The sequence below is a fragment of the Rhinoderma darwinii genome, chromosome 2 (assembly GCF_050947455.1).
Source record: "Rhinoderma darwinii isolate aRhiDar2 chromosome 2, aRhiDar2.hap1, whole genome shotgun sequence".
NCBI lineage: Eukaryota > Metazoa > Chordata > Amphibia > Anura > Rhinodermatidae > Rhinoderma > Rhinoderma darwinii.
The window spans coordinates 72609014-72681102 of record NC_134688.1 but is presented as its reverse complement, the minus strand read 5'-3'; positions in this window follow the sequence as shown (position 1 = coordinate 72681102).

The following is a 72089-nucleotide window of genomic DNA, read 5'->3' as shown; positions in this document are numbered from 1 at the left end:
TTTATTGCTGGAAATTCAGGGTAATTTTCTTAGCTTCAATTACTCCAAAGATTAGCTGCACAGCAAGGCTACAGCATATACAAACAATATACAGTACATATCACATGCCATTAAATATATGATATCAAAGAATATTTGTAGCTATTACCCCAAAAGTCTGCATTACAGATGTAGCAGATTTATAATCTATCTCATATCTATCTATCTATCTATCTATCTATCTATCTATCTATCTATCTATCTATCTATCTATCTATCTATCTATCTATCTATCTATCTATCTATCTATCTATCTATCTCTCTATCTCATATCTATCATCTATCTATCTATCTATCTATCTATCTCTCTATCTCATATCTATCATCTATCTATCTATCTATCTATCTATCTATCTATCATCTATTCATTTATCATCTTTCTTTTTGTCTATTTATCTAATCTATCAATCACTGTTCACTCTTAAACATCTATCTGTTTATCTCATGTATATTGTTATCTATCTCTCTTTGTTTTAAAAAAAAAAAAAGATACAGTACATGTTTTATTCTAGCATACTGTACATAAATAATTTATTACGAGCACCTACAAAAGAACCACACAGGAACCTTGCTACCAAATATAACAGTTCTTTATTAGAAATACATTTAAAGAGGCTCTGTCACCAGATTTTGCAACCCCTATCTGCTATTGCAGCAGATAGGCGCTGCAATGTAGAGAACAGTAACATTTTTATTTTAAAAAAATGAGCATTTTTGGCCAAGTTAGGACCATTTTCGTATTTATGCAAATGAGGCTTGCAAAAGTACAACTGGGCGTGTTGAAAAGTAAAAGTACAACTGGGCGTGTATTATGTGCGTACATCGGGGCGTGTTTACTACTTTTACTAGCTGGGCTTTCTGATGAGAAGTATCATCCACTTCTCTTCACAACACCCAGCTTCTGGCAGTGCAGACACAGCCGTGTTCTCCAGAGATCACGCTGTGTCGTCACTCACAGGTCCTGCATCGTGTCAGACGAGCGAGGACACATCGACACCAGAGGCTACAGATGATTCTGCAGCAGCATCGGCATTTGCAGGTAAGTCGATGTAGCTACTTACCTGCAAATGCTGATGCTGCTGCAGAATCAACTGTAGCCTCTGGTGCCGACACGATGCAGGACCTGTGAGTGACGTCACAGATCTGCACTGCCAGAAGCTGGGCGTTCTGAAGAGAAGTGGATGATACTTCTCATCAGAAAGCCCAGCTAGTAAAAGTAGTAAACACGCCCCGATGTACACACATAATACACGCCCAGTTGTACTTTTACTTTTCAACACGCCCAGTTGTACTTTTGCAAGCCTCATTTGCATAAATACGAAAATGGTCATAACTTGGCCAAAAATGCTCGTTTTTTAAAAATAAAAACGTTACTGTAATCTACATTGCAGCGCCTATCTGCTGCAATAGCAGATAGGGGCTGCAAAATCTGGTGACAGAGCCTCTTTAAAAAACATATATTAACCCTTTAGTGACCAGCCTATTTTACGCCCTAATGACCAAGCTATTTTTTCCATTTTTCTATAGTCGCTTTCAAAGAGCTATAACTTTTTATTTATCCGTCGACATAGCTGTATGATGACTTGTTTTTTGCGGGATTAGTTGTACTTTTTAATGGCACCGTTTTGGGATATATATCATTTTTGATTAACTTTTATTAACTTTTTTTAGGGGGGAATAGAAAAAAAACCTGAAATTGCGCCATTCTATGCGTTTTAAATACCGCCGTTCACTGTGCGGCGTAAATAACACATTAGCTTTATTTTATGGGTCAGTACGATTATGACGATACCCCATATGTAGAGGTTTTTTATGTTTTACGACTTTTGCACAATAAAAACACTTTTGAACTAAAATGATTTGTTTTTTGCATCGTCTCTTTCCAAGAGCCGTAACTTTTTATTTGTCTGTCCATGTAGTGATTTGAGGGATTGTTTTTTGCGGGACAAGACGTACTTTTTTGGGGTACATGGGACTTTATGGAAAAAAAATAGTGATTTCACCAATCCATAATAATAAATAATATGTTAGTGTCACACAGAATAGTGAAGATTATTGTATGCGCATTTATTGGTCCAATTGCATTAGTTGGTGTTATATAAATAATGTATTGTATAAAACACCTAGACTAGCCTTTACAATTCAAATAAAAATACGATAAATGATCATAATATGTTCACAATTCATTAGAAATTTTAAATAATATTCAACATAAAGAAAACGAAATACAGGCAAATTATAAATGAACTTATATCTACCATGTACATTTATAATACCGGTGTCTTATGTAGCAGAGGGGCCTCTAGGCCCCAGTTGGGCACCAGGGCCAGTGTGCGACTGCTACCTCTTCACCCCTTATAGCTGTACCCCTGATTAGATGTTTTATTCTGCTTTGTCTGTAAAAAATTATCATCATTCAAGTTTCTGGTGAGTTAAAATAAAATGTAAAGGCCGAGGAATAGATACATTCATCAAAGGATAATAACACCCAACGTGTGTACTATAAGCACAATCATGTCATTACATTCTGCTAAAACTGCTGGTAATTTCCTGTTTACCTTTGTCATGAATGTATAGTATGGAGGCTGCAGTGAAGTGTAATGTAATGAAATTGCACTATGTACCGCATTCTACGAAGTGGCAACTGAAGACGAGCCTTATAAGATTTCCTAGAATCCTATTAAAGATGACCTATTACCTATTGTCTTGTGATATTTACTCTGTATACCATATAACGGAAATAAACTGTGCAAAAAATAAAAATATGTGTGTCAGAATATGAAGACGTTAAATAAAATGGATGAGAGTTGATTTGCAATCAAAAGGGAAATTGCTAACTATTTTGGAAACAAAAATAATTTTACCCCAAAAATTATATATCTCTATATATATATATACACTACCGTTCAAAAGTTTGGGGTCACCCAGACAATTTTGTGTTTTCCATGAAAACTCACACTTATATTTATCAAATGAGTTGCAAAATGACTAGAAAATATAGTCAAGACATTGACAAGGTTAGAAATAATGACTTTTATTTCAAATAATAATTTTCTCCTTCAAACTTTGCTTTCGTCAAAGAATGCTCCATTTGCAGCAATTACAGCATTGCAGACCTTTGGCATTCTAGCTGTTAATTTGCTGAGGTAATCGGGAGAAATTTCACCCCATGCTTCCAGAAGCCCCTCCCACAAGTTGGATTGGCTTGATGGGCACTTCTTGCGTACCATACGGTCAAGCTGCTCCAACAACAGCTCTATGGGGTTGAGATCTGGTGACTGCGCTGGCCACTCCATTACAGATAGAAAACTAGCTGCCTGCTTCTTCCTTAAATAGTTCTTGCATAATTTGGAGGTGTGCTTTGGGTCATTGTCCTGTTGTAGGATGAAATTGGCTCCAATCAAGCACTGTCCACAGGGTATGGCATGGCGTTGCAAAATGGAGTGATAGCCTTCCTTATTCAAAATCCCTTTTACCTTGAACAAATCTCCCACTTTACCAGCACCAAAGCAACCCCAGACCATCACATTACCTCCATCATGCTTGACAGATGGCGTCAGGCACTCTTCCAGCATCTTTTCAGTTGTTCTGCGTCTCACAAATGTTCTTCTGTGTGATCCAAACACCTCAAACTTCGATTCGTCTGTCCATAACACTTTTTTCCAATCTTCCTCTGTCCAATGTCTGTGTGCTTTTGCCCATATTAATATTTTCCTTTTATTAGCCAGTCTCAGATATGGCTTTTTCTTTGCCACTCTGCCCTGAAGGCCAGCATCCCGGAGTCGCCTCTTCACTGTAGACGTTGACACTGGCGTTTTGCGGGTACTATTTAATGAAACTGCCAGTTGAGGACCTGTGAGTCGTCTATTTCTCAAACTAGAGACTCTAATGTACTTGTCTTATTGCTCAGTTGTGCAACGGGGCCTCCCACTTCTCTTTCTACTCTGGTTAGAGCCTGTGTGTGCTGTCCTCTGAAGGGAGTAGTACACACCGTTGTAGGAAATCTTCAGTTTCTTGGCAATTTCTCGCATGGAATAGCCTTTATTTCTAAGAACAAGAATAGACTGTCGAGTTTCACATGAAAGCTCTCTTTTTCTAGCCATTTTGAGAGTTTAATCGAACTCACAAATGTAATGCTCCAGATTCTCAACTAGCTCAAAGGAAGGTCAGTTTTATAGCTCCTCTAAACAGCAAAACTGTTTACAGCGGTGCTAACATAATTGCACAAGGGTTTTCAAGTGTTTTCTAATCATCCATTAGCCTTCTAACACAGTTAGCAAACACAATGTACCATTAGAAGACTGGAGTGATGGTTGCTGGAAATGGGCCTCTATACACCTATGTAGATATTGCATTAAAAACCAGACGTTTGCAGCTAGAATAGTCATTTAGCACATTAACAATGTATAGAGTGTATTTCTGATTAATTTAATGTTATCTTCATTGAAAAAAACTGCTTTTCTTGCAAAAATAAGGAAATTTCTAAGTGACCCTAAACTTTTGAACGGTAGTGTATATCTATATATATATATATATATATATATATATATATATATATATATATATATATATATATATATATATACAGTGAAGGAAATAAGTATTTGATCCCTTGCTGATTTTGTAAGTTTGCCCACTGTCAAAGACATGAACAGTCTAGAATTTTTAGGCTAGGTTAATTTTACCAGTGAGAGATAGATTATATAAAAAAAAAAAAAAAAATCACATAGTCAAAATTATATATATTTATTTGCATTGTGCACAGAGAAATAAGTATTTGATCCCTTACCAACCATTAAGAGTTCAGCCTCCTCCAGACCAGTTACACGCTCCAAATCAACTTGGTGCCTGCATTAACCCCTTCCCTCTTTAGCCACTTTTGACCTTCCTGACAGAGCCTCATTTTTCAAATCTGACATGTTTCACTTTATGTGGTAATAACTCCGGAATGCTTTCACCTATCCAAGCGATTCTGAGAATGTTTTCTCGTGACACATTGCACTTTAAGTTACTGGCAAAATTTGCTCAATATGTTCAGTATTTAATTGTGAAAAACACCAAAATTTAGCGAAAAATTGCAAAAATTAGCATTTTTCTCAATTTAAATGTATCTGCTTGTAAGACAGGCAGTTATAATACACAAAATTCTAGCTAATTAACATCACCATGTGTCTAACTTAGATTGGCATCGTTTTTTGAACATCCTTTTATTTTTCTAAGACATCACAAGGCTTAGAACTTTAGCAGCAATTTCTCACATTTTCAAGAAAATTTCAAAAGGCTATTTTTACAGGGGCCAGTTCAGTTGTGAAGTGGCTTTGAGGGCCTTATATATTAGAAACCCCCAAAAAGTCACCCCATTTTAAAAACTTCACCCCTCCAAGTATTCAAAACAGCATTTAGAAAATGTCTTAACCCTTTACACATTTCACAGGAATTAAAGCAAAGTAGAGGTGAAATTAACAAATTTCATATTTTTTGGCAGAAATACATTTTTAATACAATTTTTTTATAACACAGAAGGTTTTACCAGAGAAATCCAACTCAATATTTGTTGCTCAGTTTCTGCAGTTTTAGGAAATATCCCACATGTGGCCGTAGCGTGCTACTGGACTGACGCACCGGCCTCAGAAGCAAAGGAGCACCTAGTGGATTTTGGGGCCTTATTATTGTTAGAATATATTTTAGGCACCATGTCGGGTTTGAAGGGCTCTTGCGGTGCCAAAACAGTGAAAATCTCCCAAAAGTGACCCCATCTGGGAAACTACACACCTCAAGGAAATTATCTAGGGGTATTGTGAGCATTTTGACCGCACAGGTTTTTTACAGAAATTATTGGAAGTAGGCCGTGAAAATTAAAATCTACATTTTTTCAAAGAAAATGTAGGCTTAGCGATTTTTTTTCTCATTTCCACAAGGACTAAAGGAGAAAAAGCACCGCAAAATTTGTAAAGCAATTTCTCCCGAGTAAAACAATACCCCACATGTGGTAATAAACGGCTGTTTGGAGACACGGCGTGGCTGAGAAGGGAAAGAGCGCTATTTGGCTTTTGGAGCTCAAATTTAGCAGGAATGGTTTGCGGAGGCCATGTCACATTTACAAAGCCCCTGAGGGGACAAAACAGTGGAAACCCCCCACAAGTGACCAAATTTTGGAAACTACACCCATTGAGGAAATTATCTAGGGGTATAGTAAGTGTTTTGACCCCACAGGTTTTTTGCATAAATTATTGGAAGTAGGCCCTGAAAATGACAATCTAAATTTTTTCAAAGAAAATGTAGGTTTAGCTAATTTTTTCTCATTTCCACAAGGACTGAAGGAGAAAAAGCACTGTAAAATTTGTAAAGCAATTTCTGCCGAGTAAAACAATACCCCACATGTGGTAATAACCGGCTGTTTGAACACACGGCGGGACTTAGAAGGGAAAGAGCACTATTTGGCTTTTGGAGATCACATTTAGCAGGAATGGTTTGCGGAGGTCATGTCACATTTGCAAAGCCCCTGAGGGGACAAAACAATGAAAACGCCCAAAAAGTGACTCCATTTAGGAAACTACACCTCTTGAGGAATTCATCTAGGGGTGTAGTGAGCGTTTTGACACCACAGATGTTTCATAGAACTTATTAGAATTGGGCAGTGAAAATAAAAACAATCCTTTTTCTTCAATAAGACATAGCATTAGCGCAAATTTTTTCATTTTCTCAACAAATAAAGGAAAAAAAGAAACCAACATTTGTAAAGCAATTTCTCCTCAGTACGGCAATACCCCATATGTGGTCATAAACTGCTGTTTGGGCAAACGGCAGGGCTCAGAAGGGAAGGACCGCCATTTGGAATGCAGATGTTGCTGGATTTGTTTCTGGGCGCCTGTGGGCCCAAAACAGTGGAATCCCCCCAGAAACGACACCCCTCAATGCATTTTGGAAACTACACCCCTCAATGCATTTACCAAGGAGTGTAGTAAGCATTTTAACCCTGCAGGTGTTTTGTAGAAATTAGTGTGCACTCGATGTTGCAGAGTGAAAATGGGATTTTTTTCCATAGATATGCCAATATGTGGTGCCCGGCTTGTGCCACCATAACAAGACAGCCCTCTAATTATTATGCAGTGTTTCCCGGTTTTAGAAACACCCTACATGTGACCCTAATCTTTTGCCTGGACATATGACAGGGCTCAGGAGTGAAGAGTACCATGCGGAGTGGAGGCCTAATTTGGCGATTTACAAAGTATTGGTTCACAACTGCAGAGGCTCAGAAGTGAAATAATAAAAAGAAATCCTTGAGAAGTGACCCCATTATGGAAACTGCAACGCTCAAGGCATTTATTAAGGGGTGTAGTGAGCATTTTCACCCCACAGGTCTTTTCCATAAATGATTGCACTGCGGATGGTGCAAATTAAAAATGTATATTTTTCCCTAGATATACCATTCAGTGGCAAATATGTCATGCCCAGCTTATGACGCTGGAGACACACACCCCAAAAACTGTTAAAAGGGTTCTCCCGGGTATGACGATGCCATATATGTTGAAGGAAACGGCTGTTTGGGCACGCTGTAGGGTTCAGAGCGGAGGGAGCACCATTTGGCTTTTGAAGAGCGGATTTTGCTTGGTACTAGATTTGTTTGATTATTGCTGGTGTTTCCATTTATAATGTGGGGCACATGTAAGCTGGGCAGAGTACATCAGGGGCATAGTCAGGTGGTATAATAATGGGGTAAAAAAAATAATAAAATAATCCATAGATGTGTGTTACGCTGTGAAGCAATCCTTTCTGCACAGGCCGGTGTCGCACTGATAAATGGTGTCATTTCTTATCCCCCTTTTGGTCCGCACTCCGCACCTTTGTAGTTTTGGGAATTTTGCTTGGAAAGTGTTGTCCTGGTATAATACGGGCACCGTCGCTTCCAGCGGATATGTTTGGGCTCTCCCCTTCCTGGTTCCCTAATTTTAGGTCCTTGATAAATCGCTTCTTGAAATAGAAGAAATGTTCCCCTCGGGCACAACTGCATATTTTTTTATTTCCTGACTTATTGGAGCCATAACTAATTTTATTTTTTCATAGACATAGTGGTATGAGGGCTGGTTGTTGTGGGACGAGCTGTAGTTATTCTTGGTACCGTTTTGGGGTACATGCAACTTTTTCATCACCTTTTATTCTATTTTTTGGGATGCCAGGTAAACAAAAAACCAGCAATTCTGGCACAGCTTTTTTCGTTTTTTTTATACAGCATTCACCATGCGTTATAAATTACATGTTAACTTTAACTGCGGGTCTGTACGATTCCGGCGATACCTAATTTATAGCACTTTTTTATGTTTTACAACTTTTTGCACAATAAAATTACTTTTGTAAAAAGAATGTATTTTTTCTGTCGCCAAGTTGTGAGAATCATAACTTTTTATTTTTTTTGTCGACGGAGCTGTATGAGGGCTTGTTTTTTGCGGGACGAGCTATAGTTTTTATAGGTACCATTTTTGGATACGTGCGACTTTTTGATCACTTTTTATTCCAATATTTGTAGGGCAAAGTGACCAAAAAACAGAAACTCTGGTAAAGTTTTTTTACGTTTTTTTTTTACGCTGTTCACCGCATGCAATAAATAATATATTTTGATACCTTAGGGTCGTTACGGTCGTGGCGATACCAAATACGTATGGTTTATTATTATTTTTCAATAATAAAGGACTTGATAAGAGTAAAAGGGGGATTGTGTTTTATTTGATTACTTGAAACTTTTATTGTTTTCAAACTTTTATTTTTTGCACTAGGAGACTTGAAGGTCCAACAGTCAGATTTTTTTTTTCTAATACATTGCACTACCTACGTAGTGCAATGTATTAGATCTGTCAGTCATTCACTGACAGCAAGCCGATTAGGCTTCGCCTCCCGGCGGGGCCTAAATCGGCTTCCGTAATGGCAGAGCAGGAGGCCATTGTGTCTCCTGTTGCCATAGCAGCAGTCGCCAGTCCTGATTGCCTGTCAGGTCTGGCGATCTACTAGTAACCGCTGCGATGCAGCAATCGCTTTCGATTGCTGCATCGAAGGGGTTAATGGCAGGGATCGGAGCTAGCTCCGGTTCCCACCGTTACAGGTGGATGTCAGCTGTAACATACAGCTGACTTCCACCACTGATGACGCCGGATCAGCTCCTGACCCGGCACCATCTTGCCGACAGCTACGGAAGCCGATCAGGCTCCGCCGCCGGGTGGATCTTGACCGGCTTCGGTGCTAGGCAGACCGGGAGGCCAGTATTTCATTTCTGGGGTTCCGATGTGCTGCAAACACCTTAAGTGCAGCACTCGTGTTTGAGCGCTGCACTTAAGGGGTTAACGGCGGGGATCGAAGCTAATTTCGGTCCCCGCCGTTACAGTCGGATGTCAGCTGTAAGATACAGCTGAGATCCGACGATGATGGCACCGGCTCAGCTTCTGAGCCGGTGCCAAACATTTGTCGTAAATATACGACATTTTGCGGGAAGCACTGGCTTTCCATGACGTATACTTACGACAAATGTCGGGAAGGGGTTAAAGACAGCTGTCTTAAATGGTCACCTGTATAAAAGACTCCTGTCCACAGACTCAATTAATCAGTCTGACTCTAACCTCTACAACATGGGCAAAACCAAAGAGCTTTCTAAGGATGTCAGGGACAAGATCATAGACCTGCACAAGGCTGGAATGGGCTACAAAACCATAAGTAAGACGCTGGGTGAGAAGGAGACAACTGTTGGTGCAATAGTAAGAAAATGGAAGACATACAAAATGACTGTCAATCGACATCGATCTGGGGCTCCATGCAAAATTTCACCTCGTGGGGTATCCTTGATCCTGAGGAAGGTGAGAGCTCAGCCGAAAACTACACGGAGGGAACTTGTTAATGATCTCAAGGCAGCTGGGACCACAGTCACCAAGAAAACCATTGGTAACACATTACGCCGTAATGGAGTAAAATCCTGCAGTGCCCGCAAGGTCCCCCTGCTCAAGAAGGCACATGTACAGGCCCATCTGAAGTTTGCAAATGAACATCTGGATGATTCTGAGAGTGATTGGGAGAAGGTGATGTGGTCAGATGAGACTAAAATTCAGCTCTTTGGCATTAACTCAACTCGCCGTGTTTGGAGGAAGAGAAATGCTGCCTATGACCCAAAGAACACCGTCCCCACTGTCAAGCATGGAGTTCACCGCATCAATGGGCGAATGGATGGAGCCATGTACCGTCAAATCCTGAGTGACAACCTCCTTCCCTCCACCAGGACATTAAAAATGGATTGTGGCTGGGTCTTCCAGCACGACAATGACCCGAAACATACAGCCAAGGCCACAAAGGAGTGGCTCAAAAAGAAGCACATTAAGGTCATGGAGTGGCCTAGCCAGTCTCCAGACCTTAATCCCATCGAAAATTTATGGAGGGAGCTGAAGATCCGAGTTGCCAAGCGACAGCCTCGAAATCTTAATGATTTACGGGTGATCTGCAAAGAGGAGTGGGCCAAAATTCCATCTAACATGTGTGCAAACCTCATCATCAACTACAAAAAACGTCTGACTGCTGTGCTTGCCAACAAGGGTTTTGCCACCAAGTATTAAGTCTTGTTTGCCAAAGGGATCAAATACTTATTTCTCTGTGCACAATGCAAAAAAATATATATAATTTTGACTATGTAATTTAATTTTTTTTATTTTTATATAATTTATCTCTCACTGGTAAAATTAACCTAGCCTAAAAATTCTAGACTGTTCATGTCTTTGACAATGGGCAAACGTACAAAATCAACAAGGGATCAAATACTTATTTCCTTCACTGTATATATATATATATATATATATATATATATATATATAAATATAAGAGAGAAATATATATATATATACAGGGATGGGATTCAAATTTTTAACAACAGGTTCCCTGTTTTTCGGACGAAGACATATGCGCTGCGGGGGGGGGGGTCACAGTGTTTTGCGGTGTATCGCGCCATTGAAAATTATTCTAATAATAATATAAAACAATTAAAATATTCCAAATATCCCTTGCATTAAAGTGGACTCGAAATAAAGCAATTCCCTGTCCAGAATGCTTTAGTGTGGATTGCCACACTATGTATATAATTACATAAGCATACAGACCTACCCACACATTATATTAAACTCACCCATTACGTAGAGGCCTATAAGCGCACATTCAATATCCTAAGTGTGCCCAGCCCATTTAGTTAGACTGTTTATATGAGAAGGGTGGAGGACAGTGCGGTGTGCGCAGTAAGCCGCGATAGCTCTCCTAGCTAATGCACAAATACGGTGCCAGGAGCAAGCTCAGTACATATATACAGCACCAGAACAAAGCTCAGTACATACATACAGCACCAGAACGAAGCTCAGTACAAATATACAGCACCAGAACAAAGCTCAGTACATAAGTACAACACCAGTACCAAGCTCAGTACATAAATACAGCACCAGAACCAAGCTCAATACATAAATAAAAAACCACAACCAAGCTTAGTACATAAATACAGCACCAGAACAAAGCTCAGTACATAAATACAGCACCAGAACAAAGCTCAGTATCACGATTCTCACCTGGTTCGTTTGTGGATCCTCTGTGTCTTCCGGGAGATGGTGCTAGTAACCCAGGGCAATGCTTGGCACAGCAGGTTAGAGGCAGTCGGATGTATAGGCCAGAAGTCAGGACAGGCAGCAGACATCTTTACGAGTATCGATAGCAAAAGGTCAAGGCAGGCGGCAGGCAAGGATAGTCAAAGTTCAGGCAGAGGTAAAAAATGGGAAATCCAGACTAAGGCAGAAGGCAAGAAAACAGGGAACCAGGGTACAGGGAAACTCACGGGGAACTGGTTGAACAAGCAAGGATTCAGAGGGAGGAAGATCCTTAAATAGGAAATCTTGTCTCTGGCCCAGACAGCGCGCGTGCCCTCTAGTGGCTGCAGCCGCACATCGTGGATGACGGCAGTGAAGGGAGGTGAGAGAAGCAGTTACCTGACGACGCCCAGAGCCTGCAGAGTGTCCGGATCGGGCAAGTGGAGCTCGGGATGAGCATGAGTAAATGGAGAGTGCAGGAACCAGAGCAGAGACCGTGGAAGAGGCGGGGAACGTCACGGCAGCCGTTACACTCAGAACATAAATGCAGCACCAGAACAAAGATTAGTACATATATACAGCACCACAACCATGCTCAGTACAAATATACAGCACCAGAACAGAGTTCAGTACATAAATACAACACCAAAACCAAGCTTAGTACCTAAATATAATGCCAGAACCAAGCTTAGTACCTTAATATAATGCCAGAACCAAGTTCAGTACATATATACAGCACTAGAACAAAGTAAGGAACTTATATACAGCACCATAACAAAGCTCAGTACATATATACAGCACCAGTACCAAGCGCAGTACATATATACAGCACCATAACAAAGCTCAGTACATATATACAACACCAGAACCTAGCTCAGTACATAAATACAGCAGCAGAACCAAGCTCAGTACACAAGTACAACACCAGAACCAAGCTCAATACATAAATACAGCACCAGAACAAAGCTCAGTACATAAATACAACAGCAGAACCAAGCTCAGTACATAAATACAACACCAGAACCAAGCTCAGTACATATATACAACACCAGAACAAAGCTCAGTACATAAATGCAGCACCAGAACCAAGCTCAGTACATAAATACAGCACCAGAACCAAGATTAGAACATATATATAGCACCAGAACAAAGCTCAGTACATATATACAACACCAAAACCAAGCTTAGTACCTAAATATAACACCAGAACCAAGTTCAGTACATACACTACCGTTCAAAAGTTTAGGGTCACTTAGAAATGTTCTTATTTTTTAAAGAAAAGCACAGTTTTTTCAATGAAGATAACATTAAATTAATCAGAAATACACTCTATACATTGTTAATGTGCTAAATGACTATTCTAGCTGCAAACGTCTGGTTTTTAATGCAATATCTACATAGGTGTATAGAGGCCCATTTCCAGCAACCATCACTCCAGTCTTCTAATGGTACATTGTGTTTGCTAACTGTGTTAGAAGGCTAATGGATGATTAGAAAACACTTGAAAACCCTTGTGCAATTATGTTAGCACCGCTGTAAACAGTTTTGCTGTTTAGAGGAGCTATAAAACTGACCTTCCTCTGAGCTAGACTCGACAGTCTATTCTTGTTCTTAGAAATTAAGGCTATTCCATGCGAGAAATTGCCAAGAAACTGAAGATTTCCTACAACGGTGTGTACTACTCCCTTCAGAGGACAGCACAAACAGGCTCTAACCAGAGTAGAAAGAGAAGTGGGAGGCCCCGTTGCACAACTGAGCAACAAGACAAGTACATTAGAGTCTCTAGTTTGAGAAATAGACGCCTCACATGTCCTCAACTGGCAGCTTCATTAAATAGTACCCGCAAAACGCCAGTTTCAATGTCTACAGTGAAGAGGCGACTCCGGGATGCTGGCCTTCAGGGCAGAGTGGCAAAGAAAAAGCCATATCTGAGACTGGCTAATAAAAGGAAAAGATTAATATGGGCAAAAGCACACAGACATTGGATAGAGGAAGATTGGAAAAAAGTGTTATGGACAGACAAATCGAAGTTTGAGGTGTTTGGATCACACAGCAGAACATTTGTGAGACGCGGAACAACTGAAAAGATGCTGGAAGAGTGCCTGACGCCATCTGTCAAGCATGGTGGAGGTAATGTGATGGCCTGGGGTTGCTTTGGTGCTGGTAAAGTGGGAGATTTGTACAAGGTAAAAGGGACTTTGAATAAGGAAGGCTATCACTCCATTTTGCAACATCATGCCATACCCTGTGGACAGCGCTTGATTGGAGCCAATTTCATCCTACAACAGGACAATGACCCAAAGCACACCTCCAAATTATGCAAGAACTATTTAGGGAAGAAGCAGGCAGCTGGTATTCTATCTGTAATGGAGTGGCCAGCGCAGTCACCAGATCTCAACCCCATAGAGCTATTGTGGGAGCAGCTTGACCGTATGGTACGCAAGAAGTGCCCATCAAGCCAATCCAACTTGTGGGAGGGGCTTCTGGAAGCATGGGGTGAAATTTCTCCCGATTACCTCAGCAAATTAACAGCTAGAATGCCAAAGGTCTGCAATGCTGTAATTGCTGCAAATGGAGCATTCTTTGACGAAAGCAAAGTTTGAAGGAGAAAATTATTATTTGAAATAAAAATCATTATTTCTAACGTGTGAGTTTTCATGGAAAATACAAAATTGTCTGGGTGACCCCAAACTTTTGAACGGTAGTGTATACACAGCACCAGACCCAATTTCAGTACATATATACAGCACCAGGACAAAGCTCAGTACATATATACAGCACCAGAATAAAGCTCAGTACATATATACAGCAGCAGAACAAAGCTCAGTACATAAATACAACAGCAGAACCAAGCTCAGTACATAAATACAACACCAAAACCAAGCTTAGTACCTAAATACAATGCCAGAACCAAGTTCAGTACATATATACAGCACTAGAACAAAGTAAGGAACTTATATACAGCACAATAACAAAGCTCAGTACATATATACAGCACCAGAACCAAGCGCAGTACATATATACAGCACCATAACAAAGCTCAGTACATATATGCAACACCAGAACAAAGCTCAGTACATAAATACAGCACCAGAACCAAGCTCAGTACATAAATACAGCACCAGAAACAAGATTAGTACACATATACAGCACCAGAACCAAGCTCAGTACAAATATACAGCACCAGAACCAAGCTCAGTACACAAGTACAACACCAGAACTAAACTCAGTACATAAATACAACACTAGAACCAAGCTCAGTACATACATGCAACACCAGATCCAAGCTCAGTACATATATACAACACCAGAACCAAGCTCAGTACATAAATACAGCACCAGAACAAAGCTCAGTACCAACGCGATCGGTCCCTGCTGAAGGAGCTGTGACAACTGCTGTACGAGACAGCAGTTCTCACAGCTCCTGTATGTGCCAGGAGGCAGGCCAGGATTGGCTGTTACTCCCGTCGAGGTACTATTAGGTCATGGAGCGAGAACGATGCACTCATGATGGCATAATAGTACGTCCACGAGCGACATTGTTCTGATTGGTCAGTGAAAATTCACAGACCAGTCAGAGTGATCGCCGACCCGGGCTGCTGTCATTGGTCCCGGGGCCGGCTAGCTGTGCTCCTCTGCTGTCTCTGACAGGGGGGATTACAGCCCCTGTTCTCCCACCGCCCCGTTTAAATAGGACATTGCTCTGATTGGTCCGTGAAAATCTATGGACCAATCAGAGCGATCGCCAACCCGGCACTGCTCTCATTGGTCCCTGGCCGGCTAGCAATGATGGTCAGCTGTCTGTGACAGCTGTCATCATAGCTCTGTCACCGTGCACTAAGACACAATGACGGTTTGATGCCATGACAAATATATTGGTCATGGATCATTAAGTAACACTGCTCCATGACGAATATATTCGTCATGGAGCGTTAAGGAGTTAAAAGTTCCCCATTTATTTTCAGTATTCCTATTTACAATTACATGATCCCAGTCAACAAGACTAAGTGTTTCCCAGAACGCTTGTTCCCGATCATTGCCCTGTTTAAACAAGGCAACGATCAATCGATAGACGAGCAAATGCTCGTTCATTGGCTTATTGTATCGTTTTAAATGCCGAAAATATTATCATTGTTGGCTGCACATCTCCCTGTGTAAACAGGGAGATGTGCTGCCAACAAGACTGAAATGTATGGAGACGAGCGATCGTAGTAACGAGTGCTCGTCCCCATACTAGCTCCATGTGAAACGAGCTGTCTCGTTGATCGGCGTTCATTTACACGGCCCCCGTCTGGCCGTATAAGACCACCTTAAGTTCCCTATTTAACTATATTAAATACTCTAACGTGGAACTTCCAGATAATCAGCCAGGGACATTACAGAGACTTGTCAAAACACTTGTTTTATCTCTTTTAGTCACTTCAATGCCAGCAATAACCCTTAGGGTATGTGCACACGATGAGAGGCTTTTACGGCTGAAATGACAGACTGTTTTCAGGAGAAAACAGCTTCCTCGTTTCAGCCGTAATTCCTCCTCGCATTTTGCGAGGCTTCTCTGACAGCCGTAAATTGTGAGCTGTGCTTCATTGAGTTCAATGAAGTACGGCTCAAATTACGTCTGAAAGAAGTGTCCTGCACTTCTTTTGACGAGGCTGTATTTTTACGCGTCGTCGTTTGACAGCTGTCAAACGACGACGCGTAAATGACAGGTTGTCTGCACAGTACGTCGGCAAACCCATTCAAATAAATGGGCAGATGTTTGCCGACGTATTGTAGCCCTATTTTCAGACGTAAAACGAGGCATAATACGCCTCGTTTACGTCTGAAAATAGGTCGTGTGAACCCAGCCTAATTCTTTATTTAAAAGAAAGGAGTTTACATTGGTGGCTATCATGTCAAGCTTTACATTTTTTCTCAGAACTTTGCGGAACAGATAGAACAAGTTCCTTTGCTTGGATTCTCTGCTTGCTAGTGGCTGGTGTCAGATCATCAGGTGGAACAGTGGCTCCCCTGCTGGAAGACTGTGGCAATAAATGACTGTTGCTGCACAATGCACTGCTGTATTTCCAGCTGTATCGCTTCATCAAAGGTTCCAATCATTTATAAATTAAAAACTAGATATCACATGACTTAAAGCCTCTACAGTGTATGAAATGTAGCTCGTGTTTTCTTCTACTTTTAACTTTGTCTTGAGCACTGATCTTGGAGCACTTTTGCTCTTTGTGTACCTAAACCTTACCATGACCTGCCGAGTTACGCACACATTTTTATGAGATCATGCATAATTTGAAACATTAAATGATACTATCCTGAGAGAATTAACAGGGTAGGATTATAGGAGGGTTAAAAGGGGCAATGGCCCAGGGGTTTCCTCCCTTAAATTCACTCTAGACCTTCCCAAACAATCCCAGTAGCAAGATATGGGAGTTTAAAAAGATTTAACGAGTACCTCCAACACTATAAATATAAAATTTGGAAAGAGATGATTACTAATATAATTTATTCAGTTAATAACATTAAAGGGTTATTCCCAACTCAGACTTTAATAGAATATACATGGGACATGCCATAAATATCTGATAGATGCAGGTCCCAGCATCTCAAGAACGGGGTTCCCTGGTGAGGCATCCGTCAGGTGGAGTATAAATGGAGAGGTGGCCATTCATGTGCACAGCTCTCTCTATTCATTTATATTTTAGTTACAGAAACAGTTAAGCCCACTTCGCGGCCACCTCTCAATTCATTCTCCACCTGAAGGCGGAAGCCATTCTGGAAAAAGGTGGTGGTCCTGGAGCTGGACCCACATCTATCAAACATTTATGTCATATTCTGTGGATATGCCATAAATGTCTGAGTTGAAAATAGTCCTTTAAAGGGGATGCCTCTTGAGGACAAGTCCTGTCCATATGCCCTATTAGGGCATATAGACATTATGGAGGGGGACCCCCACTCAGGACCCCCTTCTATAAGCTACAGCAGTGAGCTGTTCTTTGAAGCTGGCCATACACATTGTATGTATATTGGCTGAACTCGCCAATTTCAGCAGGACTTGTCGACCATCTAATGTGTATAGTTGAATTCCAAAATGCCCGATCCTTTTGTTTGCAAGGGGATTAGACTCCTCCGGCAACAGCTTTCACCCTTCTCCGGGAACAATAGCTGTCGGCCGTACAAGTGCTCAGTCAACAGTCATCCGAATTGTATGGCCAGCTCGAGAGTGGTTCGAGCTCTGGCAGACTGAAGCTTTCCATATATTACATAGACAGCTATTCATTTGAATGGCCACCATGTTATACATTTCCCTTGCTGATCGTTGCAACCGTTCCAACCTGAAAGATGTTGGCTATGTAATAAAACCCCTTAAATAACTATGGTCAGAGTTCCATGTATGTCTACTGTCCTAGGGAGAGAGGGATGAGCAGCTACAAGACACTTCTGGCAGCAGCTTATCTCTTGCTTGATAGGGTATGCTTCCTGCAACCACAGATGTCAGGGGCTAGTTGGGCTGCCCTCATACCCTCAGATTCTGTTGACAACAGTGTCATTTGCCAAAAATGGTCTAATGCTTATGTCAGTGTAAAGCTGTCCATATACATTAGATTAATGTCAGCCGATGATCTAATATGTATGGGGGCAGCTCAGTAATCCCTAAATGTCAGGGTTAATGCTCGATCCTTTGCCTCCCTCTCCTTATTACAACCACGCTCAGTCAATCCAAATGAGCATGTTTATAGGGATGTCGCTAGCCATTCACTATGGGACACTGCTACTGGGAAGGGGCCACCATTAAAATTGTTTGGCCATGGAACTTTACTAAACTTGGTCTTGTCATGGTATTCAGAATAGTTTTGAGGCCTGAATAGAACAGAGGTGAACAAGTTGTCAAAGACTGAGAGTCAATGGAAGAAGTAAAGTCCTGAGAATAAGGGCCCTGGCAAATTACCACTGGTTCTATACATTACTCAGGTTTGGGGGGAGGGGGGGGCAGTTACAAAAAAGATAGCTCCTTCATCCATGTATCCTTTGAAATCAAGCTTTATATTATTAATAGGCTGCAATAAAATATGACTCCTGTTTTTGTTCACATCTGTGAAGCCTAAAAAAATAGCCATAAAAAGACACAAACACTACAAGCTGGCATTTGTTTTCTGAGGACAGGTTTCTTTGTTTTGGAGTAGAAAGCTACAATAGAGAACACTGGTTTACGGGAAATGACCCTGTAATACACATATTATCCAATTACAAACACTACTTTCAGTTTGTCCCTGAATTTCGATAAGCCTCGGTTATCTGAGACACACATGTCATCAAGAGCGTCATTGTCTGTTTGTAAACATCAGGGGTTTTTTTTTTCATTGCCGGCATTCAGGGAAAATATTTGCTAAAAGCTTTTGAATGAATATGTAGTAGTATCAGTAGTGTTTCTAAGCAAACCGATCTGACTAATAAATGTTTTCAATAGAATAATAGAGAAATCAGGAAGCAGAACATATTTTCATTCATTTGTGAATGAGCAATCATTTATTTTCCTTTTATTGTCCTCTCATTTATATTGTATCATGCGGTAGACAAGATTGACCATATAATTTGGAAAATACAACATTTCTTATCACAGATATTACAAGAATAAACTTTTATAGGAAATTTGCAATGTTTTGCCTGGTGAAGTAATACTTTTAATACATTTGATGATTTCAAAGACTTTGTGCACTTTTGCTTAATTTTTTTTTGGCTCTAATACATCTAAAAGGAAAATAAAAAATAAAGCAGCTTCGCAAATTATACTGAGCTACCATTTTGTGTATACAGCTCCTATGCAGAGCACTAATCAGTATGATCATTACAACAAGCTAAAAATTGCATTCACAGATCTCTTTATATTATTGTATCAGTATAAGAGCTATACTAGTGAGTGTAATTGTATTCCCCCAACCCAAAAAAATAAACAAAAATAAAAACAGAGGCTGAAAATAAAGCAGTCCCTGGTTCTGTAGAGTCAGATATTCTATCACATGATCCTAGTCAGCAACTGTGTAAAGTATCATGTGACTGAAGGTGCCATTACACATTAGATAAAAGTCGTCTGAACTCGACGATTTTGGTAGGACCAGCAGACTATCTAATCCAGGGGTCTCAAGCACGCGGCCCGTGGGTATCGGAGCGCTAGTATCGGCTCTGCTCCGGGACTCTGTGGAATTCCCTCACATCGTTGTCCATATATGGACAGTGTTGTCAGGGTCTTCCCCAGAGTGCAGTCCCAGGCAGAGTGCTAGTACAGGCTCTGCTCTGGAACTCTGTGGAATTCCCTGACATCGCTGTCCATATATGAACAGTGTTGTCAGGGTCTTCCCTAGAACGCAGTCCCGGGCAGAGCGCTAGTACAGGCTCTGCTCCGGGACTCTGTGGAATCCCCTGACATCGCTGTCCACATATAGAGCTGGACAGTGATGTCAGGAGCACAGCTGGAGTCCCAGGCAGAGTGCTAGAAGCGGCTCTGCTCCGGGACTCCAGCTCTGGGCAAGCCCCTGACATCACTGTCCATATATGGTACTGTGGCAGCATCTACAGAGGGCACTGTGACAGCATCTACATAGGGCATTGTGGCAGTATCTACAGAGGACACTGTGGCAGCATCTGCAGAGGGCACTATGGCAGCATCTACAGAGGGCACTGTGGCAGCATCTGCATAGGGCCCTGTGGCAGCATCTACAGAGGGCACTGTGGAAGCATCTACAGAGGGCACTGTGGCAGCATCTACAGAGGGCACTGTGGCAGCATCTACAGAGGGCACTGTGGCAGTATCTACAGAGGGCACTGTGGCATTATCTATGGGTGGGTGTGTGGCAGTATCTACAGAGGACACTGTGGCATTATCTAGAGGTGTGTGGCATTATCTACTGAAGGCACTGTGGCAGTAACTACAGGGGGCACTGTGGCAGTATCTATAGGGGGCACTGTGGCAGTATCTACAGAGCGCACTGTGGCAGTATTTACAGGTGGCACTGTGGCAGTATCTACAGAGGGCTCCGTGACACTATCTTAAAAGGGGCTGCCCAATCTTGACATTTGTGTGTCTGCCAAACGCTGCCAACTGAGCTACTGGACTGCATTTAGCGACACTTAAACTCGAAAACTGGATTGTTGAAATGCGGCGCGTCAACTTCTAACTTTTTCTATATGTGGCCCACTTACCTGGCCGAGTTTGAGACCCCTGATCTAATGTGTATGGGGGTGTCCTGATTCTACCATAACCGAAGATCTCATGGAAAAGAAGGATCAGGCTTGTTGGATTTCAACATGCCCATTCCTTTGTTGCCACGGGAGACAAGCTGCCGCCGGAGGAGACTGCCAGCAGTTTATTATCTTCTCCCGAAACAGAGCATGCATATACACTACCGTTCAAAAGTTTAGGGTCACTTAGAAATGTCCTTATTTTTGAAAGAAAAGCACAGTTTTTTTCAATGAAGATAACATTAAATTAATCAGAAATACACGCTATACATTGATAATGTGCTAAATGACTATTCTAGCTGCAAACGTCTGGTTTTTAATGTAATATCTACATAGGTGTATAGAGGCCCATTTCCAGCAACCATCACTCCAGTGTTCTAATGGTACATTGTGTTTGCTAACTGTGTTAGAAGGCTAATGGATGATTAGAAAACACTTGAAAACCCTTGTGCAATTATGTTAGCACCGCTGTAAACAGTTTTGCTTTTTAGAGGAGCTATAAAACTGACCTTCCTCTGAGCTAGTTGAGAATCTGGAGCATTACATTTGTGGGTTCGATTAAACTCTCAAAATGGCTAGAAAAAGAGAGCTTTCATGTGAAACTCGACAGTCTATTCTTGTTCTTAGAAATGAAGGCTATTCCATGCGAGAAATTGCCAAGAAACTGAAGATTTCCTACAACGGTGTGTACTACTCCCTTCAGAGGACAGCACACACTGGCTCTAACCAGAGTAGAAAGAGAAGTGGGAGGTCCCGCTGCACAACTGAGCAACGAGACAAGTACATTAGAGTCTCTAGTTTGAGAAATAGACGCCTCACATGTCCTCAACTGGCAGCTTCATTAAATAGTACGCGCAAAACGCCAGTGTCAACGTCTACAGTGAAGAGGCGACTCCGGGATGCTGGCCTTCAGGGCAGAGTAGCAAAGAAAAAGCCATATCTAAGACTGGCTAATAAAAGGAAAAGATTAATATGGGCAAAAGCACACAGACATTGGACAGAGGAAGATTGGAAAAAAAAGTGGTAAAGAAAGTTGATCCAGCGCTGCAGGTATATTGTTAAAAGGGAACGTGGTCCCACTTTTATTGTATCAAAAAGTTTAAAATTCAATGTCAGGTGCATATAGGCATCAAGGCAGAAGTTGGTAGGTATAGGAGCGCCTACGCGTTTCAAGCACGGCAAGTGCTCTTAGTCATGGCATCCATTCACTCACTCATGACTAAGAGCACTTGCCGTGCTTGAAACGCGTAGGCGCTCCTATACCTACCAACTTCTGCCTTGATGCCTATATGCACCTGACATTGAATTTTAAACTTTTTGATACAATAAAAGTGGGACCACGTTCCCTTTTAACAATATACCTGCAGCGCTGGATCAACTTTCTTTACCTCTATTCTTTGCCGTGGACCGTTGCGGAGATCCGAGCGAGGCCAAGGTGTCGGGCGGTGAACTGGTGAGCTGGAGGTTTCCTCCCCCCTTTCCTGGAAAAAAAAGTGTTATGGACAGACGAATCGAAGTTTGAGGTGTTTGGATCACACAGAAGAACATTTGTGAGACGCGGAACAACTGAAAAGATGCTGGAAGAGTGCCTGACGCCATCTGTCAAGCATGGTGGAGGTAATGTGATGGTCTGGGGTTGCTTTGGTGCTGGTAAAGTGGGAGATTTGTACAAGGTAAAAAGTATTTTGAATAAGGAAGGCTATCACCCCACTTTGCAACGCCATGCCATACCCTGTGGACAGCGCTTGATTGGAGCCAATTTCATCCTACAACAGGACAATGACCCAAAGCACACCTCCAAATTATGCAAGAACTATTTAGGGAAGAAGCAGGCAGCTGGTATTCTATCTGTAATGGAGTGGCCAGTGAAGTCACCAGATCTTAGAGCTGTTGTGGGACCGTAGAGCTGTTGTGGTAGCAGCTTGACCGTATGGTACGCAAGAAGTGCCCATCAAGCCAATCCAACTTGTGGGAGGGCCTTCTGGAAGCATGGGGTGAAATTTCTCCCGATAACCTCAGCAAATTAACAGCTAGACTGCCAAAGGTCTGTAATGCTGTAATTGCTGCAAATGGAGCATTCTTTGACGAAAGCAAAGTTTGAAGGAGAAAATTATTATCTGAAATAAAAATCATTATTTCTAACCTTGTCAATGTCTTGACTAGAGATGAGCGAACTTATGAAAAGTTCGGTTCGGCTGGTTCGCCGAATTTCATGAAAAAGTTAGATTCTGACCGAACCTGTAATTCAAGAAAGCCCCTAAAAACGTGGAGCACTAGATGACAGTGGTGATGATGATGATGATGACAACGACATGGTGGATAAGGCCTGGCTACTACTTAGAAGACAGGGACTCGGAGCAGCAGCAGCAGAGGGGTCTTCATTAGATGTACATGATGGTGGGGCATGTCGATTGTCCCACATGGCCTTGTGATGCCGCTCCATGTGTTTACGTAGAGCGGTAGTTCCTACATTGCTGCCCTGCCCACGCCTTACTTTCTGATTGCAGATACGGCACTGTGCCATGTTTTCGTCCTCCGGGAAGGTACAGAAAAATTGCCACACGGCAGAGTACCGTAAAGAGGTAGTACCACGTCCACCACCACCCGAGCTTGCCCCTTGACTGGCAGGCTTTTTTCGGGAGCCTACACCAGTAGCATCAGTGTCGCCGTCACCGGCTCCTGAGCTGACCCTACCGCTGCAACGTTTTGCAGATTGACTTCTGCCCCTACCTCGGCTTGGCTGTTTATCACTGCCAGTGCCGCCACTACTACCCTCCTCCTCTGATGCCGCCATCACCTAGTCACCTGGCTCCCACGTCCTGTCTAAAACAACATCATCATAGCCCTCCTCATCATCCCCGCCACTTCTGTCACTGTGTTGTGAATGTGATGTGACATCATGGCGGGCTCCATGCCCCCCCTCATTACTGCGTCTGCCACCACGGCTACCACCAACACCCCCGCTACCACAACTATGCGTCTCGGACACCGCTTCCACCTCCACCACCGCCGCAACACACTCCGTTGGCTGACTCGCGGAAAACAAATCATCATCACTATGTTGTTCAGTATCTTCCTTCGCACCCGAGGAGATGTCTCTTAGGACTCTTAGGAAAGATGGCTTCCCGCTAGGAAGGGGGAGTGAAGACATAGATGATGGAATGGAAACGCTAGAAATACCCATATTACTACTGTCACTGTGCCAAGGAACTGTAGAGGATCTGGAATCCAACGAAACCTGGCTTGAAACCAGATCGTCAGAGTCTTCCTGCTGAGATGACCGCGAGCCAGCCAACCAGTCCACAATGGCCGTATTGTCTAAAGTAACCCACCCACGGGAGGAGATGGACAAGTCTGGCTTGCTGATACTGCTACTACTACCAGCAGGCACATGGCTGCTGCTACTAGTAGAACTGGGCACATGTCTTGTGCCACAAATGCTGGTAATGGGTCTGGCACCAACAGATCCAATATTTGGACTGGAAGAGGACATGGCATGGGTGTTTTTTCCTCTACCCCATCCTTTCACAACCTTTTTTTTACCAGACATTGCACTGCTGTGCTGGAGCGCAGCAAGTTTAATCAAAACCCCTTCCCCTACTAGAGGAATGAGGCCCTTATAAAATATTATTGGACTGGCTGAAAATGAGTGACTGTGAATAGGTGGCAGTCAGTGTATGCTGTGACTTGTATAATAGCACCAAAGGCACCGGCTGTACTTAATTAGCACGTTTAATTAAACCCTTAGACAGAAATGAGGCCCTTTTAAATTGTTATTCGGACTGGCGGAAAATCAGTGACTCATAAGGTGCCAGTCAGTCGGGGAATGCTGGGCGTTATAGTACTACAAAGGCTGCCTGGATTGCAAGTTGGATGTTAACCCATGCAATGGGGATGAGCCCCTTCTAAAAGCTTATTCACACACTGGCTTGGCAAATGGCAATGAATGAGAATTTCTATCAGCCACTGTGCACTCAGGGAATGCTGGGCGTTGTAGTACTACAAAGGCTGCCTGTATTGCAAGTTGGATTGTTATGTTAACCCATGCAACGGGGATGAGCCCCTTCTAAAAGCTTATTCACACACTGGCTTGGCAAATGGCAATGAATGAGAATTTCTATCAGCCACGGTGCACTCAGGGAATGCTGGGCGTTGTAGTACTACAAAGGCTGCCTGTATTGCAAGTTGTATTGTTATGTTAACCCATGCAACGGGGATGAGCCCCTTATAAAAGCTTATTCACACACTGGCTTGGCAAATGGAGAATTTGTATTGCAATTTGGATGTTGATTGTTGAGAGTAGATATTATTATAAACTAAAGAACACAAAAGTCCATAAGGCTATGTTCACACGGAGTATTTTGGGGGAGGAATATCTGACTCAAAATTCAGTTTGGAACTTTGAGGCAGATATTCCTCTCCCTGCACGCCGATTTTCGCGGCAATTATCGCGCCGTTTTTCGCCCGCGGCCATTGAGCGCCGCGGGCAGAAAACAGCAAGATATACGCTTTCTCCTGCCTCCCATTGAAGTCAATGGGAGGTCGGAGGCGGAAGCGCCCGAAGATAGGGCATGTCACTTCTTTTTCCCGCGAGGCAGTTTTACTGCTCGCGGGAAAAAGACGCCGACGCCTCCCATTGAAATCAATGGGAGGCGTTCTCGGGCCGTTTCTGCCGAGTTTTGCGACGCGGTTTCCGCGTCAAAAAACTCGGCAAAATACCCCGTGTGAACATAGCCTAATTATCAAATTGAAAAATAGACAATCTTTATTAATAACATCAGAAAAATACAATAATAGAGAATCTAAAACAAGTCCATATCTGGATCACCAATAGATACATCAATCAAATTGAGTACATACAAATGATATATAGTATAAATATCTAGATTAATGTAGATTCCAATACAGGATACATTTGTATAAATAGGCTTTAATTAAGAATAGCACAAAAACAAAGTGTAGGAAGCTCAATGTAAAGGCTTATTTTTGTTTAAAGTGACTAATGCATTAAATGTGTAATGTAAGACCTAATCAAGCCTAACTGATGCACTTACCCATATTTGGGAGAATGTTTGATGTGACCCAGAGTGTGAAGGAAGCGCCCCGTTGAGAGTAGAGTATACTCCCGCTGTAGTGGATGAGCCCCTTCGATTGTTGGATTCCTAAAGCTTTCCCTTACTGCACAGAGATGCTATCCCTACAGCTCCTGTCTCTAAAATGGCCGCTGAGCTCCGTGCATAGACTTTTATTGCAGGCTTGAGCCCGCCGCTATGCTGCCTCCCGATTGGCTGGGAGAGCCGTTTGCAAGGCATTATGGGGTAGCCTGATGTCAGGTGATATTTTGAAATCTTCCATTTTACATCTAACATGTGGCAGGCGCCAAAATGTAGCCGGGTTCGGTCAAAACGGGTTCGGACAAACCCGGTGAAGTTCGGATTCGCTGCGAACCGAACTTTTCACGATGTTCGGACCGAAACCGGGTTCGGTTGTCCCGGTTCGCTCATCTCTAGTCTTGACTATATTTTCTAGTCATTTTGCAACTCATTTGATAAATATAAGTGTGAGTTTTCATAGAAAATACAAAATTGTCTGGGTGACCCCAAACTTTTGAACGGTAGTGTATATATATATATATATATATATATATATGGGGGAGTTGGTATGAATAGTTGTCAGATTAACTGTATCTAAACTGCATGGTCACATCTACACTCCATTACTCCTCGAAAAACAGACCGCATGATATGATCCTTTTCAGATTATGATATACCATCTCATTCTATAGAACCAGGAAATGCTTTCTTTTCATCCCCGTTTGGAACTTTGGGGTTCCTGGTTAATTTGTGGAATTGTACCTAGGGCATCCGTCAGGGCCACAAAAATAAAATAAGGGGTCCGTCTGTGCCCACCACCACCACCCATTTTAGACCTTATGAGCAGGGCCAAAGTGGTAGTTACTTTGGGAAAGGAACAGGCCCTGCAATGTAATGGGGCCATTTCCTTTGTCCAAAGTTACTACCGCTGGGGTCTTGCCAAGGCTAGCATAAAGTGTAAGTGTAAGGGCAAGAGAGCATTATTGGAACAGCAGCCAAGGGGGCTTACCTTTTCCCGTCGTACAGCATTCAGCCGGAGTGTGGAGAATATGTGGAAGTTTTCCCAGCTGACTCCTACTCCCTGCTCACATCACAGATGGGGTACACCCAATGTGAGAGGATGCTAAAGCAGGAGAATGTCTACCCTCCAGGATCCGAGGGAGGAAGGAGGTGGCAGGACCAAAAAAGGTGAAGGGGATAGTAGAGAGCGCAGAGGTATAGAAGAGAGTTGGAAAGAACTAAATAAGCATCCCTGGTGGTCTAGGGTAGTTAGGTGGTTTAATGTCAGTGTTCGAGGTGGTCTAAGGGAGAAAGGGGTTAATGTCAGTATCCATGGTGGTCTGTGGCAGTAACTTGTTAATGTCAGTATCCCTGGTGGTATCCCTAGTGCAGTAAAGGGGTTAAATATCCCTTGTTAGCTGTTCTTCAACTCCTCATGCTCCATCCAAATCTTGTCTCTTTCAGGAACCTAAACATGATGTGTAGCTGAACATATTGTCTTACTAGTAGCAGTTTTATTATTTTGTTAATAGTTCACATGTTTTGTCTACTTTACAGAGCACAACATTAAAATGTTCCACAATCTAAGGGTATGTGCACATGACCAATTTTCAGGCATAATGGAGGCGTTTTACTCCTCGAATTACACCTGAAAAGACGGCTCCAATACGTCGGCAAACATCTGCCCATTGCCTGCAATGGGTCTTACGATGTTCTGTGCAGACGAGCTGTCATTTTACGCGTCGCTGTCAAAATACGGCGCGTAAAATGACGGCTCGTCAAAAGAAGTGCAGGACACTTCTTGGGACGTTTTTGGAGTAGTTTTCTCATAGACTCCAATGAAAACAGCTCCAAAAACGGCCAAAAAAACGCTGCGAAAACGCCGCGAAAAATGCAGCGAAATATGCGAGTTGCTCAAAAAACATCTGAAAATCAGGGGCTGTTTTCCCTTGAAAACAGCTCCGTATTTTGAGACGTTTTTGACTCTGCGTGTGAACATACCCAAATAATAATAATAATCTTTATTTATATAGCGCCAACATATACCACAGCACTTTACAATTAGGAGGGAGCATGTACAAACAATATCATACATTACATAGAGATAACTAACAATTTAAACAAGAGGAGTGAGGACCCTGCTCGCAAGAGCTTACAATCTATGAGGAAATAAGGGAGACACAAAATGTAAAAGTGCTCCTTCAGTACAATGATCCGGCCATCTTTTATACACATGGGGTAATACACGTAAAGCTGCATGAGCCGGTCACCAGCCAGTATCTGTGTATAATAGACATGAAGTGCATTAGGGTGCAAGGAGTGTGGGGGATACTGCTGAATGAGGGGGTCAAGTTCTGATGACTAATGTAAAAAAGGGGGCCAGGGAAAGGAGTCAAATTAGGGAATGTTACAGGCCTGTCTGAAAATATGTGTTTTCAGGGCACGCTTAACACTGTGAATGTTGGGAGTTAATCTGAATGTCTGGGGTAGCGCATTCCAGAGGACGGGTGCAGCACGAGAAAAATCTTGGAGATGGGAGTGGGAGGTTCGGATTATGGCGGTTGTTAATCTAAGGTCGTTGGCAGAACGTAGAGCGCGAGCTGGGTGGTAGGCAAAGATGAGGGGGGAGATGTAAGGAGGTGCAGCACTGTGGAGAGCTTTGTTGCGGGGAGTAATAAGTTTGAATTTATTTCTGAAGGGTATTGGCAATCAGTGCTGTGACTGGCATAGGGTCGAGGCATTGGTGTAGCGGTTGGTCAGAAAGATGAGCCAACTCACTTCAGATAGGCATTCCCATAACGTAGGCCTATAATACATGTTCATGAACATATGCAGTGTGTAACTATGTGCAGGTTAGTAGACTGTGGAGCTACAAATAAGCAACCCTATCTATGTAGCAGTATGGGAACACCTATTATATACAATATTTTATATTCTATTGCAGACTTATATATCACACCATTTGCTCACCACCCCTCATTACCCAAGAGTAGGGACTTATGCCAGTTTAGGTGCCAAAAGATAACTGATATGTAACATCAGGTCAGTTCTCAACCAATTGAATCTTCTATGAATTTACCTTCTGCTGTGTGTCTACATTATTTGCAACACTACAGTAGGGGAATACATATGTAAATCATTTAACTTACTCTATATAAAAAAATCTTTACAGTCTTCCTCCCACATGAGGTGGTCAAAGCTCATTTTTTCCTGTTACAGAGCTCTAAATCCCCTGCTTCCCTTCACACAGTCATAGCTGAATAATAGAATTCTGACTGCCTGAAGCCACAAATAGGTTTAGCTTAGTTAAGATTTATTATGAGTTCAATAGTAGATTTATAGATTTGTACCCAGTAAGCTCCCCCTAGTGGTGGCTGCAGATAGACAGAACTTTATCATTTAAATGGATTCTCCAGGAATATAGCTGATAGGCCATCAATGTTTGATGGGTGGGGGACCAATATCTGGAACTCCCGCCGTACAGCACATTGTACCCTTCATAGTTTACTCATATAAGGTTGTCTTTACGAGCAACTGTATCCGGTAATGTAGCTCGTCCCATTTAAGTGAATATTGTACAGATCGGTGGGGGTCACGGAGGTCGTACCCTCACCGCTCAAACATTTATGATGATCGTAAGCATATCAATCATCAATTTTATAGTCCCAGGAAAGGCCTTTATCTCTTTGACTGTGTGAATTGAAGCAAGGGATTGGAAGCTTTGTATAAAAAAAAATGGGGATTTAGGTATTTTAAAGATATATTATAAAAGTAACACAGAGCACATAAATCTGGACCTGCCTGTGTACTATCCATAAACAGGCTAATCTACTGGCATATAGATATATGCTAATACATTAAAGTTTAAAAAAGAAAAAGTAAAAAAAATTAAGTAATGTTAAATAAAAAAATACACACATTTTTTACAATAAATTACAATTAATACATTAAAATAGGTCGCAATACATAAAATATACACTTATTTGGTATCGTCGCGACCGCAATTACAAATTTATAGCGTAATTTATGATATTTACGCTGTTATAAAAGATATTAAAGGTATTATGAATATTAAACCTCCATGTGCTTCACACTAATAGTAATTAACCCCATCATGTACCTCACACGTTAACCCAATGTTGTCCATTATGACTGCGAGAAACATGATGGGGTTAGTTACTATTAATATCAGGCATATGGAGGTTCAAAATTCATCACACCACGCACCTCACATCAGAAGATTGAAGACATTTTTTTTATTTTTTATTATTATTATTATTATTATTATTGTTGGCAAAGTATCATTTTGGTATCGAGTATCGTAATACTACACGAAGTATCGGTATTGAAGTCCAAATTCTGATATCATAAAATCCCTACATGGATTGTCTTCTGACAAGTTAAAAAACATTCTATTTCACATGCTGTGGAACTAGGTATATAGTTTGGGTTGGTTACTCCTTCATAATTTCTGCAGAGATGTAAAGAATAGTTCTGCAGTAAACCTTTAGGGTATGTTCACACGCAAACGCAAAATACATCTTCTTACCATTCCCTGTATGTCTTCTCCTGTCTCTTTTAACTGTGCTCTCTGGAACTCTCGATCCGTGTGCAACAAGCTCACCTTTATTCATGACTTATTCCTTTCTAACTCTCTCAACCTTCTGGCTCTTACAGAAACATGGCTACACCTGTCTGACACTGCTTCCCCTGCTGCTCTATCTTATGGTGGTCTCCACTTCTCTCATGCCCCTAGACCTGAGAACAGGCAGGGTGGAGGAGTAGGTATACTTCTTTCTCCACACTGCACTTTCCAGGTCATTCCCCCGGTCCCCTCACTCACATTTCCCTCTTTTGAAGTCCACACCCTCCCAGCTTCTATCTTTAACCTCGTCCCTCGGTCTGTCACAACTTACTAACTCTCCTACACATGAAGACGGGCATTCACTTGACCTGGTCTTCTTCCGGCTCTGCTCAGTTTCTGACTTTATTAACTCTACTCTCCCGCTTTCTGACCACAATCTTCTCTCCTTTACTATCAAATATTCTCGGCCTCCTCAGGTCACCCCTACGTATCAGACATACAGAAATCTACATGCCATTAACACTGTGAAACTCATAGACAGTCTACAGTCCTCATTGTCCCCTATCTCTTCCCTCTCCTGTTCCAATCTGGCTGCCAAACTTTACAATAACACTCTCAAAAATGCATTGGATGAAGCAGCCCCCACTACACTCCGAACCACCCGACAAAGACGACGACAACCCTGGCACACGCCTCAATCCCGCTTTCTTCAGCGGTGCTTGAGATGTGCCGAACGACTGTGGAGAAAATCGCATTTGGATGCAGATTTCCTCCATTACAAATTTATGCTCAAAACTTACAACTCTGCCCTTCACCGCGCCAAACAAGTCTACTTCACTTCTCTCATCTCCACACGATCTAATAATCCAAAACGCCTCTTTGATACTTTTCACTCCCTCCTTAGTCCTAAAGTGCAGACGCCAATCACAGATCTCAGTGCTGAAGACCTGGCCAATTATTTTAAAGTTAAAATTGACAACATCCGGCATGATATTCTCTCCCAGTCCCCTAGTAACATCGATCCCCTTCCCTCCCGCACTCCCTCTTCTTCACTCTCAGCATTTGACCCAATAACTGAAGAAGAAGTCTCGAGGCTCCTCTCTTCTTCTCATCCTACTACCTGCCCTAGTGATCCTGTCCCCTCACACCTCCTCCAGTCCCTCTCCCCAGCTGTCACTAGTCACCTGACTAAAATATTTAACCTCTCTCTTTCCTCTGGTATCTTTCCCTGCACTTTTAAACATGCCATTATAAACCCATTATTGAAAAAACCAACTCTTGACCCATCCAGCGCTGCCAACTACCGACCAGTCTCTAATCTGCCCTTCATCTCCAAACTCCTGGAACGCTTGGTCTACTCTCGCCTTATCCGCTATCTCTCTGCTAACTCCATTCTTGACCCCTTACAATCTGGTTTCCGCACTCTACACTCCACAGAAACTGCCCTTACTAAAGTCTCAAATGATCTCTTAGCGGCTAAATCGGACGGTAAATCCTCTCTCCTGATTCTTTTGGATCTCTCTGCAGCCTTTGACACTGTAGACCACAAACTCCTACTTAACATGCTCCACTCTATTGGCCTCCAGGACGCGGCTCTCTCTTGGTTTTCCTCCTATCTCTCTGACCGCTCGTTCAGTGTGTCATTTGCTGGTTCCACTTCTTCTCCTCTTCCCCTTGATATCGGGGTTCCTCAGGGATCAGTGCTAGGTCCGCTGCTCTTTTCTCTCTACACAGCTCCTATTGGACAAACCATCAGCAGATTTGGCTTCCAGTACCATCTCTACGCTGATGACACCCAATTATATACCTCTTCCCGTGACATCACCCCTGCTCTAATACAGAACACCAGTGATTGTCTGTCCGCTGTCTCTAACATCATGTCCTCTCTCTATCTGAAACTGAATCTTTCTAAAACTGAGCTCCTTGTGTTCCCACCATCTACTAACCTCCCTAAACCTGATGTCTCCATCTCTGTGTGTGGCACTATCATCACTCCTAAGCAGCACGCCCGCTGTCTCGGGGTTATTTTTGACTCAGATCTTTCCTTTACTCCTCACATACAATCACTTTCACGCTCCTGTCATTTTCACCTCAAAAACATCTCCAGAATCCGCTCTTTTCTTACGGAGGAAACTGCCAAAACTCTCATTGTTGCTCTGATTCACTCTCGTCTTGACTACTGTAACTCATTACTAGTCGGTCTTCCCCTCACTAAACTCTCCCCTCTCCAATCTATCCTCAATGCAGCAGCCAGGCTCATCTTTATGACCAACCGCTACACCAACGCCTCTACCCTGTGCCAGTCACTGCACTGGTTGCCCATCCCCTTCCGAATAAAATTCAAACTTATTACTCTCACCCACAAAGCTCTCCACAGTGCTGCACCTCCTTACATCTCCTCCCTCATCTCTGTCTACCACCCTACTCGGGCTCTACGTTCTGCCAACGACCTTAGATTAAAATCCTCCATAATCCGAACCTCCCACTACCGTCTCCAGGATTTCTCTCGTGCTGCACCAGTCCTCTGGAATGCGCTACCCCAGACAATCAGATTAATTCCCAATATCCACAGTTTTAAACGTGCCCTGAAAACACATCTATTTAGACAGGCCTATAACATTCCCTAATCTGACTCCTTTCCATAGCCCTCCATTTAGATTAGTCATCAGACTAAGATTCCCTCACACTCCTTCTCTTCATGTCCGTCATACACGGATACTGGCTGGTGACCGGCTCATGCAGCTTTATGTTACCACCGCATGTGTATAAAAATGGCCGGACCATTGTACAGAACAAACACTGTTACACTTTGTGTCTCCTTTATTTCCTCATAGATTGTAAGCTCTTGCGAGCAGGGTCCTCACTCCTCAGATTTGAATTGTAAATGATCTTTGTCACTATGTAGTGTCTGATATTGTTTGTTTCATGTCCCCTCTAAATTGTAAAGTGCTGCGTAATATGTTGGCGCTATATAAATAAAGATTATTATTATTATTATTATTATTATTATATGTGGAGCACTATAGACAGGGGTGGGCTATATCTACAGAGGGGCTATATACAGGGGTGGGCTATCTGTGGAGCACTATAGGGGAAGCTACATGTGGGACACTATATACACTATATATTATTATTATTATTATTATCTGAAATTACGGAGCTGTTTTCAGGCGAAAACAGCTCCTGCATTTCAGACGTTTTTGCAAGTACTCGCATTTTTCGCGGCGTCTTTTACGGACGTAATGGCAGCTGTTTTTCATTGGAGTCAATGAAAAACGGCTCCAAAAACGTCCCAAGAAGTGTCCTGCACTTCTTTGACGCGGGCGTATTTTTACGCGCCGTCTTTTGACAGCGACGTGTAAAATGACACCTCGTCTGAACAGAACATCGTAAAACCCATTGCAAGCAATAGGCAGATGTTTGCAGACGTAATGGAGCCGTCTTTTCAGGCGTAATTCGAGGCGTAAAACGCCTGAATTACGTCTGAAAATAGGTAGTGTGAACATACCCTTAATGTTATTATCTGTAATGTTTTGGCATGGTGCACATTATCACAACTTATTCTTTTAAGGGCCAGTTCACACAGTTTTTTGGCGCTTTTTTGGCGCGGAAACCGCATCGGAATCAGCGCCAAAAGACAGCCAAAACCGCCTCCCATTGATTTGAATGGGAGGCGGAGGCGTTTTTTCCCGAGGCCACTTTTAGCCGCTCTCGGGGGAAAAAAGCGGCATGCTCTTTCTTGCCGCGGTTCCGCCTCTGACCTCCCATTGAAATCAATGGGAGGCAGAGAAAGCGTTTTTTCCATTTGATCCTCAGTGGCTGCAGGCGAAAAATGCAGCGAATGCCGCAGCAAGAAAGTCCAGGCAGTCCTGAAGGAATTTTGAGCCAGATTTTCTCGGTCTGCAAAATCCTTCGTGTGAACAGGGCCTTAATATTTTTCTATTTAATGACCAGTGACTAGCAGACTCTAGAAATCCATGGATCTTAGGGAAAAAAAATGAATAGGCTTAATAAGGGAGGGAAACGATAAAATATTCTGACTATGTTGCAGCAAGAATCATTGGGCTGCAAAAATTGGCATATGCTCCTTGTCTTCTGATATCCTTATCTTTTACATTAGAAGCTATATTTCTTGCTGAAAATTATTATCAGTTTTCATAATACACTTGCTTTGTCCAAGACTGCCCCCTGTCATAAAATGCAAAACCAAATAAATGGGTATAAATTGTATAGAGAATATATGATTGAGAGATAGATCGGTAGATAAAGTGGATCTGTCATCAGTAAGGGCGGCATAGTATGGAGACTGGTCCTATCTCCTATTAACCAAAACTGCACAAAATAATATTGTGTATTCACAGTCATTGATGGGCTGCTGTCAATCACTGCTGAGAGGAGAAGGGGAAGGCGGGGATAGTCCAGACTCACAACTATAAGCCCGGCATATGACTGCTCCTATTTGCCAAGTGACACAATATATTTCTGCCCTTTCAGCTAATAGGCGAGCGGACCTGTATCTGTAATATGCTGTCTTTACGTAGGGCAGCATAGTCTGATGACAGACCCACTTTAGCTGAACTGCATAAATGTTTGGTGAATGCGGGACGTAGGACGGATATGCTACATACATTTACGTTTTACATACTTTTACATTTGCTCTATCCGGACTATCACACCAGATTGATATAATGGGTTCGGACCCTTGGCTCCATCTGACTACTCTCCAATTCCATCATCACTGCTGTGTCCCGCTTCAAACCAGTAACTACTCTGAGTATCGTAATCTGGGGGATCCAATCTGTTAAAGAGGCTCTGTCACCACATTATAAGTGGCCTATCTTCTATATAATGTGATCGGCACTGTAATGTAGATTAAAGCAGTGTTTTTTATTTAGAAAAACGATGTTTATTCAGAATCCTGACACTTCGGTAACGTTTGTGTGAGATTTACAGCAAGGCAAGCGTAATCTCGTTTTAAATGACAGTTTACAGTGTAATCTCGCGAGATTACGCTTGCCTTGCTGTAAATCTCACACAAACGTTACCGAAGTGTCAGGATTCTGAATAGACATGTCTTGGCTGGTAGTGATGTCTATTCATTGTCACGACACTTCAGTAATGTTAATGTGTGTGAATGTGGCTGCACATAGTGATCTAGTAAGATCACTATGTGCTGTGTAAATGAATGGAGAGAAGTGTATGACGCTGATTGATCAGAGTCATACACTTCTCTACACAACGCACACTTGGTTAAAAAGTAATCTCCGTCAAAAATGATCGTTTTTCTAAATAAAAAAACACTGCTGTTATCTACATTACAGCGTCAATCATATTAAGTAGAAGATAGGCCACTTATAATGTGGTGACAGAGCCTCTTTAACCACAAATTCCTTGCGGCAGTCCTCACTGAAGAACAGGAGGATCCCTTAAACTCTGCACCTCACTTCACGTGGACGCACATCCACCACTGTTTCTCTGATGTTCCTCCTTAAGCAGGGATCATCTTCCGTTGGGCAATATGCCATTAGGTACCGCACCCTGGCTTTGAATTTATCCTGGAACAATGAAGCTTAGCTGGCTGCCTTCGGGGAGGGGCTGGCAGGCATATCAATTATTAACTGGTTGGGGGAAATACACACTCTTCCTTAGACAACATCATCATTTTCGCCACTCGGGTGGATATCCACTTCAGGAAGAGTGGTTCAGAGAAAGAATGTTCCCATTACTTATCACGTCTGTCTTCAATGATTCACCACTACCTTGTGCATCCAGAGTGCCACCAGTCGCTGATGAGCCTATGTAAGTGGGTTACACTGCTCTCCTCAGAGCAGAGGTGCAGGAGATTATCTCAGGGTTTGTGCAGAAGGGAAATCCACGCCAGAGTTGATGCATCTGTCCTACCAGACCAAAAAAAACTCCCTGCCCTAAGCTTAACTGCGTAGAGCTCTTGAGGTCGGACTTGCACTTCTCCCAAGGAAAGGAATATTTCTTTCTGTAAACCTTAATGCTTTAGGAATCTCCACTACCTCAGAGGCCAACTATAGCATATAGGGAGCCAACGGAACTGTGGGCCATATCTCTGGAATGGGGGGGGGGGGGGAGTCCAGGAAAAAAGAAAAACAGCACTGGAATCAGGGAGACCGCTATTCAGGTCAGTTAACCAGTTCAACTTACATAACGTAGTGACAGGTACTCTTTAAGTTGCCGGTTGCTCCTTTACATTACGACGAGGCCACCTTTCAGGTTCTGCCGTCTGCCCCCCCCCCCCCCCATCCAGACTTGATGGGCTTGCCTTGGCTCTGTTTGCACAATTCTGCTTTTGATTGGACAACTTGACAGTTCCTCCGCTGGGGATCCACCTGTTCCCAAAGATGTTTATAAATTGTTGCTCTTCCTGTTCCTCGGTCCCTCTTATTGCTAGGGTCTTCTCCACAGTGCACCGACCGTGCCAGTGTGTTCTCTCAACCGTTCTCTCCGCTCAAGGTTTGAAAAGGGATTCCGACATTGTATCTGCCCTTTGCTGGCCTCATCCAACAGGGCTGAAAGCACTGCAACATTTTCTTGAATTTGTTATCTACTATCAAAAATTCATTTATAACTTCACTTCCATGTTCCACTGCTCTCACATATAAAGCGGCCAATCGTCACACTTTGCCTGAAGGGGGAGGTAGGGCCTTCGATCAACTCAAATCCTGCATTGTGCCTGCTTTGTGTCTGCTCCAGTCCTCTCTCATCCAGACTTAACCAGGCATTTCTTTGTCAAGGTGGATGCGTTTTCATAGGGTGTAGTAGTCATCTTGTCTCAAACATCATCTAACGGGAAACTCTGCCCATGTACCTTTTTCTCCAAAAAGTTATTTTCAGCAGAACAGAATTATTCAGTTGAAGACCATGAACTACTGGCAGTGAAGTCTCTAGAGGAATGGCCACATCCAGCAGATGGGCCTAAACATCCTGTCACCATCTATACGGCTTGTAAAAACCAAGAGTACATACAAGGGTTCAACTTCGTTCTTACATACAGACTAATTACAACTGAAGAGCTGACACCTTGTTCCACTCCTGCACACTTTGTTGATCCTCACTGTATCCTAACCCAGGTGGATATTTCTTCTTGCCATCCTACTAATGGACTGACATAAGTGCCATCTACACTGCGACACTCGGGTTCTTTGCTGGGCTCAGTCTTCTAAGTTGTCAGATCAGCCCGGCAGGCTACGCACCATGCATCTCCTTCACTGGCGTAGCTATAGGGGTCGCAGCGGTCGCAATTGCGACCGGGCCCCGAAGCCAGGGGGGCCCACGGCCCCCCGCACCACATCAATAAAAAGTTACTATAGTAACTCGGGCCGCGGGCCCCTGTTACTATAGTAACATACTTTACTTACCTTCCTGGTTCCGGATCGCAGCGGAGGTCCTGACGTCAAGCGCTGTGCGCAGCGCATGACGTCACGGCGCTATGCCGCCGCGCACAGCATCGAGACTACAGAACTCCCGCCGCGGCCGAAGAGGAAGGTAAGGTTAGCCCTGACTGGCGGGGTCTGACTCCCGGGACCCGCCAATCAGCTGTTTTGAAGGGGCCGCAGCACTCGTACGAGAGCTGCTCCCCTTCATTCCTGTCACTTCATTCCGGTCACACTGTGAATCGGTGTCGGCGATTCACAGTGTGGGCGAGTAGTGAAATTAAGGGGAAGCAGCTCTCGTACGAGTGCTGCGGCCCCTTCAAAACAGCTGATTTGCGGGTCCCGGGCGACACATCAGCTATTGATGGCCTATCCTGTGGATAGGCCATCAATGTTTAGGGACTGTGCAACCCCTAAGCCTACGATGTAGCAGGCTTAGGGGGCCCATGAGACAGGATCACAGATTGTGTGATCCTGTCTGCTGGGCCCTGTATCTAAGCCAATCACATGGTAGGCTTAGATACATGGCCCATGCGTGATCCTGACTGCTGGGCCCTGTATCTAAGCCAATCACATGGTAGGCTTAGATACATGGCCCATGCGTGATCCTGTCTGTTGGGCCCTGTATCTAAGCCAATTACGTGGTAGGCTTAGATACATGGCCCATGCGTGATCCTGTCTGCTGGGCCCTGTATCTAAGCCTACCACACTGTAGGTTTAGATACAGGGCCCCAGCACACAGTAATCTTATACTGTATAAGATTACTGTCTGCTGGAATCTGTATCTAAGCCTACCTTGTGGTAGGCTTAGATATACAGGGTCCCACAGACAGTATCACACATGGGCCCTGTATCTAAGCCTTAGGGTATGTGCACAGACACTAATTACGTCCGTAATTGACGGACGTATTTCGGCCGCAAGTACCGGACCGAACACAGTGCAGGGAGCCGGGCTCCTAGCATTATAGTTATGTACGATGCTAGGAGTCCCTGGCTCGCTGCAGGACAGCTGTCCCATACTGTAAACATGTTTTCAGTACGGGACAGTTGTCCGGCAGCGAGGCAGGGACTCCTAGCGTCGTATATAAGTATGATGCTAGGAGCCCGGCTCCCTGCACTGTGTTCGGTCCGGTACTTGCGGCCGAAATACATCCGTCAATTACGGACGTAATTAGTGTGTGTGCACATACCCTAACACATGTGTTACTAATAATTTTTTGTGTGTTTTCTTACAGGTTCGGTCGTTGGACTACGGCGGATTCCAGGACTACTTCGATGACAGCTTTTTTTTTATTAAAAAAATGGTTAATGAGGGCTGTGTGTTTTTTTTTTTATTTCAATAAAATATTTTTTCTATGTCTTTGTGTTTTTTTGTTAAACTATATTACTACCGCCTTAGTAATGGCCGCCGGCTGATTGACAGCATCCATTGCTAAGGCGGGGCTTAGTGTTAGCCGGTGCAGAGGCTAACACTAACCCCCTTTATTACCCCGGTACCCACCACCACCAGGGGTGCTGGGAAGAGCCGGGTACGATCCAGTACCTGACCATCTGTAGTGATGGTCGGCCACTGGGGTGGCCGCAGGCTGGTATTATCAGGAGGGGAAAGGCCAAAAACAGTGGCCCTTCCCATCCTGGTAATGCTGCCTGCTGCTGCTTTATTGTATCTGGCTGGTTATGAAAATGGGGGGGACCCCACGTCATTTAAAAAAAATAAAATAAATTATTGGAAAGAACGATGTCGGGTCCCTCCCAATTTTCATAACCAGCCAGATACAACACAGCAGCAGCAGGCAGCATTACAAGGGTGGGAAGGGCCACTGTTTTTGGCCTTCCACAGCCTAATACTACCAGCCTGCGGCCACCCCGGTGCCTGCCCGTCACTACAGATGGTCGGGTACTGGTTTGTACCCGGCTCTTCCCAGTACCCCTGGTGGCGGTGGGTACCGGGGTAATAATGGGGGTTAGTGTAGCCTCTGCACGGCTAACATTAAGCCCCGCTTTAGTAATGGAGGTTGTCAATCAGCCAGCGGCCATTACTAAGGCGGTGATAATAAAGTTTAAAAAGATACAAGCACATAGAAAAAATATTTTATTGAAATAAAAAAACACAACCCTCATTAACCATTTTATTGAGAATAAAAAAAACGCCGTCATTGAAGTCCTCGTATCCGAAGTCCAACAACCGAACCTGTAAAAAAAACACAAACACACAAAAATAATCAGTAACACATAAAGAAGCAAAATTATTATTCTTACCTATCCTGGGTCCAGCGCTGGAGACGCAATGTCAGCGAGCTGAGCCCTGTATCTACTCCTATCATGTGTGATACGGTCTGCTGAGCTGTGTATCTAATCCAATCATGTATGATACTGCCTGCTGGGCCCTATATCTAATCCGATCATGTGTGATACTGTCTGCTGAGCCACTGTATCTAATCCTATCATGTGTGATACTGTCTGCTGAGCCACTGTATCTAATCCTATCATGTGTGGTACTGTCTGCTGAGCCACTGTATCTAATCCTATCATGTGTGATACTGTCTGCTGAGCCACTGTATCTAATCCTATCATGTGTGGTACTGTCTGCTGAGCCACTGTATCTAATCCTATCATGTGTGGTACTGTCTGCTGAGCCACTGTATCTAATCCTATCATGTGTGATACTGTCTGCTGGGCCACTGTATCTAATCCTATCATGTGTGATACTGAATGCTGAGCTGTGTATCTAATCCTATCATGTGTGATACTGCCTTCTGAGCCACTGTATCTAATCCTATCATGTGTGATACTGTATGCTGAGCCACTGTATCTAATCCTATCCATAGTTTATAGGGTCGTAGTGCTATAGATATGCTATGCTGTCTCCTATACACACTTTTTTTGGGGCGGACACATATGTATTGGGGCTATTTCCCGGACATTTTAAGCCCGGAGGGTATGTTCACACGGCAGCGTCCGTTACGGCTGAAATTACTGTGCTGTTTTCAGGAGAAAACAGCACCGTAATTTCAGCCGTAATGGCATGTGCAGGCGTCTTTTGCTGCGTCCATTACGGAAGTAATTGAAGCTGGTTTTCCATGGAGTCCATGGAAAACGGCTCCATTTACGTCTGAAGAAGTGACAGGCACTTTTTTACGTGCCGCCTTTTGACAGCGGCGCGTAAAAAAAAATGACCGTCGGCACAGAACATCGTAAGACCCATTCAAATGAATGGGCAGATGTGTGCCGACGCTTTTGAGCCGCATTTTCGGACGTAATTCAATGCTAAAACGCCTGAATTACGTCCGTAAATAGTGTGTGTGAACCCAGCCTTAGTGACGCCCCGGCTGCTAGTGCTGCATTGTTGGGTCACTTAGGAGACTCAGCGATGCAGCTGAAAGCGGACCGTCGGCCATGAGAAGTTTGCGGGGGGGGGGGGGCCCAGTAAGAATTATTGCATCGGGGCCCATGAGCCTCTAGCTACGCCCCTGATCTCCTTGTACTGTTTACTGGTGGCCTTGTTGGAGAAGAGATGCTACCAATGGCGGATTATAATATGGGCGTTTCGGGCGGTCGCCCGGGGCTCGAGGCTGCCAGGGGGCCCATCGCAGCCCGAACCGCACACTATCTTAAAAAACTATGCAGCGCTGCTAGCTGCCGCGCGGCCCGCTTCCAACTGAATCTGCGTCTGCAGGACGCAGATTCAGTTGGGTTGAATGCTGGAGCCTCGCTCCAGCATTCACTCTGCCGTGAGCGGCTCGGTGCAGGCAGGCGCGATGTAGTGACGTCATCGCACCTGCCTGCACGGAGTCACTCACAGCACAGTGCAGAGGAGGAGAAGCATCGCATCCCCCACCGTCGTGGGAACCGGGATAGGTAAGCAATTATGCTTTTTTTATTTATTAGGTACGTACATATGGGGCATTATGCTGTGTCAGCTATGGGGCATTATACTGTGTCAGCTATGGGGCATTATACTGTGTCAGCTTTGGGGCATTATGCTGTGTCAGCTATGGGGCATTATGCTGTGTCAGCTATGGGGCATTCTGCTGTGTCAGCTATGGGGCATTATGCTGTGTCAGCTATGGGGCATTATACTGTGTCAGCTATGGGGCATTATACTGTGTCAGCTATGGGGCATAATACTGTGTCAGCTATGGGGCATAATGCTGTGTCAGCTATGGGGCATTATGCTGTGTCAGCTATGGGGCATTATGCTGTGTCAGCTATGGGGCATTATGCTGTGTCAGCTATGGGGCATTATGCTGTGTCAGCTATGGGGCATTATGCTGTGTCAGCTATGGGGCATTATGCTGTGTCAGCTATGGGGCATTATGCTGTGTCAGCTATGGGGCATTATACTGTGTCAGCTATGGAGGCATTATACTGTGTCGCAGCTATGGAGGCATTATACTGTGTCGCAGCTATGGGGGCATTATACTGTGTCGCAGCTATGGTGGCATTATACTGTGTCGCAGCTATGGGGGCATTATACTGTGTCGCAGCTATGGAGGCATTATACTGTGTTACATCTATGGGGGCATTATACTGTGTCGCAGCTATGGGGGCATTATACTGTGTCGCAGCTATGGGGGCATTATACTGTGTCGCAGCTATGGGGGCATTATACTGTGTCGCAGCTATGGGGGCATTATACTGTGTCGCAGCTATGGAGGCATTATACTGTGTCGCAGCTATGGAGGCATTATACTGTGTCGCAGCTATGGAGGCAGTATACTGTGTCGCAGCTATGGGGCATTATACTGTGTCAGCTATGGGGCATTATACTGTGTCAGCTATGGGGCATTATACTGTGTCAGCTATGGGGGCATTATACTGTGTAGCAGCTATGGGTGGCAATATACTGTGTCGCAGCTATGGATGCATTATACTGTGTCGCAGCTATGGAGGCAATATACTGTGTCACAGCTATGGGGGCATTATACTGTGTCGCAGCTATGGGGCATTATACTGTGTCGCAGCTATGGGGCATTATACTGTGTCAGCTATGGGGGCATTATACTGTGTCAGCTATGGGGGCATTATACTGTGTCGCAGCTATGGGGGCAATATACTGTGTCGCAGCTATGGAGGCAATATACTGTGTCGCAGCTATGGAGGCATTATACTGTGTAGCAGCTATGGAGGCATTATACAGTGTCGCAGCTATGGAGGCATTATACTGTGTCGCGGCTATGGAGGCATTATACTGTGTCGCGGCTATGGGGGCATTATACTGTGTCGCGGCTATGGGGGCATTATACTGTGTCGCAGCTATGGGGGTATTATACTGTGTAGAGGCAGCTATGGGGGCATTATACTGTGGGGGCAGCTATGGGTGGCAATATACTGTGGGGGCAGCTATGGGGGACATTATACTGAGCAATTACAAGAGCTGCAGGTCCAAAGGGGGAGACGCTGTGTAGCACTATATACGAGGGGGGATTGTTGTATAGCACTATATAGAAGGGAGCGCTGTGTATCACTATATCTAAGGGGGATTGCTGTGTAGCACTATATACAAGAGGGGGAGGGCTATGTGACGCTATTTACAGAGGGGGAGGACTGTGTAGCGCTATTTACAGGGGGCTGTGTGTGGTGCTATCTACAGTGTTTGACACAATTATATTCAGGGGAGCAGTCTATGGTGCTATAATATTTAGGGGCACAGTGTTTGTACTATTTTATTCAGGGGCGCAGTGTTTGGTGCTATTATATTTAGGGGCACAGTGTGTGGCACCATGATAATATTATCTTTGTTTATAGGTGTGGAAATGTTGGAAAAGTGAGGAGCCAAAGACATCTGAGTGGCAAATTCTGCAGAAATGGGTCATGGCCGGGAAAAGTCGTCATGAAGTCTGGACTGGATGGAGAAGAGGAAAAAAACTACGTCGTCACCTGTGAGTCACTAGATTTATAGACAATCTGTCATCTCTGCTGACATGTTTATTATAGGAAATCCTTGTATTTCACAAAGTCTTTGTACAGTGCAGGACTGATAGACAAATAAGTGTTACTATTCCCCTTGTCAGGAGAATGTGTCCCTACACGGTGCGATACTGTCAGCGATGGTTGGAGACTGTCAGTATGTGGAGACACAGCCTTTTGACAAGGGGAGTAGTAACACCCATTTGTTAATGTCTGGACAAAAAGGAAGTGTTAACAATAGTTACAGGGCGGCGGTGGAGAAGGGGGGCCCAACTATGGGTAACAGCCCAGGGCCCATGGTCTACTTAATCCGCCACTGGATGCTACAGATTACAGGGGAAATGTCTAATTCCTTCTACGCCAGTTTTCTTTCATAGAAAATACACAAATGCCCAAAAAGTCGCAAAAAAGTTCGAATTTTGCTGCGTTTACACTGCACATGGCACTTCACCTAAAAGTGGGTTGAGCTAAAATGGAGGAGCAGGGCCATATGCAGCCCAACAAATTTAAGTAATATTTAACACAAGTTATGCAGCTCATAACTATTTTAGATTTGATTTTCTGGTGCACGGACTGCCAGAGATGCTCTTTATATAATAAGAGCTGTGAGCCACTTAATAAATTAGGTGCATCTTAATCCAGCACAGTTCAGATTAAGATTGGCATATGAAACGCCAGTATTAATACTATTCCCCCTTTGTGTCTACGTGCACCATCTGTACCCAATTCCAGAAGGCCAAAGATGTCTGGGTAGCAAATTCTGCAGTGGTCAGAAGATGTCATCAAGAGAACATCTAAATCACCTGTGAGATCACTTGTGCGTCATTGGATTTATAGAAGAGCTGTTACTTTTCCTGACATGTCTGTAAGGCTGGGTTCACACGACCTATTTTCAGACGTAAACGAGGCGTATTATGCCTCGTTTTACGTCTGAAAATAGGGCTACAATACGTCGGCAAACATCTGCCCATTCATTTGAATGGGTTTGCCAACGTATTGTGCAGACGACCTGTAATTTACGCGTCGTCGTTTGACAGCTGTCAAACGACGACGCGTAAATTGACTGCCTCGGCAAAGAAGTGCAGGGCACTTCTTTGCAACGTAATTTGAGCCGTTCTTCATTGAACTCAATAAAGAGCAGCTCAAGATATACGAGCCTCACAGACGCCTCGTATATTACGAGGAGGAGCATTTACGGCTGAAACGACGCAGCTGTTTTCTTCTGAAAACAGGCTGTCATTTCAGCCGTAAAAGCCAGCTGGCGTGTGAACATACCCTTATAGTAAATCCCTGCACTACCCATGAGATAACAATTCTGGAGAACCCTTATTTAGAACTCTGTGTTGTTACATTCCCCTGTTATTCCTCCTGGAAATATATGAATAAGGCCTCGCCTACATGGAGACTTCTTGTGACGCAATGAATTAATTTATAACTATGAAGCTACAGCTGCAGTACTAAGCAATATATTAAGTTGCATGCAATATTTCGGTCTGCAGCTGTCACTCAATAGTTGAAATCAATCAGTAGCGCCACAAAAAGGATCTGTGTAGCACAGGCCTAATTGACACTCAAGTGTTTCCATTCCCCTTGTCAATAGGATGTGTCTATACACAGTTTTACACTGTCAGTGATGATAGGACAGAGTCAGAGTGTGTATGGACAAAGCCCTTTGACAAAAGGAATGGTAACAGTCAGTTGTCAATTTATCTATAAATTTCTCTGAGGAATAACAGAGGAACGACAGTATACAGAGTTCTAAAAATAGGTGCCCTAGAATTGTTATTTCATGGATAAGACAAGTATTTATTAAAATAGACATGTCAAGAAAGGTGGCATGTCCTCTTCAATTGAACCCCCCCCCCTTTAAAAACCCTCACCAAAAGTAAACAACGGGTACCAAGATAGGGGAAGTGAGATGTATAACAGAACAGGTGAACAGTTGTCTGTATTGCCAACCTCTACTTTAGTAATTTCTGGACTACTTAGCTAAAAATCACGGATAGACCTAAATATTTCCAGACACATTACAAAATCAAGAGGTAATGATAAAGAGATAGTGCCCCCTTGTAGATAGTGCGCATGATAGAGCCTCCTGTAGATAGTGCCCCCCTATAGTCCCGTGTAGATAGGGCTCCCTTAAGATAGAGCCCCCCCAGAGAGTCCCCTGGAGATAATGCCCCCAAATACTTCCCTGTAGATAGTGTCCCCTAGAGAGCCCCCTGTAGATAGTGCCCCCCAGATGGTCCCCTGTAGATACAGCCCCCAACACTGCCCACTTAAAAAAACAACAAAAAACATTACATACTCACCTGTCCCCGTTGCCGCGCCATCCTCCAGTAATACAGGCCTGGTCAGAGACCAGGCCTCTTTCAGTGGAACGACGCAGTCGGCACGATGACGTCATCTAAAGTGCCGAATGGCGAAGCACTGGACTGATAGTTCCCGTGCCTCGCCAGGTAGCGACAGACTAATTAATTGCATCCGCGTCCTAAGGATGTGGGTACAATTGAGTGCAGGGGACCGTTTCTGGGTCCCGCTTCACCCCGGTTCTCTGAACCGGATATAATTTTTGACAACCAGTTCAGGGGAAGCGGTGCGAAATGGCCAGATCCCTCCCCTGGTGCCCCGACCGCCACTTCCCTTGTCTTGTTTGCAATGCGTATGTCAATTTTTCCGCATGCGCAGTGCAAACTTTCAGGGGAAGAAAAAAAAATCACGAACAGTGTTTTTTTCTGCTGGACACTACGGACGGCAGAAAAAAACATCCAGTCTTTGTGGACTGTCCGTAAATATACGGACGGTCGGAAACCCTGTCTACGGGGCCCAAATAATTTTGGTAGTTTTGTATGGAACCACGGAGGCAGCTCTGTATGCAACTAAGCATTTGGGGTTGTGGTGAGTCATTACTGGCTTCCCTCACATCTTTATTCCTGAATTACAGCACATTTCACCACCCCCACAGCATTAATGGGCAAAAAAAGATTAGTCTATGTACTCCTTTAAAAGGTTTTTTTTGTTTTTTTTATTAAATAAATATGTTATGTGTTTATAAGCAGCTATCAAATCTACTTTTATTAAAATGTTGTTTTACTTTTTACAATACAGCTTCTATGTATTTTGTATACATAGTTGTATCTTTCAGCCAAATTTATCAGTTCAGCTGACCTGACGGCACAGCTGAGAGTGGGTTCTGCGTGTCCCGGACACACAAGATCCACATAATAATAACTTAGATGTGATCGATATTAGCTGGATCCTGTATGTAGCTGAACGGAATGAATGTGTAGTTTTTATTCCAATATGGAAGCTACTCAACACAGGAGCATACATTAAACTATTCACCACTGACTGGACAAGGTACTAAATGTTATGTACTGATGTCATTACTCATTGCTCTTGAAGAAAAAACTTCTAAATCCAGAAAATCAGACTAACATCAGAGATGTACAGCCATGTTATAGTTACCAGAGATGAGAGAACCGATTTGGCACATATTGAATTCGGTCTGAATTTCCTAAAAGTTTTAGATTCGCCGAAAGCCAAAATTTTTGGGGATCATGGCACATGAATCAGCAAAATTTTACAGATTCGAGAAAAAAAGAGCACATCAGAGTCAGACAGGGCAATCGGGGCACTTGAGATTCATGGCGAATTTATTCGGATCAAAATGAATTTCGGTAAATTTTCTCATCTTTAAGGGTCAGTTCACACTGAGTTTTATAACACGTTTTTTGACGCGGAAACCGCATCGGAAAATGCGCCAAGAAACGCACCAAAAAACGGCGGGAAATGCCTCCCATTGATTATGATGGGAGGCGGAGGTTTTTTTTTTCCCGCAAGTGGAGAAAACAGCTCACGGGAAAAATTATGGATATGCCCTATCTTTCGGGCGTTTACGTCTCTGACCTCCTATTGACATCAATGGGAGGCAGAGAAAGCGTATATCACTGCGAAAAACGCACAAAAAACGGCGTGCAGGCAGAGCAAAATCTGCCTGCGAAAAACTCTGTGTGAACCCAGCCTAAGGCCTTATTCACACGAACGTGTTAAATGTCCGTGGGACGTCCGTTGAAACCTATGTAATTCAATGTGGCCGTTCACACAGCCGTTGTTTCAACGGACTGTGTGAAGGGTTCGTCAGAAAATAGGACATGTCCGTTCTTTTCACGCATCACGCATCCCTGCATAGACTCTCAACGTCAGTTTTTCATGTCCGAGATGCACAGCGCTCGTGTGAATCAGGCCTAAAGGGGTTTTTATAAAATCATAAATTATGACCTACCAACAAGATAGGTAATAATTTACTGATCACTGGGGGTCCCACCGCTGTAACCACCACCGATCGTGAGAACAGGGGTCCTGAACCCCCAGGTCCTCCTCACTGCAGCCCCCACAGTGGGAAGGACCTTGAATGGAGCCGTGGGGGGTCCCCCGGCACAAATTCAAACATTGATTTTTTGTGACTAGCCTACTGCTGCTGTTATGTTGTATCTGACTGGTTATAAAAAATAGGGGGGACCCCACAGCGTTTGTTCCATTTAAAAAAAAATAAATGACGTGGGGTCCCCGCGATATTCGATAACGGCCAGATACAACATAGCAGCAGCAGGCTAGCATTACCAGGGTGGGAAGGCCCACTGTTTCTTCCCAGCCTAGTAATACCAGCCTGCAGCCGCCTCAGTACCCAAACATCACTGCAAATAGTCGGGTACTGGATCGTACCTAGCTCCCCCAGTACCCCTGGTGGCGGTGGGTATCAGGGTAATAATGAGTTTTAGTGTTAGCCTCTGCACCGGCTAACACTAAGCCCCGCCTTAGTAATGGACGCTGTCAATCAGTCAGTGGATATTACTAAGGCTGTAGTAATAAAGTTTAAAAGAAAATACAAAGACATAGAAAAAAGATATTTTATTGAAATAAAAAAAAACCCACACAACCCTTATTAAACATTTTATTGAAAATAAAAAAAGCCCTCATCGAAGTAGTCCTCGAATCTGACATAGTCCAATGACCAAACCTGTAAAAAAAACACAAACGCAAAAAAAAACATTAGTAACACATGTGGTAGGCTTAGATACAGGGCCCATATGTAATACTATCTGTTGGACCCTGTATCTAAGCCTACCACATGTTAGGCTTAGATGCAGGGCCCCAGCAGTCAGTAATCTTATACTGTATAAGATTACTGTCTGCTGGGGCCCTGTATCTAAGCCCATGTGTGATGCTGTCTGTTGTACCATGTATCTAAGCTTACCACAAGGCAGGCTTAGATACAGGACCCCAGCAGACCGTAATCTTATACAGTATAAGATTACTGTCTGCTGGGGTCCTGTATCTAATCCTGCCTTGTGGTCAGCTTAGATACACGGTCCAACAGATAGTATCACACATGGGCCCTGTATCTAAGCCCATGTGTGATGAAGTCTGTTGGACCCTGTATCTATGCTTACCACAAGGCTTAGATACAGGACCCCAGCAGCACGAACAAACCTGTGAGAACCGTTATAGGTTGAACAAGCCATGTATCCTCTTGACACAGCCCTACCTGACACGGCTGATATGGCTCAGGAGCTTTCTAGACAATGAGTCCGCCAAGATCAGCTGTTTCAGCTACTGCAGAATGTGTCCACTCGTTTGAACGAACTAGCACCTCCGGCACCTCCGATACCACCACCACAGCAAGCTCCTGTCTACAGTCCCGGACTTCACTTACCTACGCCTGCCCGCTATGAGGGAGATCCCAAGACCTGCAGGGGATTTGTTAACCAATGCACCATCCACTTTGAAGTTATGGAACAGCATTTTTCCTCAGACCGGGCTAAGGTGGCCAATATCCTGTCCCTGCTGTCTGGTGAAGCGCTGGCTTGGGCATCGCCCTTGTGGGAGAGAAACGACCGGATCATGTGCAACATTCAGAACTTTCTCTCCACATTTAAAAGGGTGTTTGAAGAACCAGGTCGAGCCTCTTCTGCAGCTTCCTCTCTACTCATGCTCCGGCAAGGAACCTTCACAGTAGGCCAATACGCCATTCAATTCGGCACCCTGGCTACTGAACTCCAGTGGAATAATGAGGCTTTGGTATCGACCTTCTTGGAGGGTCTGGCGGGCCGAATCAAGGATGAACTTGCTGGCCAAGACCTTCCACCGTCCTTGGATGATTTGATTACTCTAGCTAATCGTATAGATATACGCTTCCGTGAGAGACAACAAGAATCTGCTCGAGGCAATCAGACATCACGATTGGCACCAACCTTCCAAAGACCTCTTTTGGTCGCATCTTCCTCCCGGTCGGACGAACCCATGCAGGTGAGGAGCGCCAGAATAGACGCAAGCTGAATTTATGTTTGTATTCTGGTCACTTCCTCAGAGACTGTCTAGTGAGGCCGGAAAACTCCAACGCCTAGGGCAAGTAGGAGAGGCTACCCTAGGTGGAATACCTTCCTCTCAGAAGATGACCATACCAGCGAAGCTGTCCTTTGCAGGAATCACTTTCGGCGTTCAAGCCTTCCTAGATTCCGGATCCGCTGGGAATTTTCTGTGCCAGTCCTTGGTAAATCGCTACAAAATCCCAGTGCAAATACTCACCAAACCGTTGTCCATGGCTTCTGTAGATGGGAGGCTCCTACAGGAATCGATCTATCTCATCACCAAGCCCATTCTCCTGTTAACAGGGGCGCTGCACCAGGAACGTATCTCCTTCTATGTGAACTCTCTGAACCCTTTGTTTCTAGGTCTACCGTGGTTGCAGAAGCACTCTCTTGTTATTGACTGGACTTAGGTCAAATTACCCGCTGGAGTGACTTCTATCACCAATATTGTCTACTATCTATTCGCCCACCCATGCCTCAGTTTACAGAACTTGACTCAGCAGAACTTCCTACTCCATACAAAAACTTCTCGGATGTCTTCTGCAAACAACAAGCTGAATCGCTGCCTCCTCACAGGCCATATGACTGTGCCATAGACCTGGTCCCCAACGCCACGCCTCCCAGAGGTAGAGTCTACCCTTTGTCTTTGCCCGAGACTGAGGCCATGTCTAGGAATGTCCAAGAAAATCTGGAGAGAGGATTCATCCGTAAGTACTCCTCATCCGCAAGGACTCAAAGCGGTCTAACGCCTGCTAGGATTCGCAAATTATTACCGCCAGTTTATTCCCCATTTCTCCTCTATGACGGCTCCTATTTCTGCTCTGACCAAAAAAGGGGTTAATGCTAAAGACTGGACCACGGAGGCCGAAGCCGCATTTCAAGCTCTCAAAGCTGCCTTCTCTTCTGCCTCAGTCCTACATAAACCGGATTCCACCAAACCCTTTGTTCTGGAGGTCGATGCTTCATCTGTGGGAGTTGGAGCTATTCTGTCCCAGAAGACTTGTAGAGGGAGACTGGTGGCCTGCGGTTTTTTCACCAAATCGTTCACATCCGCTGAAAAAAATTATGGAATTGGAGATAAAGAACTTTATCTATTAAATTGGCCCTTGAGGAGTGGAGCTTGAGGGTGCACGGCATCCTATCATCATCTACACAGATCATAAGAACCTCCTATACTTGCATACTGCTCAACACCTAAACTCTCGTCAAGCTCGGTGGGCATTATTCAGATTCGATTTTCAGCTTCACTACAGACCTGCTGGAAAGAATACCAAGGCTGATGCCTTATCTCGCTGTTTTGATCCCACAGTCCAAGAACCCAGCCCACAGTTTATTATAGATCCGAAACGTATTGTGATCGCTGCTCCTGCTGAACTGGTACACATTCCCCGAGGAAAGACCTACGTACCCCCGAAACAAAGGGATTGTGTTCTGCGTTGGGGTCATGCCTCCAGGGTTTCTGGGCACCCTGGCATCAAAAAGACTCTCAATTTGATTGGTCGTCAGTACTGGTGGCCTTCCATGTCTCAAGACATTAAAGACTTTGTTTCTGCCTGCTCCACTTGCTCTCAAAACAAAGTCTCCCATTCAAGACCTGCTGGCCTTTTGCACCCCCTGCCTGACTCTCCCTGGTCGCACATTGCCATGGACATCATCACCGATCTGCCTAGTTCTGCTGGGTGTACCGTGATCTGGGTTGTGGTGGATCGCTTTTCCAAGATGGCGCACTTCGTACCCCTCTCAGGCCTTCCGTCATCTTCCCGACTGGCAACGCTGTTTGTCGAGTACATCTTTCGCCTGCATGGTCTTCCTAAGCATATTGTTTCTGACAGAGGAGTTCAGTTCACATCCAAGTTCTGGAGAGCCTTGTGCAAACTGCTGGAGGTCAAACTAGACTTCTCTTCCGCGTACCATCCCCAATCCAATGGTCAAGTAGAGCGGATAAACCAAATACTCGAAGGTTTCCTCAGGAATTTCGTGTACAACAACCATACGGGGGAGTCTACCCGCTCTTCTCCCTTCTTCTTGGTGTATGGTCAGCACCCAGGAATTCCCCTACCAGTCTCTGTGCCTTCTGAGGTTCCAGCTGCTAACACGGTCCACCGCGACTTTGTACGGATTTGGCAGACGGCCAAGGACTCCATCCACAGAGCCGTAGCCAGGTTTAAAAGAGACGCGGATAAAAGATGCAGGATACCACCGCATCTCCTTCCTGGGGATAAAGTCTTGCTGCCCACCCGGTACATACGTCTGAAGACCCCTTGTTACAAGTTAGCTCCTCGGTTTCTGGGCCCCTATGAAATAACGAAACAAATGAATCCAGTAACTTTCAAACTTCGCCTTCCTCAGTCTCTAAAGATCTCTAATTCCTTCCACATTTCTCTGCTGAAACCCACTATACACAACCGATTTTCAAAGAAAATTCCTGTCCATCCTGCACCAGCGGCTGATGCCGAATTTGAAATGTCAAACGATCACGGGGGAGATTATGGTACCTAGTGGACTGGAAAGATTATGGTCCTGATGAGAGATCATGGGAGCCCGTAGAGAATATCAACGCCCCTAGCTCTCATCAAGGACTTTGAGCGAAGGTTTCCAAGCAAGCCTAAAAAGAGGGGGCGTAAAGGGGGGTACTGTAACAGCTGCCGCGCTGTTCCCCACTGTCCCCACGGCCTCTGCTCCGGTTCCGGCGCCCTCCCTCACCAGCTGCTCATCCCGAGCTCCACTTGCCCGGTCCGGACGCTCTGCTGGCCCTGGACGGCGTCAGGTGAGTGCATTCATTACCTCCTTCTGCGGTCGGCATCCTCGATGTGCGGCTGCAGTCACGAGAGGGCACGCACGCTGACTCATCCTGCCAGCGCGCACCTTAATTCCAAAGAACTTCCTATTTAAGGTTCCTCCTCACTTCCATCCCTGCTTGTTCAACCAAGTTCCCCGTGAGTTCCCTGTGCCCTAGTTCCCTGTTTCCGTTCCTTCTGCCTTTGTCTGGATTTCCCGTTACTGACCTCTGCTTGAACTTGACTATCCTTGTCTGCCGCCTGCCTTGACCTATTGCTGCCATACCCGTTACGACGCCTGCCGCCAGCCTTGACCTATTGCTGCCATACCTGCTACGACGTCTGCTGCCTGCCTTGACCTATTGCTGCCATACCCGTTACGACATCTGCTGCCTGTCCTGACTTCTGCCTATCCATCCGACTGCCTCTACCCGATGTGCCAAGCGTTGCCTGGATTCCAAGCACCATCTCCCAGACGACACTGAGAATCCACGAACAAACTGGTTAGAACCGTTATACCGGCCTCCCAGGATGACGTGTCATTCCATGTGACCGCTGCAGCCAATCACAGGCCAATCACTGGCTGCAGCGGTCACATGGACTGCCACGTCATCCAGGGAGGTCGGACTGGATGTCAAGAGAGGGACATGTCACCAAGACAATGGTCGGATAAGTATGAATTTCTTTTACTTTTACTGCGGAAAGGGCTGTCCCCAGGATACGTCATGAATGTCAAATAGATGCAGGTCCCACTGCTGTGACCCGCACCTATCTGTAGAACGGGTTCCCCTAAACCCCGTTCTACCTCTCCATGTTCTGGCTGATTTCCAACCATAAAGAAGAAAACAGCGCAGCTCGCAGAGCTGCACTGTTTCCATAACTCCCATAGTAGTGAATGTCAGTTACGGAAACAGCGCAGCATGCGACTTACGCTGTTTCGTTAACTACTATTCAGTTCTATGGCACTTATGGAAAAAGCGTAGCTCAGCAAGCTACGCTGTTTTCTTCTTCATGGTCAGAAATTACAAGCTTCAGCCACAACACAAAGAGGTAGAACGGTGTTTAGAGGCCCCATTCTAGAGATAGATCTGGGACCCAGAGGTGGGACCCGCATCTATCGGACATTTATGACATATCCCGTGGATATATCATAAATGTCCTTGATGAAAAAAGCCCCTTCAAGTCATCTGGACCTCACTTCGAGTAAGTAGGGCGGGCGGACGGATGGAGTAAAGGAGGGAATAACACGGCGGCAGCGGCTGTCAGAGTGAGGTCGGGGCATGCTGTGACGGGAGTGGACCACGTCACTGACTTGAGGTCAGGTGACTGAACTGTGCTGGCCCGGGAGTGGACCAGTCCGGTCACCTGACCTCATGTCACTGACTCAGGTCAGGTGACCGGACTGATCCACTTTTGGGCCAGCATGCTCCGACCTCACTCAGACCGCCACCATACTTGGCTCTATCCGCCCTTCTCCTGCTCCTAAATGTGAGTGAGTAGTCAGAGTGAGGTCTAGCTGGACCAAATGTTCCCGCGGGCCTTATACGGCCTGCAGGCCGAATATTGCCCACCCCTGGTTCAAGAGATCTGTATTTAGGAGGTCTGGTCTGGGGTCTGCATTAGTTTAAGGGGTCTGTATTTAGGGGGTCTGGGAGTCTGTAATACTTTAACGGGTCTGAGGTCTGTATTAGTTTATGGGGTCTGTATTTAGGGGATCTGGGTTCTGTAAGTTTAAGGGGTCTGTATTTAGGGGGTCCGGCCTGGGGGTCAGTATTTAGGAGGTCTGGTCTGGTTTCTGTATTAGTTTAAAGGGTCTGTATTTAGGGGGTCTGTATTAGTTTATGGGGTCTGTATTTAGGGGATCTGGGTTCTGAAAGTTTAAGGGGTCTGTATTTAGGGGGTCTGGTCTGGGGGTCAGTATTTAGGAGGTCTGGTTTGGTTTCTGTATTAGTTTAAGGGGTCTGTATTTAGGGGGTCTGTATTAGGTTAAGGGGTCTGTATTTAGGGGGTCAGGTCTGGGGTCTGTATTAGTTTAAGGGGTCTGAGGTCTGTATATAGGGGGTCTGGTCTGGGGTCTGTCCGGCCGGCCGCGGTCCATATGAAAATGGTGCCGGATGTCGCTCTGCCGAAGATCTTCCTTTTGGTCTGTGTGGGAGCGGTGCATGCGCCGTTCCCACACAGACGGCGTACGCTATAGTGAATGGAATGGCTCCCGTTCGCATTCTCTATGGGGATGTATGTGCCGTATTCCATCTCTATATGTGTCGTTAATCGACACATACAGAGATGAAAAAAAAATGCCAGCCCCCATAGGGAAGTAAAAGAAAGAAAAAAGAAAAAAGTACAACACAAAAACACAAATAAATAAAATTTATTTTAATGACATACTAAAAGCAATAACATATAAAAAAAAATTATTTTCGTGACACCTTCCCTTTAAGCACTGCCTCCGGCAAGGCTTGATAGTTGCCTGTCAGAATCACGATATACTGCAATACATTAGTGTTGCAGTATATCGTGCAAGCGATCTAACGATCGCTGATTGGACTAATAATAAAAAGTAAAAATTTGTTAAATAAGGTTTTTTTTGTGTAAAAAAAAAATATATATATATTAAAAGTTTAAAAAAAAAAACCCTTTCCCATTTTCCCCCTAGACCATAGTAAAAAAATAAATAAAAAACATAATTGGTATCACCGCGTCCGTAAAAGTCTGAACTATTACAATATATCATTGTTTAACCCGCACGGTGAACGCCGTAAAAATAAAAATGTAAACGCCAGAATCTCTACTTGTTGGTCACCTAATCTCCCACAAAAAATGAAATAAAAAGTGATCAAACCGTCGCATGTACACCAAAATGGCAATATTAAAAACTACAGCTTATCCCGCAAAAAATAAGCCCTCATACCACTTAATCGACGGAAAAATAAAAAAGTTATGGCTCTCAGAATTTGGCGACACAAAATAAATTTTCTTTTTTACACTTAGGTTTTTACTTTTAAAAGTAGTAAAATATACAAAAAACTATATATATTTGGTATCGCCGTAATCGTATTGACCCACAGAATAAAGTTAACATGTTGTTTTAATTGCACAGTGAATTCCGTAAAAACGGCGCACAAAAAACCATGGAGGAATCGCTGTTTTTTTCATTTTCTACCCCACAAATAATTATTTTTCCGTTTTCTAGTACATTATATGGCAAAATAAATGGTGCTACGAAAAACTACAACTCGTTACGCAAAAATCAAGCCCTCATAGTACTATATCGACGAAAAAATAAAGACGTTATGACTTTTGGAATGTGGAGAGGAAAAAACTAACATGAAAATCTGAAAAAGGGCTGCGGCGGGACGGGGTTAATGTATGGTCCTGGTCCTTGGTGTCTGAACTTTTGTGTTTCTATAGAGGCTGAAAATGGCTGCAAAAGCGAGAAGCAAAGATGTCTTATCAGAAGACTCCCATCAGAGAATACATCACTAGTGAGTCACTGGATCTATAGAGGATGTATCCCATTGTCAAGAGGATGTGTCCCTGCACAGTGTGATACAGTCAACGATGGTTGGAGACTGTCAGTATGTAGGGAGACAGCCCTTTGACAAGAGGAATCGTAACACCCATTTGTCATTGCTTGCACAGAAAAGTGGTGTTCACTATAGACACAGCAGAGCGGGAGGGGAAGGGGGGCCCAAGTTTGTGGAACAGCCTGGGGCATATGGTCTACCTTTTAGGCCACAGGATGTTGTGATGGTTGATTCAGCGAGTTCAGGAAGGGCCTTGATGCCTTTCTAAAAAAATATAATATTACAGGTTATGAGTACCAGACTCTGGAGATGGGATGTTGATCCAGGGATTTATTCTGATTGACACATGTGGAGTCAGGGAGGAATTTTTCCCCTAATGAGGCAATTGGCATCAACCTCATGGGGGCTTTGCCTTCCTCTGGATTAACATGGTAGGATTATAGGTTGGACTTTATGGACCTGGGTCTTTTTTCAAGCTTGTCAACTATGCGCACACTGCCAGCCTGCGCAGCCATGAAAGTCAAGAGTGAATGGGGAGGATACTGACAGTTACAGTGAGTCCTTGTTGTCTGAGTCTCCTAGAGCTAAATGTTAATTTACACTGAGTGTAAAGTCCGCTCCCCAAAACTACACCCATCTTATACCAAAGTTGGAGTATATTAACATGTGCCTGCATTGTGGGTGGAGGGGGTTTCTTGCGATTTGCGCAAAATCACCCCCAAAAAACACCATGTGTAAATACACACTGTACCTGGTTGGTATATTTGGATATAAAAGGTGGCTCCCCTACAGATGTAGCAAACTTTAACTTGACACATAACACGTTAAATTTGCAGTTGCACCAAACTTTAACTTGACTTTTTCAACGGCTTTCGTTATTTTAAGGCTGGGTTCACACGACCATGTTACGTCCGTAATGGACGGAAAGTATTTCGGCCGCAAGTCCCGGACCGAACACAGTGCAGGGAGCCGGGCTCCTAGCATCATAGTTATGTACGATGCTAGGAGTCCCTGCCTCTCCGTGGAACTACTGTCCCGTACTGAAAACATGATTACTGTACAGGTCAATTGTCCTGCAGCGAGGCAGGGACTCCTAGCGTCGTACATAACTATGATGCTAGGAGCCCGGCTCCCTGCACTGTGTTCGGTCCGGGACTTGCGGCTGAAATACGTTCCGTCCATTACGGACGTAACATGGTCATGTGAACCCAGCCTCAGTGTCAATTTAAAGTTGGCTACATCAATACTTTTTTTTTTACTATGGGCGCCTATTGGTGACTTATGTCACTGTATTCGTATACAGTAACCTTCGTCACAGTCGTCTATCGGAGGTATAGATCAGGAAATCCTCCTGACATGCAGGCTCAAACGCTATATGAACAGAGATTTAGTCAGACCCCAATAAGGATAGATGGCTGATCATATCGATTCGTTTTTGCTGATTCTGATGTGGTAATATCTATGCTGGCCAGCATTAGAGATGTCAAACAGATCTGTATGAGTTAGGGTATGTGCACACGGCTTATTTTCGGCAATTTTTCGAGCCGTAAAATCGAAAACATAACGCCTCCAAACATCTGCCCATTGATTTCAATGGGAAAAACTGCGTTCTGTTCTGAGAGGCCGTTTTTTACGCGGCCGTTTTTTAAAACGGACGTGTACAAAAACGGCCACAAAAAAGAAGTGCATGTCACTTCTTGAGCCATTTTTGGAGCCGTTTTTCATTGACTATAGAAAAACAGCTCCAAAAACGGACATAAAAAACGCAGCAAAAAAAGTGAGTTTGCTTAAAAAACAGAAGAATATAATGGGAATGGGGGGGGGGGGGGGAATCCTAAAGCTCACCATTCGTTGTGTCCTGTTCAGACAACGCTCGGATTTCCACACGGCCAACAACAGGAAAGACAGAAGAGACTGTCATTAAGTGCTTGAAGGTTAGTAAAAGGAATCGTAGTTCCAATTTTATTATTTTTACAAATGTTAAAATATCAAAGTGCAAAAAAGAAAGTGGTGAATCGCATTGTTTGTTCGCCGACGCGTTTCCGACTCGGCCTGTGTCCTTAATCATCGCATGTATGGAGGTCAATGTCTGCTCCAGAAGTTTATATCCGGTGTGTGAGTTCAAGGTAAATCTCAAAACCACCTGTGTTTAACGGGAGTAAACCACATAAGGTGCAACAGGATTTTCTGTATAACAAGCATTTAATGTAAATATTTTGCTATGTATATTTTTTCATTTGATCACTATGTTAACAAAAATGCGCTCTTCTATGAGAGCTCTACGATATTATATTAGAATGCATATGTATTTACTGAATTTATTACACGAATGAATTCAAGAAACCGGATATGAACGAACCGGGAGACAAATACCGAACCATACAACAAAAATATGAAATTGAAAAATAAACAACGAAAAATGAAAAACTGTTTTAAAATAATTGTAAAATGCTTGATGGAAAGCACCAATGTTGTCTCTCCATGCAAAATGTTTAAAATGTTCAGCTATATGTGACACAAATATATACAGTGAAGGAAATAAGTATTTGATCCCTTGCTGATTTTGTACGTTTGACCACTGTCAAAGACATGAACAGTCTAGAATTTTTAGGCTAGGTTAATTTTACCAGTGAGACATAGATTATATTAAAAAAAAAAAAAAGAAAATCACATTGTCAAAATGATATATATTTATTTGCATTGTGCACAGAGAAATAAGTATTTGATCCCTTTGGCAAACAAGACTTAATACTTGGTGTCAAAACCCTTGTTGACAAGCACAACAGTCAGACGGTTTTTGTAGTTGATGATGAGGTTTGCACACATGTTAGATGGAATTTTGGCCCACTCCTCTTTGCAGATCATCTGTAAATCATTAAGATTTCGAGGCTGTCGCTTGGCAACTTGGATCTTCAGCTCTCTCCATAAGTTTTCGATGGGATTAAGGTCTGGAGACTGGCTAGGCCTCTCCATGACCTTAATGTGCTTCTTTTTGAGCCACTCCTTTGTTGCCTTGGCTGTATGTTTCGGGTCATTGTCGTGCTGGAAGACCCAGCCACGAGCCATTTTTAATGTCCTGGTGGAGGGAAGGAGGTTGTCACTCAGGATTTGAAGGTACATGGCTCCATCCATTCTCCCATTGATGCGGTGAAGTAGTCCTGTGCCCTTAGCAGAGAAACACCCCCAAAACATAATGTTTCCACCTCCATGCTTGACAGTGGGGACGGTGTTCTTTGGGTCATAGGCAACATTGCTCTTCCTCCAAACATGGCGAGTTGAGTTAATGCCAAAGAGCTCAATTTTAGTCTCATCTGACCACAGCACCTTCACCCAATCACTCTCAGAATCATCCAGATGTGCATTTGCAAACTTCAGACGGGCCTGTACATGTGCCTTCTTGAGCAGGGGGACCTTGCGGGCACTGCAGGATTTTAATCCATTACGGCGTAATGTGTTACCAATGGTTTTCTTGGTGACTGTGGTCCCAGCTGCCTTGAGATCATTAACAAGTTCCCCCCGTGTAGTTTTCGGCTGAGCTCTCACCTTCCTCAGGATCAAGGATACCCCACGAGGTGAGATTTTGCATGGAGCCCCAGATCGATGTCGATTGACAGTCATTTTGTATGTCTTCCATTTTCTTACTATTTCACCAACAGTTGTCTCCTTCTCACCCAGCGTCTTACTTATGGTTTTGTAGGCCATTCCAGCCTTGTGCAGGTCTATAATCTTGTCCCTGACATCCTTAGAAAGCTCTTTGGTCTTGCCCATGTTGTAGAGGTTAGAGTCAGACTGATTAATTGAGTCTGTGGACAGGAGTCTTTTATACAGGTGACCATGTAAGACAGCTGTCTTTAATGCAGGCACCAAGTTGATTTGGAGCGTGTAACTGGTCTGGAGGAGGCTGAACTCTTAATGGTTGGTAGGGGATCAAATACTTATTTCTCTGGGCACAATGCAAATAAATATATATAATTTTGACTATGTGATGTTTTTTATTTTTTTTAATATAATCTATCTCTCACTGGTAAAATTAACCTAGCCTAAAAATTCTAGACCAGGGGTCTCAAGCACGCGGCCCGCGGGCCGCATGCGGCCCCTGGGGCTGTCATCTGCGGCCCGCGGGACACAGAGCCGCTAGTATCGGCTCTGCTCCGAGACTCTGGAATTCCCTGACATCGCTGTCCACATATGAACAGCGATGTCTGGGGCTTCCCCAGAGTCGCAGTCCCGAGCAGAGCGCTGGTGTTGGCTCTGCTCCGGGACTCTGTGGAATTCCCTGACATCGCTGCCCATATATGGACAGTGTGTCAGGGTCTTGCCCAGAGCGGAGCAGAGCGCTGGTGTCGGCTCTGCTCCTGGACTCTGTGGAATTCCCGGACATCGCTGTCCACATATGAACAGCGATGTCTGGGGCTTCCCCAGAGCCGGAGTCCCGAGCAGAGCGCTGGTGTCGGCTCTGCTCCGGGACTCTGTTCCCTGACATCGCTGCCCATATATGGACAGTGTGTCAGGGTCTTCCCCAGAGCGGAGCAGAGCGCTGGTGTCGGCTCTGCTCCTGGACTCTGTGGAATTCCCTGACATCGCAGTCCACATATGAACAGCGATGTATGGGGCTTCCCCAGAGCCGGACTCCCGAGCAGAGCGCTGGTGTCGGCTCTGCTCCGGGACTCTGTGGAATTCCCTGACATCGCTGCCCATATATGGACAGTGTGTCAGGGTCTTGCCCAGAGCGGAGCAGAGCGCTGGTGTCGGCTTTGCTCCTGGACTCTGTGGAATTCCCTGACATCGCTGCCCATATATGGACAGTGTGTCAGGGTCTTCCCCAGAGCGGAGTCCCGGGCAGAGCGCTATTATCGGCTCTGCTCCGGGACTCTGGGGAAGCCTCTGACATCGCTGTCCATACATCGACAATGATGTCAGGGGCTTCACCAGAGCAGGAGTCCCAGTGATGTCAGGAGCACAGCTGGAGTCCCAGGAAGAGCCTACTAGCGCTCTCCCTGGGACTCCAGCTCTGGGCAAGCCCCTGACATCACTGGGGCAGCCTCTACTGAGGGCACTGTGGCCTTATCTACAGAGGGCACTGTGGCAGCATCCACAGAGGGCCCTGCGGCACTATCTAAAAAGGGGCTGCCCAATCTTGACGTGTGCTAACTGAGCCGTCGGACTGCATTTAGCGACACTTAAACTGGAAAGCTGGATTGTTGAAATAAGCACGTGGAGAAATATCTCAAATTTTAAACCTAGCGCTATTATTATAGTAATGTAGTATTATTATTCTAGTAATATAGTGTTATAAATTCACTGTATAAATTGATATAAATATAATTGTGCTCCCACAATATGAGAAAATTAGAAGGTTCACTGAAGTGACAATTGAGTAAAATATACCTTTTATTAGTAACTCATTTTAAAAACAGGGGTAACACACCACTGTGAAATAAGCCCCACCGTGATAATTTAAAAACGTATTAAACAGAAAACACTGAGTCATTATGATAAATATATCTCAGTGTTTGTAACAATGTTTCACTGACAACAGCATTTGACCTGGGCACAACAGTAGTACAATCCCCAAAGTGCACCAGTGTCCGTGAACAAAACACCGGAACTCCTAGCGCTGGGTGTAAAACAATGCTACTGTCCCCTATGCAGACATTCAGTATACAATGAAAGACCCTACGCGTTTCAGATACTCATCCTCAGGGGTCCGTATCTTGGTCACTCTGGCCTCATCACCAGCGATAATGGTATTCAACAGCAGATATTCTGCTGTGCGTCACGGGAAGATGCTCGTATCGATGTCAACGGCATGATAATATAGTGTTATAGTAGTTCAAATAACTAATTGATTAACAATAATTTTGTATTGTATCAAATTTGAAAGTAATGCGGCCCGTCAACTTCCCATTTTTTCTATATGCGGCCCACTTACCCGGCTGAGTTTGAGACCCCTGTTCTAGACTGTTCATGACTTTGACAGTGGGCAAACTTACAAAATCAGCAAGGGATCAAATACTTATTTCCTTCACTGTATGTCGAATTTTTGACTTATTGTACTAAGCGGCTATTCATGATGTATACATATCGTACGGCAGTAAACATTTAACACACGAGGGTATATAATAACTCATAAATAATGCTGAAAAATATTTTAGAAGATGTTTTGAACTTATTAATTGTAGTAGAGACAAGGGGGATTATTGAATTACAGTAAAGTTCAAAATATTAAACATGAAACAGGCGTCTCTGGACACATAGGACGTACCATCTGATACAGTATGATTTGTGTATCAAAAAACGTAAACCATAAATGAATTTAAATTCAAAGAAAAGAGGGGTGGGGAATAAAACCATCAGTTAATTGATCAGTAGTGGAACATGAGTTCCCTTTTCAGGTTAAGCCCCCTTGGGAACCTTGTTTTGAGGCTATATATCCAGAAAGCCTCACTGTCCAATAGGGTTTGATAGTTTTATCCCCCCCCCCCTTTTCTTTGAATTTAAATTCATTTATGGTTTACGTTTTTTGATACACAAATCATACTGTATCAGATGGTATGTCCTATGTGTCCAGAGACGCCTGTTTCATATTTAATATTTGGAACTTTACTGTAATTCAATAATCCCCCTTGTCTCTACTACAAATAATAAGTTCAAAACATCTTCTAAAATATTTTTCAGCATTATTTATGAGTTATTATATACCCTTGTGTGTTAAATGGTTACTGCCGTACGATATATCATGTATAGCTGCTTAGTACAATAAGTAAAAAATCCGACATATATATTTGTGTCACATATAGCTGAACTTTTTAAACATTTTGCATGGAGAGACAACATTGGTGTTTTCCATCAAGCATTTTACAATTATTTTATGTAACACCTGCAGAGAAAGCATTGTGTATAGAGGATGCTGCAGTTAATGCCAAGCAGGGACTCCCATCAACAGACTTTAGCACATCTTCTTCTGAAGTGCAGTGGACTACATGTCCCAGCAACACTTGCTTCTCTATACCCCTGCAGCCTAGGAGAGGAGCAGCAGAGGGGAGCACTGATTGGCTGAGCAGGGGATTGTGGGACAAGGCTGAGCAGGGAGGGGAGACGGTGGCCATCTTTGGGAGAGACACATGGTCAGGAGATAGGGAGACTGTGAGTGAATTGCAGAGAGAAGAGAGTCCTGCACTGGGGCACACAGCACAGAGACCCAGAGACAGTCCTGACAGCCCAGCAGATCACTGTATGAGAGGAAGAAATGCTGCAGAGCAGCATCACCTCTGAAAAACAGCCTGATTCCAGGGAGGTTCCCTGCTCTGCAGCACAGGAGGATTTTGCCTGCGACTCCATTGTCGTCCACGCGTCTGACCGCTGCGACCCCGAGCTGGATCCCAGGGGAATATCAACTTTGCTGCAAGAAGTAGTGAGTACACATTGCTGGAACTTATTGTGCGGATATTGAGGACTTAGTGAGAGAACTGTTCTACAGAGGAAGTTCAGTATCTAAGTGCACCAACGGTTCCTGAAAAGCGCCCCAACGTTTGGACTGTGTTCATTGCATTACTGCAGCCATTAGTAACAGTATAAGTGTGTGCCAGCTATTACCAGCAGTATGAGTGTGGGTGAGTGATCATTATCCTGTGTGGGTCACTGATATACTGTATATGTTTAGTGAAGACAGTAGATTAACCCTTTGTTATCCCCATAACATTTCAGGGAATATTGATATGTGTTGTACTAGCCAGGCCTGGCATATAGCTCATGCCCACCACTAGGGGTCAATCACACAGAACTGTAACTGTTATGTCATTTGTGCTTTTTATTTATTTGCATTATTCTTATTCAGATCGCCCTTGTTTACCTTTCCCTAAATAAAACGGTTGAGTAGTTTCACCATAACCGTTTGTGAGTGTGTACTGAGCTCAGGTGGGGGTTTCCCGAGTCGACCCCTGGCAGAAGAGGAATACCCTCCTGCTTTCCTATAGAGCTCCTAGCAAGATTCGGGTGGAGGCACTGCGCCATAGTGAAGTGAGAACTACACTACACCCTGCCTACAGAGGTCGGCCCAAAGGGGTGTTACAGTGGAGGCACTGCTGAGATCACGAAAGAAACAGCCGCCATGGAAACGTTCACCGAGGGAGAGGTGTACACTTGGTGTGAGAAGATGAGCGCTGCTGCGGAACATAGTTTTGTAGTTTGCGGCGAACTCTTTAAGGCGTCTAATGATGACATACTGCAGATTGTGAACAGCCTTCATGGGATTGTCCACCCCAAAGTGATTGACTGCCGGGAAGAAGAAGTTGGGCAATTGTCAGCAGCTTTAATAGCTAGAGATGAGCGAACTTATCAAAAGTTCGGTTCGGCTAGTTCCCCGAATTTCACAAAAAAGTTCGGTTCGGACCGAACTAGTTCTGACCGAACCTGTCACTTCCGTGCGCCGAGCATGCTACTGTCCGGGGTGCTGATAAAGTTAATGGGCTGCACTAACTCTTTCAGCAACCTTCACAGTACATGCACGGCGCGCGGAAAATAAAATTTAAATGTAATAAAAAAATAAAAATGATACGTTCGTACTTACTTTCCTCCTGTCCGGCCTCCAGCGATGACGTTTCATCCCTTTCGCCGCTGCAGCCAATCACAGGCTGTAGTGGCGGTCACGCACGTCAGGATGACGCTTCATCCCACGTGACCGCCTCTGCAGCCAATCACAGGCTGCAGCGGCGACATGGATGAAACGTCATCGCTGGAGGCCGCACAGGAGGAAAGTAAGTATGAACGTATTATTATTATTTTTTGGCATGTATGTATGTTGGCATGTATGTATGTATGTATGTTGGCATGTATGTATGTTGTCATGTATGTATGTATATCTGTGCATGTATGTTGGCATGTATGTATATATGTGCATGTTTGTATGTATATTTGCATGTATATATTTGCATGTATGTATGTATGTTTGCATGTGTGTATGTTTGCATGTATGTATTTTTGCATGTATGTTGTCATGTATGTATGTATGTATGTATGTATGTGCATGTGTGTATGTATATTTGTATGTATGTATGTATGTTTGCATGTATGTATGTATGCATGTTTGTATGTATATTTGCATGTGTGTATATATATATATATGTATGTATGTATGTTGTCATGTATGTATGTATGTATGTTGTCATGTATGTATATATGTGCATGTATGTTGGCATGTATGTATATATGTGCATGTGTGTATGTATGTATATTTGCATGTATATATTTGCATGTATGTATGTTGTCATGTATGTATGTATATATGTGCATGTATGTTTGCATGTATGTTGGCATGTATGTATACATGTGCATGTTTGTATGTATATTTGCATGTATATATGTTTGCATGTGTGTATGTATGTTTGCATGTATGTTTGCATGTATGTATGTTGTCATGTATGTTTGTATGTATGTTGTCATGTATGTATGTATGTATATATGTGAATGTATGTATGTTTGCATGTTTTTATTTTTGCATGTATGTTTGCATGTATGTTTATATATATGTGCATGTATGTAATTAAGTTTGCATGTATTTATATTTGCATGTATATTTGTGCATGCTTGTATATATGTATGTATGCATCTTTGCATGTTTGTTTGTATGTATGTATGTTTTCATGTGTGTGTGTATGCATGTATGTATGATAGTTTGCATGTATATATGTGTGTATGTTTGCATGTATGTATATTTGCATGTATATATGTGCATGCTTGTATGTATGTTTGTATATATGTATGTATGGCCATGTATGATACTGTCTGCTGGCGCCCTGTATCTAAGTCAACTTCACGGCAGGCTTCTATACATGGTATAACAGTCAGTATCACACATTAAACTGAATCTAAGCCTACGACATGTTTTATTTCATTTTTTTTTTTTACAGGTTTGGTGTTTGGACTACGTCGGTTTCGAGGACTACTTAGATGACGGTTTTTTTTCTACAATAAAATGGTTAATGAGGGTTGTGTTGGTGTTGCTTTATTTCAATAAAATATTTTATCTATATCTTTGTCTTTTTCTTTTCAAATTTTATTACTACCACTTTAGTAATGGCCGCTGTCTGAGTGACAACATCCATTACTAAGGCGAGGCTTAGTGTTAGCCGGTGCAGAGGCTAACACTAACCACCATTATTACCCCGGTACCCACCACCACCAGGGGTGCCGGGAAGAGCCAGGTACGATCCAGTACCCGACCATCTGTTGTGATGGTCGGGCTCTGGGGCGGCCGCAGGCTGGTATTATGAGGCTGGGAAGGGCCAAAAACAGTGGACCTTCCCACCCTTGTAATGCTAGGCTGCTGCTGCTGTGTTGTATCTGGCTGGTTATAAAAGTGGGGGGGACCCCACGTCATTTTTTTAAATTATTTATTTAATTTTTTTTTTTTTAAAAGACATGGGGTTCCACCCAATTTATCATAACCAGCCACATACAACACAGTGTTATTAGCCTGGGAATGGACAAAACCAGTGGCCCTTCCCACCAATGTAATGCCAGACTGCTGCGGCCTTGTATATGGCTGGTTATTAAAAATGTGGGGGACCTGTCTATTGCTAAATTTGTTAAATTCAAAAAAAAAAAAACGACGTGGGGGTCCCCCCATTTTTATAACCAGCCCGATACAACGCCGCCGCAGCAGCAGCAGCAGCAGCAGCAGCAGCAGCAGCAGCAGCAGCAGCAGCAGCAGCAGCAGCAGCAGCAGCAGCAGCAGCAGCAGCAGCAGCAGCCTAGCATTACAAGGGTGGGAAGGTCCACTGATTTTGGCCCTTCCCAGCCTCATAATACCAGCCTACGGCCGCCCCAGTACCCGACCATCACAACAGATGGTCGGGTACTGGATCGTACCAAGCTCTTCCCGGCACCCCTGGTGGTGGTGGGTACCGGAGTAATAATGGGTGGTTAGTGCTAGCCTCTGCACCGGCTAACACTAAGTACCGCCTTAATAATGGACACTGTCAATCAGCCAACTGCCATTATCTAGGCACTAATAAAGTTTAAAAAAAAACACAAAGACAATTCTTTTTTATTGAAATAAGAAATCCCCAACAAAACCCTCGTTAACCATTTTATTAAAATTTGAAAAAACGTAGATATACGCAGTAGTCCAACGAATCGAAGATGTAGTCCAATCGGTACATCAAAATCTGCAACAACATAAAAAAACAGTTATCAATGTGAACAATACCAATACTTCTACTCACCTACACACATATATACACGCACACACAAACAAACAACCATACACAGACACACACATATATACACAAACACAACAAGATATACACACACACACACACACATAAACAGACACACACACATATACACGAACTCACACATATACAAACAAAAACACACATATCCAAACACACACACACACACAGTTATAAACACACACATACACGAACACATATACACAAACACATATACAAACAAAAACACACATACCCAAACACACATATACACAAACACATATACACAAACACACCCATATATACACACAAACACACACACATATACACAAACACACACATATACAAAAACACACACAAACATCTACACACAAACATATACACAAATACACCCATATATACACAAACATATACACAAACACATATACACAAACACACCCATATATACACACACACACATATACACAAACACATATAAAAACAAAAACAGACAAAGTCACATACCCAAACACACATATATACACAAACACACACATACACAAACACTGTTTCTTTTAAATGCTGCTGGGGAACACGCTCGATCCACTATATAAGGCTGCGCTACAGTGCAGCATTTAAAAGAAACAGGATCCTGACCTGTCCATAGAGTTTAAGGCAGCACAGAGTATTTCAGGAGATGAGCGTGCAGATTCAGTGCTGCTGTGAACTCTGCTCTTACCATTACATAGCTCTCAGTCTGTTACCTCTCCTCCACTCCTGTCCTCCAGAACACCTTCACATGATTGGCAAGTCACCACGTAATGGTAAGAGCAGAGTTCACAGCATCACAGAGTATTTCAGGAGATGAGCGTGCAGATCTTGTGCGGGGTGGTGACTTGCCAATCATGTGAAGGTGTTATTGAGGACAGGAGTGGAGGAGAGGTAACAGACTGAGCTACGTAATGGTAAGAGCAGAGTTCACAGCAGCACTGAATCTGCACGCTCCTCTCCTGAAATACTCTGTGCTGCTGTGAACTCTGTTCTTACCATTACGTAGCTCAGTCTGTTACATCTCCTCCACTCCTGCCCTCAATAACACGTTCACATGATTGGCAAGTCACCACCACGCACAAGATCCGTTTGCTCATCTCCTGAAATACTCTGTGCTGCTGTGAACTCTGCTCTTACCATTACGTGGTGACTTGCCAATCATGTGAAGGTGTTCTTGAGGACAGGAGTGGAGGAGAGGTAACAGACTGAGAGCTACGTAATGGTAAGAGCAGAGTTCACAGCAGCACTGAATCTGCACGCTCATCTCCTGAAATACTCTGTGCTGCCTTAAACTCTGTGGACAGGTCAGGATCCTGTTTCTTTTAAATGCTGCACTGTAGCGTAGCCTTATATAGTGGATCGAGCGGGTTCCCTAGCAGCATTTAAAAGAAACAGGATCCTGACCTGTACACAGAGTTTAAGGCAGCACAGAGTATTTCAGGAGATGAGCACGGGCAGCCGTTCGTTTTTCCGAGCCGTGCTCCCATTATGCACACGACCGTAAAAACACCCGTTATTGCGGGTCGTAATTACGACCCGCAATAACGGGCTCATAGACTTCTGTTACCCACGGGTACCTTTCCGTTTTCTCACGGAAAGGTGCCCGTGCCGTTAAAAAAATAGAACATGTTCTATTTTTCTATTTTACGGGCCGTGCTGCTATAATTATAATGACAGCACGGTTCGCAAAAGCGGCCGGCTGCCCGTGGCCGGTCGGCCGTGCTCGTAGTTACGAGTCGTAATTACGAGCACGGCCCGTAAAATAAAAAAATAGAACATGTTCTATCTTTTTAACGGCACGGGCACCTTCCCGTGAGAAAACGGGAAGGTACCCGTTGCTAACAGAAGTCTATGGGCCCGCTATTTCGGGTCGTAATTACGACCCGTGATAACGGGTGTTTTTATGGTCGTGTGCATGAGGCCCCGTAATGACGGGTGGCTACATGTGTGCACCCGTCATTACGGCAGCGTTGCTAGGCGACGTCAGTAAGGGTATGTGCACACACACTAATTACGTCCGTAATTGACGGACGTATTTCGGCCGCAAGTACCGGACCGAACACTCTGCAGGGAGCCGGGCTCCTAGCATCATATTTATGTACGATGCTAGGAGTCCATGCCTCTCCGTGGAACTACTGTCCCGTACTGAAAACATGATTACAGTACGGGACAGTTGTCCTGCAGAGAGGCAGGGACTCCTAGCACCGTACATAACTATGATGCTAGGAGCCCGGCTCCCTGCACTGTGTTCGGTCCGGTACTTGCGGCCGAAATACGTCCGTCAATTACGGACGTAATTAGTGTGTGTGCACATACCCTAAATAGTCACTGTCCAGGGTGCTGAAAGAGTTAACTGTTCGGCAGTAACTGTTTCAGTACCCTGGACAGTGACTACCGATCACAGTACCTGTAAAAAAAAAGACGTTCATACTTACCGGGAACTCCCTGCTTCCTCCAGTCCGGTCTCCTGGCCGTTGCCTTGGTGACGCGTCCCTCTCGACATCCGGCCCGACATTCCTTGATGACGATGCAGCCCATGTGAGCGCTGCAGCCAATCACAGGCTGCCGCGGCCTCTGCAGCCAATCACAGGCTGCAGAGGCCTCTGCAGCCAATCACAGGCTGCCGCGTCAGAAAAGGTCGGACTGGAGGAAGAAGAGGGACTCGTCACCAAGACAACGACCGGGTACGTATGAAATGCTTTTTATTTTATTTTTAATCAGCAGCCTCTTTTCTCTATCAGTGATTGATAGAGACAAGTGGCTGCCGATTTGTATAATGTTTTTGACCGGGTTCGGTCAAAACGGGTTCGGCCGAACCCGGTGAAGTTCGGATTCGCTGCGAACAGAACTTTTCCGGAAGTTCGGACCGAAACCGGGGTCGGTTGTCCCGGTTCGCTCATCTCTATTAATAGCCACGGAAATGGTTTTAGAGAGAGAATACTTCCCATCTGTTATAGCTGTGCCACCAGAACATGGTCGGCAATGGAAGATCGTATGGCCTATGAGGCCTGCAGTGACCTTGCATCAGGATCCAGTCATTCAGAATAGTAGGCCCAGTAGATGTTTACCTACTACTCCACCTCAGGCCAAGTCAGAGGAGACTTCTGCTACTGCTGACGTGCTGATGGCAGCCATGGAGAAGTTAGTCAGCCAATTTGCAAAGATGCAGCCTGAGGGGAGCTACCGCCGTCTGAGGACCTTCTCAGGTGTCACCCCTACCCCAGCTGGAGAAGAAGGGTATGACACATGGAGAGATGTTACCCTGCTGTACCTAGAAGAGTGGCAGTGTACTGATATTGCAAAGAAGCAGAGAATAGTGGAGAGTTCGAGGGGTCCGGCTATGGAAGTGGTACAGGCTGCATGGCGAAGCAAGCCCCAAGCAACTTCCCAAGACTATATGACTGCTCTTGAGGATGCTTTTGGGTCCCCAGAGGATGCCACAGACCTACTTTATAAACTCCGTACTACATACCAAGATCCTGGTGAGAAAATGTCTGACTATCTTTACAGACTAGACAAACTGGTTCACAGAATAGTATCCAAAGGCGGGCTTAGCCCTGGAGAGGTTGACCAGTGCCGCCTTGATCAAGTACTGCGTGGAGCTCTGACCCAGGACCCTATCGCTCAAAGATTGAGGTGCTGCGATAAAGAGAAAATTCCCCATTCCTTCCCTCAGTTACTTAAGGAAGTGCGACTAGAGGAAGTTACTTTGGCAGCCTGGGAGCAGACCCCCAAGATGGTAGCTGCTGTTGCTCTAAAGCCTATGCCAAGTTGTCGTGAGGAGGAGCTTCTTAAAATCATAGAGAAGCAGGGGGAGCAAATTACACAACTCTTAAGTGCCCAGGCTAAGGAAGTGGAGTGGTTAAAACAGGTTGCTGAGGCTGTCACTGAGAGACATCAGCAGTCCCCGAGAAGGGCAAGTGATGATCCACGGAGAGGTAGACATATGAAAACAGAAGGGTGCTTTGTGTTTGGGGAGTCCAGCCACACAGCTCGCCAGTGCCCGAAGAGGTGGCATTCCAAGACGTCTCAGTCTCCTCCCCATCAAAAGAATAGGCTGTCGGGAAACGGGAAAGGGGGCCAGTAGAGTCCCATACTGGCCCCCCGTCAACATCAAAGGCATACTCTACTGCCCCATCTACTGTTGCTCGGTTGGGACAACTTCCTGAAGGTCTAGTAGGACCGGCCCCACATGTACTAGCCTGTATCAATGATCAACCATGTACTGTGTTGTTGGATAGCGGATCTCAAGTCTCCATCATTTTTGAGAAATGGTACAAGAAATACCTGTCAGACGTGCCCATACAGCCCTTATCGGG